Source organism: Phragmites australis, chromosome 15 (genome assembly GCF_958298935.1).
Source record: "Phragmites australis chromosome 15, lpPhrAust1.1, whole genome shotgun sequence".
Lineage (NCBI taxonomy): Eukaryota > Viridiplantae > Streptophyta > Magnoliopsida > Poales > Poaceae > Phragmites > Phragmites australis.
This window is the reverse complement of record NC_084935.1, coordinates 11,560,797-11,632,454: the sequence shown is the minus strand read 5'-3', so window position 1 is coordinate 11,632,454 and position 71,658 is coordinate 11,560,797. Positions and strand designations below refer to the sequence as shown.

Here is a 71,658-nt window from a genome sequence, read left to right as displayed (position 1 = left end):
ATACAATTCAAATGCCGAAATGAGTCCAGGCCCTAAATTGGAAAAAAATGAACTTTGTCCTACTCTTTTAAGTATTTCAATAAAACTTTGTGATATTAACTTAAATGCTCATGGCATTGCATATCCACCAGTCTAGACATTTGGTCATATGGGAAGTGTCAATCAGCCTCATTTTTTTATAGAAAAATGGGAAACTTGTAGGTAGCAGAATTAATGTAGACAAATGCAAAAAAAAAAAAAAGAGTTAGTGTAGATAAACAGTTCTCACTAGCACATAAATATAAGAGATAAATAGCAACACTCAGAACTGCTTCATTATGACTTCGCTCAACCATTAAATCCAATTGGCAGCCAATCTAATATGATACCAACCACAACAAAGCTAAGACAAATTGGAAGGAGCCTATTAAGAGTTACTACTGTGATCAAGATTAAATTTAGTTTCTTGTATTTTTGTCCAAAGAAAGATGAATGACAAATGAACATAAATATAGCCATTGGAGGTAAAAAAAACTTGAGATGCACGGGTCCAAGATTTATGCACATAAATTGAGAAATTAATTGTCTATTCTGCAAAACACAGATGTTCTTCGCCTATCTGCAAGATTTGATGAGAAACATATGCCATTTGTTATATACTAGACAATTGATGTTTTAATTTGGTCATTCTCAACTAGTTGCAATGATGATATGTATGTGGAAGACATGCAAAATTATGGTATTTATGTGGAAAGCAAAAAATACAAGCAATGGAACATTATATTCCAGAATTCACAATTTTTATCGTGAATATCAGCAGACAGATTTCTTACTATTCTTTAGACTATTGTTATTGTGGACATCTTGCTACATAGGCCCTCTGATGACCAATACCACAATACGCATATTAGCTTCGATATCTTCAATTACACCCTGTAGAAACACTTAGCCAGAGACAGGAGGAGGATGGCTGGGTGGGAGAGCTTATGGCACAATTATTAGGGAGAAGGACAGTGTACAATAGTGTAGAGGAAGAAGAAAGAGTCTTGTCCATCTCCTTGCTGACCCATCATGCAAAAGGTTCGCCGGTGACTAGTTTTGAACTACATTCATTATCAACGCTTGAATTGGAGCCCAAATCATGATCTTCACCAATTTGGATTTGGTTCTCTCGCGGAAGAGTCTCATCCTTTAGATGGTCCAAAAACAAGAGAGCTTGTGGGTAGCAGAATTAGTGTCGACAAATAAAACAGTTCTCACTAGAGCACAAACAAAAGGAGATTTTAGGAACATTCATAAGTACTTTATTATGACTTCGTTCAATCAGTAAAACCCAATTGGTAGCCTATCTAATATGATACCAACACCACATCGATAAGACAAATCGAAGAAGCCTATTGAGAGTTACTACCGAGAGGTAGATTACATTTAGTTTCTAATATTTTTGCCTGAAGAGAGATGAATCACAAATGAACACATATATAGCCATCGGAGGTTTATACTTGAGATGCACGTGTCCAAGATTTCTGCACACAAATTGAGTAGTTAATTACAACACATCATCTATTTTGCAAAATACAAATATTCTTCAGCCTATCTGCAAGATAAGATAAGAGACATCTGCCATTTGTTCTATACTAGAGAACTTCTATTTTCATTTGGCCAGCCTCGATTGGTTGCAATGATGATATTTTCGTGGAAGACATTGAAGATTATGGTATTTATGTGGAAAGCAAAAAAATACAAGCAATATTCCAGAATTCACGGTTTTATTCTAAATATCGGCACACAAATTTTACTATAATGATCTTTAAACTATTGTTATTATAGCAATCTTGCTACATAAACACTCGATGATCAATAGTATATAAGTTTTAAATTATTCAGTTATTATACCCTGTTGTAATACCTTTCTCTGACATAATAACCATGCCACCTCACACCTTCCTATAGTCTGTATGCTTACCTGAAGACATCGATTTTGCCATTCTCATTATTGTTTTATATAACGCAATACTAATCAAGTTTGTAAACAACATAGAGAAAGAGTAAACCTTATCTGCAACAATTGGAAACTACAATGCACAATATTGTCAATTACATGTACATCAAACAACAATCTCAAGACCAGATCGTAATCAAAACCTGCAGTCAGGCCTCAAACAATTGTACCAGCCTGATTGGCACCGAATTACTAAGATCCTGAGCCGTCTCCAAATGGGCTTCAACACGTCATGTATTCAACTTGGCGAATTAACCACTTCTGTTATTTGATGAATAATCATTTAAGATTGCCTAAATTCAGATCCAAGTGCATTAGATGGCTACAATTTAAGGCTTGCATGGCACAATTAGGAGGCTGCTCATCTCAGAAGAAAAAGACGCAGCTTTATGGCGAAGGAGGATTGGAACGCAAGCATGGCCATACAATTATAGACCATTAGTATAGCATATCAGCATTGCTAGTATGAATAATTTAATAATAACATTACAGCCACCACCATTATGTGGAATCAACACAACATGCTCATAGAGCTATCATAAGTTCGCAACTCATATTCAAAAACCTACATGGGAAAACATAACAAAGATAAAAGGATAAGTTTCAGTTTCACGATATTAGGCTAAAACATACGGCATACCATATCCTGTTACATCTATGAGTATCCTAATCATACCTACAAAACTTGCTCCTCAATGTGCGATGAACATTGCATTCCGCAGAAGGATATGCTTTTAAAACACTACAAATTTCCATGTATGCATTGCCACTTTGTGAGACGATGCTGGATAATCTCAGAGTCACTCGTTCAAGCATTGGTGCACATCTGAATAGTATTTTCAGTAAATCAACCTCGTGATCTTCTCCTATGAAGCCTTGGATTTCTACGTTTTTAAGTTCAGTCAAGGAGGTACTTTGACTTCTCCCAGTTGTTAGGCTGATCACAACGGCAATTTACGGAGCACACTTCAAGCTCCTAAAATAAAATTGAAGTAGAATGTATCATTGATGCTGCATAATGAGGACTGAATCCCAAGCATGTGACCGGGAAATTTGTTCAAATAATGTTCATATCAGACAAACAAAGGGGACATTACCTCATAGTTTCGTAGTTCGCCAACTTAAGCCTTTGTATAAAGGTGCAAAACCCAAGTAGGTGCAATACCATTGCGCCATAAACATGCCCTTATGTCCTTATATCCAGCTCCAAAACGGAAAAGTTGGTAAATAGGAATCGAGATATCTCTTTTCCAAAACCCTGGGCTGCACCTGCACCAAACCAAGTACCCTGCACAACAATTTGGAAGCATGTAGTGCAAATATGAAATCAATTTAGTCAGCACAAGAGGGAAATTGAGCAAGTGAGAAGACGCACATATGCCCGTATGTACAGCCACAGGACGAGGACGCGAGGGCGGTGCTGCAGCTGCAAACATGAACTTTCCCGGATGTTGCCAAGCTGGCTGTGCCCAAGGGTCTCTTGTGTCGTTAAGGTCAGGATATCAAGGTGCCATGTCACACCAAACCTATCAGTTGAGGACCCGCACGAGCACCTCCATGAGAGCTCTTCCACCAAGGGTGCCGAGAATGACAAGCTGAAGTCATTGTTGATACCATGGCTAGCATTAAACATCAACTTCTTAAGCACAGGGGCCATGATGTCAATACGCTGAAGCTCCGCAAAGGCATACACATCTAGCTTCTTGAGCTGAGCTCCCGATTGGTAAACCAAATGTAACACCCTGTGTTTAGCTTAAGGTATAATTGCAGAATTAGCTCCAAATTAAAAAATTTTTTAAGGACAACTAAATATGTGGGAACAGGTGCAGGGATGTGTATGTATACCCGTACATACACACTCATACATGTTGAAGGTGCTAAGTTTAGTAGATGTTCCAAGATTTATCAAGGCTAGTTAAAACATGAGCATTGCATTAGGTTGCTTAGCATGCATCAACGGTTTTACGGTTCTTGGGTGGGGGTTTGAATTGAATGCCTCTCAATCCAAACTCACTCTTAGATTCTGATCAGCTCCAATTCAAATCCAAATTCAAGGATTCCAACTATTACCAAAAGCTAGAGGACCAAATTAAGTCAACCTCAATTAAAATTGAAGTTGATCTTAATCCAAAGCCATATTGCAAATTCAAGTTCTCCAATGGAAGTTATTCCAATTCAATCCAACCCAATTCGCTTGAATCATACAATTCCAATTCTCAATTCAAATACAATTTGAATTCAAATACAATTGCATTAATACATATCAAAGTTCACAATTCAAAATACATCAGTTCCACAGATCACACCGATCTCTCTCTCATCAAATCTCATCCCTCTCTCTCCCCTATGGTCACCGACCAGCCCACCCCGAGCATCAGTCATCCGTGCCCGATCACCTCAATCAACTCACCGGCCACCACCTACTCCCTCTCTCCCCGTTCTCTCATGGCCGGCACCGTCCAACCCAGCCACCCATGCCCCTCCCTGTTCCGCCATGCCGGCCTGCCGGGGTCCCTCCGCCTACAAATGGCCCGGCACACTCGCCGGTGCCCTCTCTGCTCTCCATTTCCCCCCCTGCACGACCCCAGCACAAACACCACACACACCAGCATCACAGCCCTCCCCACGCCACGCAGAACCCACACCAACCAAACAACAGCCGGAACCACCGACCCGCCGTCGCCGTCCTTCACCGGTGAGCCCCTCTTCCATCACCCTTTGCCTCCCGGCGTGATGTCCGTCGCCGAGCTCTCGGCGTGCTGCCCGTCGCCGGGCTCCCGACCGTCGCCCCGTCGCGGAGCTTCCGGGCGCCGCCCCGCTGCCGCGCCTCGGACGTGCCGCCCAGCCGCAGGCCCGCCGCCCAGTGGCGTGCCGCTGTTGCCGCCGTCGCCGAGAACCCCGGGCGCCCTTCCTCCTTGCGCTGGCCCGACGCCATGGCTGCCCTGGCCGCCGCCACCGAGGGTCGCCGCCGGCTAACTCTCTCTCTTCCGCCGGCCAACCGCCGCTCCGCGCCGTCTCGCTGAGCTCGCTAGACTTGGGCCTCGTCGCCGGCGAGCTCCACCGGTGGATCCCCGCGGTCGGCTGTCTCTCTCCCCTCCGGCGCCGGTCTTCTTCTCCCCCTCGCCGGCTCTCCCTCTCCCTCGTTCTCCCCGGCTTTCTCTCTCTCTCTCTCTGGGAACCAACGCACGGAAAGGGGGGGGGGACCGGCCCCTTATCCTTATCCCCTGGCCGGATTGCCCCTGGGCAGTGGGCCCTTTTCCCCCGGGTAGGTGGCCGGTCCACAGCCCCTGGTCCACGGTGGACCGGCCGGGCGGCTTACCACCGGTCCATAGACCGAGTCTATGGCCTAGGGTCCACGGTGAACCCTCCCTTCACAGCTTCTTCGGTCCACAGAATTGCGAACCAAGTCCACGGAATAGTAGCATTATCTGATTTTTAGGATTTCCCTTCCAACAAATATTCCGAACGCCATAGCTCATCCATTTCAACTCCGATTTCGGCGATTCTTTCGCCGAAATTCATCTAAAATCGAGCTCCACACGTCTATCATGTTTTAATGCCTATTAGAGACTATTTGGTTTTTCGTTGGTGTTGTTTAATTCATCGCTAATCTAGCACGTTACTGATCGTAGTCGTAATTGCAGAACACCCAGAATTCTGCGAATTCTGCGCAGGAAGTGTCAAGAGCGAAGGAGATCCGGATTTTAACCAAGACTTCGAGGAAAACTCCAAAGAAGGCAAGTCCTATTTCCTTGATCATATTGAACCTATGTTTTCGAATAATATACATGATCAACTAAAATCGGACTTACTATCGCATGTGCTATATATTGCATTTTCTTTCAAACTACTTGTAGTAGTTAACCCTATCAACACTGCCATGCCATACATGTCATCATCCAGAATACATATCACCCTAGGAATACCTGTTGTTAAATATATTAACGATGGACGATGTCTTGATATCTAGCATGCTTAGGATTGAATACATCTCCTCGGAGATGTCGCTTTTAAAATACGTCTCCTCGGAGATATTGCTTTTAAAACACTTCTCTTCGGAGACAAGATTACTGTTATCAACAATAACTCATATACCATGATTCCTTGATGTCGGGTGGAACATGGAAGGTGATGTGTAAAAATGGGTGAAAACTGTCTTGGCGCGGGCAGGTAGAGTGGTCCTCCGTGAAGGATGCTCTCGGGGGCTTGAGTTACATGGTGGTATTCATTGCCCAGGAAGATGCCTAGCCCGGCCGCTTAAGGACCGAGTCTTGCGCCGTCATGCTTAGCCACCCCGTGCAACCATGCGTCCTGTATGGGCAGGACTGGACTTCTCCCTTCACCAGACTGGGTTGGGCATAATACCAGGAGGCTGAGAGCAACGAGCAGTCAAGTGACTATCCTGTCGGCTGTTTGGAGGTTTCAGGTACCGGCTTGGGCTTAAAAAGGGATGCTGGCCTTCGGAACATACAGCTCTGGTCCTTGACGTGCGTCGTGGAAAAGCCCGGCAGGGAAGGTGTTGGGAAGGTCTCGGTATGATTCGCTCCTCCGCTTGCAACGGATGGAGGCTGAGCATATCGCATGGGTAAAGCTGTACAACCTCTGCAGAGTGTAAACCTATTCGAATAGCCGTGTCCGCGGTTATGGATATGCGAAGGCATGGTCACGCTTGACTAGACTCAGGGTGCGTGTGTTTTGATGAGTGAGTGTGTGGACTAGATGTCCGTATGATGAAGCTCATGGCTTAACCCGCCAGAAGTTGCGTGATGCTAGAAGTGTACCAAGTGTGAAAAGGGACTGCGGAGTGAGGTGTAGCCCCTCCCAGGACCAAAAGCCCCAGATACAGCTCTCTACTGTTTTGAACTATTTCAACCGTTTTAATATTAATGGTAGATGAGGCAAAATGTATACTTGCATAAAACTGCTTTACGCTAAAACTAAAGCCGTGAAGCCTTATCCTTGAATTACCCCATATGCATCTATCAACATCTTGAAAGTAGTGTAGGGCTTGCTGAGTACCTTGAGTACTCATTCTTGCTATCATTCAGATGAAGAAACTGATCCTGACTTCGCTGGAGGTGAAGCCGGAAATGAAGAGTAGTTTCGCAAGTCGCGTCCGCACCCTTGCTGCTTGTGGCTTGGGCTTTTGCTTCTGCTGTGTACTTTTGCTGGCCGCTGGGCCAGTTTTGTAAAATTATAGTGGTTTGTAATCTTTTGTACTCTGTATCCATTATATCTATGTACGAAATTTGACTGTGATACTACGACTGTTATGCTGTGCGTATCAGCTACTTGATCCAGGGACTGATATTAGCGGCACAGGAGATCCCGGTAACTGGGGTCTTACAGGAGTGGTATCAGAGCCATGCTTGGCTGTAGGACGTAACCTTAGGATAGACTTGCCCGCGTTAGCTTATTTTCCAAAAAAAAAAAAAAAAAAAAAAACACTATTTTAGCAAAACTTTTCCATATTTACCCTTTTGTTCTGTTATCTTTAAAAATTTGTTATACTGGTTCTAAGTTGCTCCTTTTTCCTCGATAGATGGGGGACGAGGACTGGACGACAGTTCGTTGTGAGCAGGTGCGGTACTTCCCCAAGATGCTGTGGGAAGCCTGCATGCGCCTGGGGTACAACAAGCGCCCCGAGTACACTGGCCGCGAGTATGAGGAGTGTGGCTCCCAGATGTGTGAGGTGTACCTGCAGATGTTCGACTGTTCGAGAGACTCCAGCTTGCAGCCGTGGCGTGTCCACAGCATAGGCATCCGGTACGCCGACACCTACCAGCTAGCAGCCAGTCAGGCCCTTCAGCACCTTTGTGGGCTCCACGTGCAGGAGGTGTCTCGTGGGCCGATGAGGCACTTACCTGCGAGTGCGGGCCAGTACTCTGCCTGGTGCGCGCGTATGTTAGCAATGGAGGACGCCGGGCGTGGAGACGTAGAGGATGACACCACTGCGGCCGTTACAGCTCAGTACGTCCACGCCCTGGAGCACCTGTACGACGATTACTACCGGCTGTTCGAGGGTGCCCGTCAGAGGGCAGTAGAGTCAGAGATACGGGAGCGAGCTCTCCGTGTCTTGCTGGACGAGGCCAGAGTCCAGGCTGCACATGCAGAAGATCGCGCGAAGAGGTACAACGATGGTTGGCAGAGGGCAGTAAGGGCCCACACCCGGGACCTCAACCGAGGGCACGCCATGAGCGGCTCCCGGACTAGGACTACAGCAAGGAAGAGTACCTACCGTCTACCTGCGAGTCGGACTCGGAACATCTTCATCGCAGGTGTTCCCCTCTTACCGGTACGCATAGCAGAGGCCATAACAGATGGCCGGGTCGGACCTTTCCCAGTCCCAGCTGCCACTGGAGGTTTAGCACCTGCAGAGCCGATCCAGGACGGAGACATAGAGCTACCAGACGACGACTCTGAGGAGGAGGACCCCAGCGAGCGTGAGTTCGTTGGAGACGACGACCTTGACGTGGGCAGGACCACCGACCACGCCACTACTTCGACACCAGCAGGGACTCTCTCGCCTGTGGAGTCAGCTGCTGGCAGTACTGCTGATAGGACCCCAGACGACGCCTGAGGACAGCACGTCATAGCCAGTTAGCAGTAGTAGTAGATCCTTTTGTAGCTTTTGTTGTAGATAACCCTGTAGTATGATGCTCTGTGAGCATGCTTTTGACGATGTAGAGCGAGAACTTTTGTACTACTGACCTAGTGGAGATAGTCCTAGGTGTGTTTAATATATGCTGCTGGTGTTCTTGCATGGCGTTGTTCTTCTTACGTCTTTGATTGCGTATGTTAGCAAGGCTGCCTTGCTCCTGTCTTGTTTACCCCCATACTTACAACTTATTCTTCGTTCCCGCCTTCCCTCTTATCTTCAGAAAGTAGATGGAATCGTCAGGACGGTCCTCTCATCATCGACGACAACGCCAGATGATCCCTGTTGATGAAGCCTACGGGATGCGGTCTCACACCGGGAGTACCGTAGGGTCCCGTGAAAGACGCTCTGAGGACCAAGGCAGAAGGGGAGGTAGGGATGCTGACTCTCCTCCCAGTCATGAAGTCCATCGAAGCCACCGAAGCAGTCAAGGGACCCCACTGCCTCTACCACCAGAGAATGATCTAGTGGCAGTAATGGCCAATCAAACTCGCTTACTGGAGGCCATAGTTCAGGCAGGGAACAATAACAGGGGTTACGGACCTCAGAACAAGATGGCGGAGTTCATGAGAATTAGACCCCCGACGTTTGACAGTACCGATGACCCCTTGGAGGCTGATGACTGGCTCAGGGCCATTACTAGAAAGCTCCAAGTCATCAATTGTGAAGGTCGAGATAGGGTGAATCTTGCCGCCCATCAGCTCACAGGATCAGCAGCCGAGTGGTGGGAAAATTATTGCGAAGCACCAGTAGATGCCAACGCCATCACTTGGGAAGAATTCTGCGAGGAGTTCCGAAAGTACCATGTTCCGACAGGGATCATGGAGATGAAGGCTGACGAGTTTCGCGACCTGAAGCAAGGTTCGATGACAGTAAACCAGTACATCAGGAAATTCATCCGCCTTTCCCGATATGCACCAGAAGACATATCCACAGATAAGAAAAAGCAAGATCGTTTCAAAAAGGGACTGCAGCGCAGTCTATATGTTCAGCTCGTGCCTGTCATCTACCCCGACTTTAATACCCTGATGAACAGAACCCTCTTACTAGAAGAAGCTCGTGCACCCATAGAGGCAGAAAGAAAGAGGAAGTTTACTGAACGGAAACCCCAGGGCAGTAGTTTCCAAAAGATCAATTACAACAGGAGACAGAAAATTCAGTATCCGCAGCGGCAGACCATGCAATACCCTACTTCGGGGTCCACATCCCGCGCAGCCGCATCTACTTATCGCAGCTCCAACCCAGGGCAGTCTCAACAGAGCAGTGCTCAAACTCCAGCGGTTACGCAGAAGACATGCTTCATCTGCCACCAGCCGGGCCACTATATGAAAGATTGTCCCAGTGCCAATAGGAACAATGCACCAACCCGTTCAATCCCAACAACAGGAGCAGGACGAGGGGTAAATCGACCAGCTGGACAATCACGGAACCTTGGACAAGGCCGCGTCAACCACATTGACGCACAGGAAGCTCAAGAGGCACCGGAAGTAGTACTCGGTGAGTTTCCCGTCAACTCAACCCTTGCAACAGTTTTATTTGATTCGGGAGCTTCACATTCGTTTGTTTCTTCAAAGTTTGCTTCACTGCATAAATTGCATACTGTGATACTTAAGAACTCTAAGCTGGTTCGATCTCCTGCGGGAAATATCCTGTGTCGTCTAGGGTGCCCCCGAGTTAAACTCCATTTAAGTGGGGTAGAGTTTCTAGCAAACCTGGTAATTCTGAATTCAAATGGAATAGATGTTATTCTGGGAATGGATTGGTTAACCAAGCACGAAGGCAATATAGCTTGTGTAAGTAGGAAGGTCACCTTGGTCAATCACAAAGGAGTCAAGGTAGAGTTTGAGCCTAGAGGACCCAAGTTTAACCCAATGGCTTGCAACTTGTCTGTCAAGTCCATAGAAGATGTGCCAGTAATATGTGAATATCCTGATGTGTTTCCTGATGAATTACCTGGTATGCCACCGGATCGTGAGGTGGAATTCGTGATTGATCTCCTACCAGGAACAGCCCCAATTGCCAAGAGACCTTATAGGATGCCAGTTAATGAATTAGAGTTGCTGAAGGAACAGATTAGAGAGTTGCTAGCAATTGGTTTTATCAGGCCTAGCTCTTCACCTTGGGGTTCACCAGTTCTTTTCGTAGAAAAGAAGGATGGAAGTCAGAGGATGTGCGTGGATTACCGCTCTTTGAATGAGGTAACCATCAAGAATAAGTATCCGCTGCCAAGGATTGATGATCTGTTTGATCAGCTCAGAGGAGCAATATACTTCTCGAATATGGATTTGAGATCTGGGTACTATCAAATGAAGATCAGGACAAGTGATATCCCGAAGACCGCCTTTGTGACGAGGTATGGGTTATATGAGTTTACAGTTATGTCGTTTGGACTAACCAATGCCCCGGCATACTTCATGAATCTGATGAATAAGGTATTCATGGATGAACTAGATAACTTCGTAATAGTATTCATTGATGATATTCTGGTCTATTCAAGAAGTGCAGAAGAGCATGCACAACATTTGAAGGTGGTCATGGAAAGGCTAAGAGCACACCAGCTTTATGCCAAATTCAGCAAGTGTAAATTCTGGCTTCAAGAAGTGGCATTTCTCGGACATGTTCTGACGGCAGAAGGAGTTTCAGTGGATCCTTCCAAGGTTGAGACAGTACTTAACTGGGTTCCACCCATCAACGTTTCGGAGATCAGAAGCTTTTTGGGAATGGCGGGTTATTACCGCAAGTTCATTGAGGGATTCTCGAAGATAGCCAAGCCAATGACAAAGCTTCTCCAGAAGGACGCCACTTTTGAATGGAATGAAGCATGTGAAGAGAGTTTCCAGGAACTCAAGAAGAGGCTGACTACAACCCCAATACTGAAGTTGCCGGATATCCAAAGGGAATTTGTGGTCTATTGTGATGCTTCACGCCAAGGTCTGGGATGTGTGCTGATGCAAGATGGCAAGGTTGTGGCTTATGCCTCTAGGCAACTAAAGACACATGAAGAGAATTACCCAACTCATGATCTGGAGTTAGCAGCAGTGGTGCATGCGCTTAAGATATGGAGGCATTATCTTCTCGGAAATAAATGCGAGATCTATACTGATCACAAGAGCCTCAAGTATATTTTCACTCAGTCTGAGTTGAATCTGAGACAGAGAAGATGGTTAGAGCTGATAAAGGATTACAACCTGAGTATCCAATATCACCCAGGCAAGGCTAATGTTGTGGCTGACGCCTTGAGCAGGAAGGTTTACAACCATGACCTCCAGGTTCAGGAATTAAGGCCAGAACTTCTGGCAGAAATGCAACATCTAAATCTGCACCTAACACAGGGAAAAGCTCACACTTTGGTAGTACATCCAACTCTAGAGGATAAAATTCGTGAAGCACAGAAAGAAGATGAAGAGATTCTGGAAGTCAAGAAGAATCTAGTGTTGAATAAAGCGCCTGGATTCAGGATAGATCAGCAAGGCACTATTTGGTACAAGGATAGGTTATGTGTACCGGATAAGGATGATCTTAGGGAGTTAATCATGGATGAAGCCCACAACTCCCCCTATTCTATTCATCCTGGATGTACCAAGATGTTCACTGATTTGAGAGTCAAGTATTGGTGGACAGGGATGAAGTTTGACATAGCGGGATTCGTTGCTCGATGTGACACCTGTCAAAGGGTCAAGGCAGAGCACCAGAGACCGGCAGGATTGTTACAACCACTACAGGTTCCGACTTGGAAGTGGGATGAAATCGGTATGGATTTCATAGTCGGGTTACCCAGAACTCAGAAGGGTAATGATTCTATATGGGTTATTGTGGATCGTCTGACTAAGGTAGCCCACTTTATACCAGTCAAGACCACTTACAGAGGAGATAAGCTGGCAGAATTGTATATTGGTAATATTCTGAGGCTACACGGAGTACCAAGCAGAATTGTTTCTGATAGAGGTCCCCAGTTTACATCAAGATTCTGGAAGAGTCTGCATACTGCTTTGGGAACTAAGCTAGATTTCAGTTCTGCTTACCACCCGCAGACGGATGGTCAGACTGAAAGAGTAAATCAGATCTTAGAAGATCTTCTAAGAGCCTGTGTGATTACTTACGGCAAGGATTGGGAAAAAAGCCTATCATATGCAGAGTTCTCTTACAATAATAGCTATCAAGCTAGTCTGAAAATGTCACCTTTTGAAGCGTTATACGGAAGGAAATGCAGAACACCGCTCCTGTGGTCAGAGGTAGGAGAGCGTTCGCTCTTTGGACCTGCATTAATCAAGGACGCCGAAGAACAGGTTGCCAAAGTCAGGGAGAATCTTAAGGCAGCTCAGAGCAGACAGAAAGGTTACACGGATAACCGAAGAAGGGACTTGACCTTCGAAGTAGGAGACTACGTCTATCTCAAGGTATCCCCGATCAGAGGGACTCGAAGATTTCAAGTCCATGGAAAATTAGCACCAAGATATGTGGGACCTTATGAAATACTTGAGAAGGTTGGGGCAGTGGCCTATAGGTTGGCACTTCCTGCGGGAATGTCAGATATTCATGATGTGTTTCATGTCTCACAATTAAGGAAATGTCTGAGGGTTCCCGAAGAACAGATTCCTTTGGAAGTTGAGAGCCTGCAACAGGATCTTCAGTATAAGGAAAGGCCTATTAGGATCTTAGACGTAGCAACACGTCGGACCAGAAGGACAGCTGTCAGATTTTGCAGAGTACAATGGAGTAATCATACAGAAGCTGAAGCAACTTGGGAGCGTGAAGAAGATTTGAAGAAGGAATTTCCAGAGCTCTTCAATGAACTTTCCGAATCTCGGGGTCGAGATTCCGTTTAAGTGGGGTAGAACTGTAACACCCTGTGTTTAGCTTAAGGTATAATTGCAGAATTAGCTCCAAATTAAAAAATTTTTTAAGGACAACTAAATATGTGGGAACAGGTGCAGGGATGTGTATGTATACCCGTACATACACACTCATACATGTTGAAGGTGCTAAGTTTAGTAGATGTTCCAAGATTTATCAAGGCTAGTTAAAACATGAGCATTGCATTAGGTTGCTTAGCATGCATCAACGGTTTTACGGTTCTTGGGTGGGGGTTTGAATTGAATGCCTCTCAATCCAAACTCACTCTTAGATTCTGATCAGCTCCAATTCAAATCCAAATTCAAGGATTCCAACTATTACCAAAAGCTAGAGGACCAAATTAAGTCAACCTCAATTAAAATTGAAGTTGATCTTAATCCAAAGCCATATTGCAAATTCAAGTTCTCCAATGGAAGTTATTCCAATTCAATCCAACCCAATTCGCTTGAATCATACAATTCCAATTCTCAATTCAAATACAATTTGAATTCAAATACAATTGCATTAATACATATCAAAGTTCACAATTCAAAATACATCAGTTCCACAGATCACACCGATCTCTCTCTCATCAAATCTCATCCCTCTCTCTCCCCTATGGTCACCGACCAGCCCACCCCGAGCATCAGTCATCCGTGCCCGATCACCTCAATCAACTCACCGGCCACCACCTACTCCCTCTCTCCCCGTTCTCTCATGGCCGGCACCGTCCAACCCAGCCACCCATGCCCCTCCCTGTTCCGCCATGCCGGCCTGCCGGGGTCCCTCCGCCTACAAATGGCCCGGCACACTCGCCGGTGCCCTCTCTGCTCTCCATTTCCCCCCCTGCACGACCCCAGCACAAACACCACACACACCAGCATCACAGCCCTCCCCACGCCACGCAGAACCCACACCAACCAAACAACAGCCGGAACCACCGACCCGCCGTCGCCGTCCTTCACCGGTGAGCCCCTCTTCCATCACCCTTTGCCTCCCGGCGTGATGTCCGTCGCCGAGCTCTCGGCGTGCTGCCCGTCGCCGGGCTCCCGACCGTCGCCCCGTCGCGGAGCTTCCGGGCGCCGCCCCGCTGCCGCGCCTCGGACGTGCCGCCCAGCCGCAGGCCCGCCGCCCAGTGGCGTGCCGCTGTTGCCGCCGTCGCCGAGAACCCCGGGCGCCCTTCCTCCTTGCGCTGGCCCGACGCCATGGCTGCCCTGGCCGCCGCCACCGAGGGTCGCCGCCGGCTAACTCTCTCTCTTCCGCCGGCCAACCGCCGCTCCGCGCCGTCTCGCTGAGCTCGCTAGACTTGGGCCTCGTCGCCGGCGAGCTCCACCGGTGGATCCCCGCGGTCGGCTGTCTCTCTCCCCTCCGGCGCCGGTCTTCTTCTCCCCCTCGCCGGCTCTCCCTCTCCCTCGTTCTCCCCGGCTTTCTCTCTCTCTCTCTCTGGGAACCAACGCACGGAAAGGGGGGGGGGACCGGCCCCTTATCCTTATCCCCTGGCCGGATTGCCCCTGGGCAGTGGGCCCTTTTCCCCCGGGTAGGTGGCCGGTCCACAGCCCCTGGTCCACGGTGGACCGGCCGGGCGGCTTACCACCGGTCCATAGACCGAGTCTATGGCCTAGGGTCCACGGTGAACCCTCCCTTCACAGCTTCTTCGGTCCACAGAATTGCGAACCAAGTCCACGGAATAGTAGCATTATCTGATTTTTAGGATTTCCCTTCCAACAAATATTCCGAACGCCATAGCTCATCCATTTCAACTCCGATTTCGGCGATTCTTTCGCCGAAATTCATCTAAAATCGAGCTCCACACGTCTATCATGTTTTAATGCCTATTAGAGACTATTTGGTTTTTCGTTGGTGTTGTTTAATTCATCGCTAATCTAGCACGTTACTGATCGTAGTCGTAATTGCAGAACACCCAGAATTCTGCGAATTCTGCGCAGGAAGTGTCAAGAGCGAAGGAGATCCGGATTTTAACCAAGACTTCGAGGAAAACTCCAAAGAAGGCAAGTCCTATTTCCTTGATCATATTGAACCTATGTTTTCGAATAATATACATGATCAACTAAAATCGGACTTACTATCGCATGTGCTATATATTGCATTTTCTTTCAAACTACTTGTAGTAGTTAACCCTATCAACACTGCCATGCCATACATGTCATCATCCAGAATACATATCACCCTAGGAATACCTGTTGTTAAATATATTAACGATGGACGATGTCTTGATATCTAGCATGCTTAGGATTGAATACATCTCCTCGGAGATGTCGCTTTTAAAATACGTCTCCTCGGAGATATTGCTTTTAAAACACTTCTCTTCGGAGACAAGATTACTGTTATCAACAATAACTCATATACCATGATTCCTTGATGTCGGGTGGAACATGGAAGGTGATGTGTAAAAATGGGTGAAAACTGTCTTGGCGCGGGCAGGTAGAGTGGTCCTCCGTGAAGGATGCTCTCGGGGGCTTGAGTTACATGGTGGTATTCATTGCCCAGGAAGATGCCTAGCCCGGCCGCTTAAGGACCGAGTCTTGCGCCGTCATGCTTAGCCACCCCGTGCAACCATGCGTCCTGTATGGGCAGGACTGGACTTCTCCCTTCACCAGACTGGGTTGGGCATAATACCAGGAGGCTGAGAGCAACGAGCAGTCAAGTGACTATCCTGTCGGCTGTTTGGAGGTTTCAGGTACCGGCTTGGGCTTAAAAAGGGATGCTGGCCTTCGGAACATACAGCTCTGGTCCTTGACGTGCGTCGTGGAAAAGCCCGGCAGGGAAGGTGTTGGGAAGGTCTCGGTATGATTCGCTCCTCCGCTTGCAACGGATGGAGGCTGAGCATATCGCATGGGTAAAGCTGTACAACCTCTGCAGAGTGTAAACCTATTCGAATAGCCGTGTCCGCGGTTATGGATATGCGAAGGCATGGTCACGCTTGACTAGACTCAGGGTGCGTGTGTTTTGATGAGTGAGTGTGTGGACTAGATGTCCGTATGATGAAGCTCATGGCTTAACCCGCCAGAAGTTGCGTGATGCTAGAAGTGTACCAAGTGTGAAAAGGGACTGCGGAGTGAGGTGTAGCCCCTCCCAGGACCAAAAGCCCCAGATACAGCTCTCTACTGTTTTGAACTATTTCAACCGTTTTAATATTAATGGTAGATGAGGCAAAATGTATACTTGCATAAAACTGCTTTACGCTAAAACTAAAGCCGTGAAGCCTTATCCTTGAATTACCCCATATGCATCTATCAACATCTTGAAAGTAGTGTAGGGCTTGCTGAGTACCTTGAGTACTCATTCTTGCTATCATTCAGATGAAGAAACTGATCCTGACTTCGCTGGAGGTGAAGCCGGAAATGAAGAGTAGTTTCGCAAGTCGCGTCCGCACCCTTGCTGCTTGTGGCTTGGGCTTTTGCTTCTGCTGTGTACTTTTGCTGGCCGCTGGGCCAGTTTTGTAAAATTATAGTGGTTTGTAATCTTTTGTACTCTGTATCCATTATATCTATGTACGAAATTTGACTGTGATACTACGACTGTTATGCTGTGCGTATCAGCTACTTGATCCAGGGACTGATATTAGCGGCACAGGAGATCCCGGTAACTGGGGTCTTACACCAAAGCTCACGCAAGTGGGAGCAGCGGGGGAGCAGATCGCCGAGGTCAATGCCGCAGCAATCAAGGGAGAGGCTCTGGAGCACTGGAAAATCTCCAGCCGGTGGCAGCATGAAGCGACCGCGTACCACGCGCAGCTCGATGGAGGTGTCGCGGAAGGTGAGCTCGGGGAGGTGGGCCCAGAGGCCGCGCCACTGGCGCGAGAGCAGCCCGGTCTGCGCGGCGACGCGGGCGCAGCGGAGGCGGGCGAGGACCTGGAGGAGCAGGTCGTCGGGCAGGGCACTGATGCGGTCCTCCCCCTCCTCTCCGTCAGGGAGGCGCCGGGGCCCGGCTGGGCGGCGGTGGCGGGGACGCCCCCCGCGGCAGCGCCTCGAATCTAATTCGCCCTGGCGGCGCATGTCTTCCTCTTTCATGCGTTCACCTCGGTGGACGGTTTGAGGCTTGTTTGTCGGATGTCTCCGAAGAGACGGTTTGAGGCTTGTTTGGATTGTACTACTACTTGTCGATATTTGAAAGAAACTATATGTTTCATTCAGGTCCAGAAAAATGGTATAGTCGAAATTTGAAAATAAATAAATAAATTGGATCTAATAGAAAAGGTTAGGATCTCTCGGCTTCCATTCTGCATGGATTACAATATCTTGTCTTAGGATTTGAAAGAAAATACATGGTATACGACAAGTGGAAATATTGGCAACAATCCAAAAATAAACAACATACTTGATCGTATTTACCGAAATAGATAACATATTACCATATTTACTAATTTAGTATGCGTATTCGGCACCTCATTTACCGAAAATAATGAACTATCTCATTATTTTTATCCCCTAGTTTTCACCGTTTAAGCGACGCGTTCTTCAGAAAAGTAGTTAAAAGGTTAGCATTTTAACGGGATAAAAATAATGAGATAGTTGAATTTTGCTTAAATTTAAATTAAATTAAAAGAAGAATATCATGTAAATGATAAAAATATATATATATAGAGTATTACAAAGCAACTCACTTTTTCATCATATAAACTAGGGAAAAATGTAAACCCTCCAAAGTTACTTGTATTTTGACTTTCATCCTCAGAAGTTGTTTGGTTGCAAAAAAACTCCTCAAAAGTTTGGCTTTGTTGCAAACCAAACAAATTCAAAAAAATTATAAAAAATCATAAAAAAATTCTAAAAAAAACTAGAGACAATTCTAAGACCTTCTATGCTTTTTCTAAAATAATATACTTTGCATCATATTTCATAGAGAGGAAGTTTGAAAACAAAATGTGCAGCTCATTTATTAATTCGAGTTAAATGCAGTTAATTATTTACTAATCTAAAATTATGAAACCAATTTTTTTAGTCTTCTTACATGATCCTCTATCTTCTAAAAATAAATAAAATCTTGAAATAGTTATTGTAACATACAAAATTGAGTAAATGTGTTACAAATAGATTAATTCATAACTAATCTATAACACCTCAAAATTAGTGAAACCACTTTTATTAGTTTACTTAAACAATGATTTGTGTAGAAAAAATAATGGTAGACATGAAAAAGTTAAAATAACATGAGTTAATAAATGAGTTATACGTTTTTCTTTTTTTTTTCAAACTTCCTCTCCATGAAATATGATACAAAGATACTATTTTTGGAAAACAAAATTCACAGAAGGTCTCAGAATTGTCTCTAGTTTTTTTTAGATTTTGTTTTAGATTTTTTTTTAAATTTTTTTGGGGGATGGTTTGCAATAAAGTAGAATTTTTGGGGGTTTTTTTTAACAAAACAACTTCCGGAGGAAAAGTCAAAATTCAAGTGATTTTTGGAGGGTTTTTGCATTTTTCCTTATAATCTAGGGCTGAAAATAATTTTAGAAATTAGTCCATCACATAAGAAGAATATTAGTGAATTTTTTTTAGATTTTTAAGAATTTATTTGAGGACTAACGATTATTAGAAGTTATAAGAGTAGCATTTTTAAGAATTTTAGTTTAAAATATGCAAAAGATTTTTGGGTGAATCCAATAAAAATGGTTTGCACATAGATTATGAAACACGTACGAAAAGTTTTAAAATTTTTGGAGTAACAAAAGAACACCGTTTTGAAGGAGAGTGGAAACAAAATTTAATCAATGTGGCTATTGTTCATGTCAGTGGAGTTGATAGAGAGCTGGCTGTATTTGGCACCTGAGGTACCGAATATGATACTGTTCATCATATTCGGCACCTTAGGTGCCAAAAATGGTGAACAGTGCCATATTTGGTAACTCAGGTGCTCAATATAGCACTGTTCACCATTTTCGGCAAATGAAGTGTCGAATACGCATGTTAAATTTGTAAATACGGTGATATGATGTTTATTTCGATAAATACGGTTCAGTATGATATCTATTTTTTGATTTTTTTTCCGAAAATGTTCGATGATCATGTCAAAATTGGAGAACTATTAAATTTGGTGCCAAATACTTGAAGCTAGCCAAACTGTAGCAATATCGAATCGGGAATAAACCAAACACGCCTTGATCATTCTTCAACTGTTTTGAACTTTGTATGTCTCCGTTCGATTCGTCTCAACTTTTTTGCTTTGTTTTGGTAATCACCAGTCAGCTCACTTTTACCAATGGCAGTAAAAGGATTACAAAACCACAAGCATCAGTACATATCACAATGACATGAATGGGATTACAATTTGAACCAGCCGGTCATAGCAAGGGCAAATGGGTCTTTTTACTCATCCGTCACATGAAGACTAACGGAAAATAGTCAGCAATGATATGGAATGGTAAGAAATTGCAACCAGATGGCATGCAGGGGATAAACACTTTTGCGATGGCATGCAGGGGATAAACACTTTTGCGATGGCATAGACGGGTCCAGGAAAAATTGCAATGGCAAATAAAAAATTGCCCCTAGTTATTGTGCCCAATATGCAGTAACAGGATCTTTCGATCACTATTGTTAACGAATGGGATAGATTTGGTGACCATGTTCTAACAGTTCCTGTAAATTTGGGTGTCAGAATTATCACAAGTGTGGAAGTTGATATGGTGACTACTGACTGAGAATTGGTTAACCCGTCCTCTCTTGTCTGTTCTCAGCTTGGTCTTGAACTGAATGTGCTAAATTGTGCTTGCCCTCCCTAAAATATAGTAACTGGTGACAAGGTTCCTGATATTTTACATAAAGTTTTGAAAACCTAAATACAATGGTCTTCTTGATGAGGATTTTTTCTGACAAAATTGTAAAGATGCATTGAAATTATCGTTATATAACTATGCCCAATTCAAGAGAAAACATTTTGAAAATTCTTTGACAGAAAAGGAGACAACTCATTATGAAAAAGGATGCTAAGAGAGATTCTCTTGACAAAGAAGAGTTAGTCTGATCAGTTGCAACTCATGTTGTGGGTTTCTCTTTCCCTTTTAATTTTTTCTGGATCAACTCATGCTGTAGACTGATGACCTGTTGGTAACACATGCATACACATCTGTTCTTTGGAATTTAGTTATGCTAAGATACAACGGCAACGGTCCAAATCTAGGAGAAGGAAATGAGCAGAGTTAGCAAACCATACGAAAGCGCTGGAGCAAGCAGGAGAGTAGGAGAGATGCTACTGGCAACACTGCCTTAGCCGTCGCTCAGCAGCAATACTCCTGCTCGACTGACGCGATGACATTTCAAATGGTCATCCATACGGTGGACCGATAGGCCGAATTGGGCCAGGCCATCAATCTTTTTTCTTACTAATTCAACAACATTGTCACAAGACATTGGGCCAGGCCATCGGGCGCCCTACCTCTAGTTCTTCCTAAACACAAACAGGCATGCATCCATGGAGGGGTTGCACGCCATACACCTAACAAAATGAAGGCAACTACAACCCACTAATTGAGCCTACATGTTTGCAATCAGGAAATTCAAAATACAAAATAAAATTAAGCCTCTCAAAACATATGTTGTAATTGGATAAAACTGTCTGCTATGAAATCTTAAATATGTATTTCATGCACTACAATTCATATATCCAAATTAGCTCACAATTTCCATACCTTCTACTATGGTCAAAATATTGATAAATTCTTACCAATTTCGAAATTTTACTACCAGAATTTGAGATTTATTTTATGTTTAATTTCAAATATTGTACAGCATACAGATACAAGATGTCAAATTATTTCCCTAATAAGTCACCGTACTTTAAATAACAAGTGCCCAAATTATTGGTTTCCTTATGTTACGCGGACTCGAAACTTGCGTTTGAAGTTGCATATCTTGAAAAGAACAAAATGCGGGCGTGCCAATATACATGTACTATACACAAAGAACGGAGAACGATGTAGCAGAAACCTTGAGCTTTATTCATTCATATCGAATTTCATAAAGTACATGGTTCTCGGAGTACAACGAACACGCTATCTAATTAGAGCTTTCGGCGTTTTCTTCGTCTTGGTTCCCGTGGTCTTGGTTCCCGTGGCCTCGTGAAACCTCCGGTTAATTACACCCATCTCTCAAGCTACCTCCGATTAAGCTACGTTGGTGGTCGTTGTCTCAGGGTTATCTCCGAATCTGCAAGGTTGAAAGCACAAACACACAAATAAGCAAATGTGATAGCGTTAGGAATAAAGTAAGGATTGGTCTCAGTGTTGCACCATCAACCGCTAAACCGAGATAACAGAGGAATAAACAGCAGAGGCATCATGGCAATACAAGGAATATTAGCCCACAATTCCTCATCCGGCAAAAGGGCAATAGCCGCAAGCAAAAGGGCCAAACGACCAACAAGTGATACATCAAAGTAGGCCCATAGCATTATAGCAACCATCACTAAAATTCCAGCATCATGCGAATAGACCCTTAGAGAACAAATGTTAGCTCGGTTGGTTGGTTCGCTGGTATGCGATCGACCAGACGCGAGTTCGATCCTTGGATCACAACTCGCGTGCCTCACCGGGGTTTATCCAAAAAAGTCCGGATTAGGTCCGGGCTAAGTTAGGGTACACACGCGCGTGTGCATTTAGAACTGGAGGCTTTGAAGCCTCCCAATCCCATCCTAGTGTGTGCCTGGATACGCACGCGTGGATGTACGTGTGGAGTGTGTAGATAGTGTGCGTCCCCTTGTACCCTCTCTCTCTCAAAAAAAAAGAGAGAACATACCCTTCATTGTAGAGGCAACATAAAGACATTGCCATCATCATTAGCTCATAGGCACAAAGCATCACTGCATTAGCCCTATCATTTGCCAACAAATAGTGGAGACTGCAATAAGATAGAATGGTAATCAAAGATAACACCACCGGGTAACTCCTCATCCGACAATAGGACAACAGAGCAACGAGCAACAGATGACTAAATCATCAGCATCATTGTACTAACCGACAATAAGCAGCAGCATCAGGAAAACAAAACATCATCCCGCCAGCCAAATGTCTACACAAGGACTTCAGCCGGGGCGTGAGCCAGCCGGCCCAGGGCGGCAGAAGGGGGCTCCCCCCCCCCCTCTTCTCCTCTGCCTGTCCTTCAGTGGTAGCGGCAACAGGAGCTCCAACCGGCGGCGCAGCACGTGGACACCTGCGACAGAGGAGGAAAAGAGAAGAACAATAATCCACCGTCGGCGAGGCTTCGATCAGCAGAGCTTCCCGTCGGCGGCGAAGCAAATTGGTGGCACTGGCTTCTCCTCGTCGGCGGCGAGGCTCGGTGAACACGACTGGTGGCTCGGGGAAGATGACGACTAGGAGTTGGGGGCGCTCGGGCCTTGGGCCGAGAGTAGGAAGGGAGGAAAAAGGGTGACCCGGGCCTATGCAGCGCTAGAGGAAGGGGCCCAAGGCGGCTTGATCTGGCCCAACGAGGCAACGGCAACCTAGGCCTCGGGCCAGGCCCAGTATAGCAGCAGGCCGACCTAAACTTCAGGCCAGAGGAGAAAAAGGGGAGGAGCTGAGCCGACCATGGACTATGTACTGTGCAAATATACGACAAAATATCATCGTACACCTTATTTGCTATGATATGATTGAATGCATTAGGTATTACTCCTCTCAAGAGGTAATGGTAATATTAACAGTTGGATCGACTCATAATGGGCGGTCCATATTAATTTGGAGTACCTTAAAAAAATCCTATGAAATAAGAAAACAAGTGCTCAATTTTTTTGGTGAACCCCAGCATCATAATTTAGCAGATACTTCACTACATCACAGTACTCAAAGCAGTTGCCACGCAAAATACCAAATGACAGAAAGTTCAAAATTTGGAGGCACAGAAGAAACTGCCATTACAAGGTCACAAATCATAATCTGCTAGAAGAACGTTCTAGTTAATAAGCTTAGAGGAACGCTGGGAGAAGTGACCAAGATATAAAAACCTCCATCTTACAGAACCCAAGGTTAATACACTTATCAGTTGTACCAATTCTTTTCGGAGTAATCTTGATTGTGTCACTGACAACTGCGCTGCTACCAGGTTCTCGAGCCTCTGCAGTAAGTTCAAGCTCTCCATCTGATTCCACTGAGGAGAAAGCTTGATCAAGCCTTCATCACTTTCCACCATGCCACCTCGAGAATCAAATAGCACAAAGTCAACATTAGGGAAACTTTTAGTGCGAGCAACAAACCGTGGGCAAAACTGACTCCACGACCCTTGTACAACTTTGACATCAATTGTTGCCTCCACTGTATCCCTGAGTTGCGTGAATAGCAATTCTGTTGTGCAATATTTGTTGGAGTGTGTCTCTCTATAAAGTTTACCATATGAAGACCTGGCACCAATACAGTTATGCTCAATGACCAGGAAGCTTAGGATTTTGTCTTCAGACTCCCTACTATCCTTGACTTTTAGTTCAATCTCAAAGTTGATAGGATCGCCTAGGGCCAGTTAACACCAAGGATGAGTCCTGCATATGTGATTTGTGTCAGTAAAACTAATATACATGCAAATATTTTGTTGCAAAAAAAGAAAGGTTTAGTACGATGTAACACCTTATGAAATACAGCAGCATAAGTGTATAGGATTATTATAACTCAAGCTAGTTTACAGGGTCCAAGTTTGAGTTCTCAAATCCAATGATCTAAGTGGAAATTTATAGAACCAAATCATAAATCATATCTTTGTTACATGACAAAGAGAGTTCAAAAAAGATGTGTGTGGCGTTTTAGAATTCCGTAGTGAATTCAGTTATTGCAACAAAACTGACTGGAGGGATAAGAAATTAAGCGTGATACTTAAAATAAAAGTACATTGTAGACACTTGGACACTTCTATTGCTTGGGCCCTTGTACTCGCAAACTGAACTTTATAAATGAGTCAAGGAAATTCAAACCAAGCTGAAAAGAGATGTCACATGGGACTTTACCAGCTTTAACATACCATTAGAGTCATGCGAGCTACGGTGGTGTGATCAGGAGGACTAGTTTAAATTGCTTGGGCAGAATAAGAGTTAGGAGTAGGAAAGTTAGTGTGTTTCACTAATCCCAATCAACCCAATGATGGCTACAGCAGCTAAATTGCATGTAAATTGGGCCAAAGTGTAAATGTTAACTCACTTTGCCATGTGAAGTACTGAGGTTTGGGTGAGTCATGAGCTCATGGCTCAATAATAAAACTTTAAGGACTTCAAAGTTCAAGCCTCAAGTAAATTGCACAACTGCATGTCCATAGAGCTATTGTGCACTTTAGTCGTATAAAAAGAATGAGAGCAAGCTATGTCTATTATCATGGTAGAGTATTATCAAGTTTACAACTTTTTTGCTGTAGTGTATCGAAGCAGAAAACCATTTATCTCAATAGGCATTGCTTGGAGTTTTTTTAAACACAAAGACAATTCAGTGAACTGCTGAATTCACCTATTTACCTATTGTACCATGCTTGACTAATTGAACAAAGTAAAGAAGGTCAAAGGGCGACGACACCAATCCAAGGAAGATATTTTACAATATTTTGCAATGATTTGAGGAATTTATTCAACGTCCTTCAAATTTGATCAAACATCCAACTTAAGAAAAATGGTGCGCACCTAAATAAAATGATGAGATAGCAAGGCAATAAAGAACAGAAAAAAAGGCATCAAGCTGCACCACGCACTGCATAAAGTGATTCAAGCAGCACGGTGCTCACCTCTGAACATTACAGAGTTTACGGCAGAAAAACGAAGCAATAATTCAGAACATATGTGGACGGAAACAGAGCCAAATAAGAGATTAGGATAATTCTAAATCCTAAAATCTAGGTAATTGTGAATGCCTGAATGATCAATTGCTTATCGGTGTTATGAATTGCATGTGACTTCTAAGTAGAAAACTAAATCCACAACTGCTTAATTCGGCAGGATACATACCTCAGCTGTTAGCGTCTGGCAATCGTTCCTGTCACGGCGAAAGATGATGTTCCGCTTGCAATCTAAGTTGTCCCGCGCCGCGACGAAGCCGTACACATCGAATGACCACTGGAAGCCCAGCTCCGGCTTGATCCCCTTCACGGTGACGGAGTAGACCTGCGCCGTGTCGACGCTCTCGGCCTCGCGTGGCACGGGTCCGTACGTGAAGCACTTGGGGCCAAGGTCCGCTGCAAAAGAGGCGAATTGCCCATAGATTAATCGACGGATCGGGCGAACCAACAGAATCAACACTCTCGATTACGTGTGCGTGTGTACGTACTTTTCTTCCAGAGGAGGTTGTTGAAGTTCGTCCTTCGTTATAATCACAGTGTAGATAGAGTGTTTTTTATAAAATCTAGATTTGTACTATCTATAAGTTGAAGAAGAGGAGTATATCACTACCGGCTCGTATAATCTGATGACAGTGATGTAGAGATATTACTATCGGTCAGTAGATTAAGCCGGCAGTGATAAGGTGTGGATACATCACTACCGACTCAATCCATCAGCCGACAGTGATGATCCATATCATTGTCGGTTCATAAACCACGATAACTAATTCTTCCCATGCGAATAATAAACCGTAGTGATGACCAATCACTACCGGTCCATAAAAAGCCAACAGTAATGAACCGAGATATAAGTTCAATTCTATAGTAATGATATTGCGTTGTGTTGGATGCATGGTACAACAAAATAACAAACATGTCTCTCCACCATGTCGTTCTGGAGATGCAGATACAAGCTGGCCGGCACCCCATGTCGATCGCGCTAGCTAGCTTTGCTGCCGGCTGCGACGTAGGTACGTAGCGCAGCTGTGTATATAGAGAACGCGCTGAATCGCTCACGTCCCCCCTCCCTGCTCCCGCCCTGCATCCCCTAGGTAACTTGGAATAATACCGACGCAACTCCCGTATGTGTTTGCGAGACGATGCGATGTGCCATATACCGATCCGCGTCGTCGCTTCTGCAGGTCTCTGCCTGCCGGCCTAGCTCAGGCGTTAGCTTACACTAGAGAGGTCACTGCACACAATGGCGTGCCCGTGCTCCCAAGGCTTGAAACATTTGATGATGTAGAGAGTGTGCTATCATCAAACATCTCGCAAAATTATAGCTCTCACACAAGGACCTGTACGAGGAGAAACAAGACAAAGTAAGGAACATAGCATATAGTATATGTGAATTCATGCATTATGAAGCTACTAGCTTCTCCGGTTGATCACGAATTAAGGAACCAAACATATAGTATGGATCCATACATTGTCAAGGAATTAATTGCCCTTATTAATTAATTTCACTTTCACCTGCACGCACAGGACAACCATATGTTACTTGAAATTTTGAATATCAATAGCTTTTAAAATATCTGGTTTGGAAATAATGTGTATATAGATTAGTCTTAAAAAATACTTTCATAATACTTTAAAACGCTTTCAACTTATTGTTTTCCCCGTCCATCTCAGGCAGTACTGACAGTTCCGGTTCCCAGTGCAGCCTCTTCGCAGGCCCAACCAGATCAGACGACGACCGCTGCTGACTCGCCGTGGACATGGCCGAGGATCCATTCCATGTTTGTACCGGGAGCCTCTTCTTCTGCTTTATATTTGTTTGTTTGTTTTTTCCTTTGATTTGTGTGAATTAGACTTTGTTTTATGTGAATTAAAGTTTATGGATTCCTTTCGTTTGATCAAATACTTGTGATTGTTTGTTTGTTCCTTTGATTTGTGTAATTTGTTTTTCCCATTGATTTGTGTGAACGAATTTTACAGTCATTGTTAAAATTTCATCATCAACCAGTGAGTGCAGTTTGGTTCGTAAAGACTTGCATTTATGTTACGAAGTGTTAATATTCTATTGTTTTGCTTAAGCTATTTCATATTATCCGCATGAAACTTAAATTGAAAGTAGTAATTTACGGTCACTGAGTTTGGTCTCTTGAATGTAAATATTGGAGAGGTGGCAAGACATCAGTGTGTACCTAACTGGCTCACGTTTGTTCGAGTCACCGAGGCCACGAACATTCCAAGAGACAACAGAAGTTTACGTGAAGTTAACAACCATAGATAAAGAGATAACACCGTTGGTAAGGAACTAGGTAGACGCTAATTTGATAAGAGTTCTTAGGCTAGGGTACAAGCAACCAGAAACACAGTAGCTTTGAGATATGCAGGGTATGACGAGATATCAGGCAGTAACGAAGCAATCAACATTTCCTTACGAGAATGGATATAAACTTTTTTACTTTATAGATGAGAAAAAATGGTTTCTTAATACTTTCTTCGTGTTTTTGCAGGAATTGATCCCAATCTGAACTATCATCAAATTCCTATACGATCCTCATGAAACAGAAGCACAACTAAAGTTTACAATTAGCGGCTCACACATCGCGAGGTACCAATTACCACTTACTACGTAAGAAATTAACAAAATAGACACCATATTAATGACAGCTGCAAAATAGACATCACATCACTGATGTACTATTAGTGACGGGTCCAATAAGTACGCGTCACTAATATCATTTCTGATCAAAATCAGATATAAATTCATCACTAATGAGTGGTTATTAGTGACGGGTAAAGTTGTGACCCAGGTCATCAGGGACGGGTCGTCTTAGACCAGTCATTAGTGACGTGACGAGTCGTCTTAGACAAGTCATTAGTGACGGGTGTTATGACCCGTCACTGATGATAAGATCATCAGTGACGGATCGTTCTAGACCAGTCATTAGTGACGGATCAACTTATAATCCGTCACTAATGACTAACTCCAATCACTAATGACGGTCTTTGTAAATATTTTTTTTATTTTTTTCTTATTTCTTCTCATCTTAGCAGTACTAGAATAGAAAACATGATACATTTCTGCTCAAGTTTGATGTAAGGTGTGATAGTTATAGACACTAACGCGTGTTTCGAAAACGGTACAGAAATTTTTGAGGGTGAGAACTCAATCTTCCAAACCATTTTTGATCTTAAAAAATCCCGAACCCGACAAAGTTGGGGATCAGAAATGGATGTAACTTTTTTTAGATGTCCGTAGAGTTAAAAAAAACGTCGAAATCAAAGTCTATATACAAAAAGTCATGCCTGTTTTATCGAATGCACTCCAAGTCACCTATCAAATTATAAACCTCGATGAAATTTGACAAAAATAGTTATTAGCGATGGATTATGGTTATAACACGTCACTAATGATCTTCGGCAAAGAATATTAAAAGGATAAAATATCCAGTTTCTATCATAACTACGTGATAACAGAGGTGATAAGGTGGCTATACACACGTGAGGAGGAGGTCGCGGGTTTGCTTCCCATGGAACGCAAACTTGAAAATAATATGATAAAAACGTGCCTTATGAGGCATATGAGATGAGTCTGCGTTAGGATGGCTCGGGTGAAAAAAAATATTTTTTTGACTTTTTTTTGTCAAAAAATATATAAAATAATTTATCGGCCATTAGTGACGGGTCAAGATTACAACCCGTCATTAATGTTCAGTCAATAGTGACAGATCACGATTACGACCCGTCACTAATAACTAAACATTAGTGGCGGGTCACCATTCTCACCCGTCACTAATGACCTATCATTAGTGACGTGATAAAAGTGACGAGTACGAACCCGTCACTTATACCGGTTATCACCCATCACTAATAACTTTTTTCATGTAGTGACTGATGTTAGTATTTTTCACGGGATATGCTTACATCTAGGAGAAGAAGATGAGATTTTTTTTTTTCAAAGGGAAGGCTCGTACTCACACAGTTACACAGGAGCTGCACCAGCGCATCTAGTAAAACGCTAGGGCTCGAACCTAGATCCCTCCTCCAAAAACTATCTCGAGAGACCAGTTGGTTCCACAGTACTCGTACGAAGAAGATGAGATATATATCATCTTCCGAGATTCAGACCACTACTTGGTCGGATTTCAGCGAGTGCAAGCGTTCCACTTCAATGACGCAACAATACCAAATCCTGCAGGTGCCGAAGTGTTCGAGTCGGCGACGGAGTCTACTCACGGTGCCTTGTCTCAAGGGGGAACGTAAGTCTTTTTGTAATCTCTCGATTATTTTTTACTACCGTCTTAACTCATTTGTGTTTTAGATATGTGTTGCCACTCATTATTATTATTATTATTATTTGTTCTCTAGTACAACTGTAGGAGGTAACGTGATGATTCAATGATATTACGACCTTCTGACTTCTGAGCTACCAACCGGGCGATGATCTCACTAATGCTGTAATGAAGTCCTTACATCGCAATGTGTTTTGCGAGGCTGAGCGTTTCAGATCTGCTCAAATCCATGTCTTTCAGATCTGCTCAAATCCATGTCTGCAACATGATTGTCAACTACATCAGCGAGTGTATGCCCATACAAACATCGAACCGGTTCACTTCGTGGAGATCACTATCAAAGGTTGGGTTGGGTGCAAGACAGACAGAGGATGATGAGAATCAAATACCAGATGAAAATGTACCTCAAGTAGCTAGAAGGCTGAATATCAGTAGCTATGAGAATCAAATACCAGATAAGAACTAGTGGGCGAACCAAATAGCGAGCTTCTGCTGTTGCTATATATATTGTCCTGGGTATGGGATATGACCTCACTAAACAAAAACATCGTAGTGGTCGTTGGCAACAGCACAAGCACCAGGTTATCACCCAGCTCAAGTTTCAGCGGAATAATAAGAGATCGGTTGTTGGGATTGGGAGAGCTTGAAACCGTGAAGTAGCCTGGGACTCAGGGTTCTCAACTCTAATGGTGAATGAGGTACTTGATGATTGTGTAGAAATATTAACATTTGCGTTCTATACTCTGTTTAAACAACGATAAAAATTGATGTAAACAAAGGATTAGTCTCACATGGTTCATCATGGCATACGAAAAAGTACATATATACTGTCAAAGCATAGAATCAAACCTTTGGGTCCTCTCCTCGATCTGCTATTTCTTGTTCACTGCCTTTACCACGTCCTTTGTTTGCCTGATTCAGATGTTCGGCAAGTAGTACAATAAGTTGATAACCTGGGCCAAAAATTCTTAATTTTAATTTAACCATAATAGTATAAGTAGAACCAGAATATCCACTTATCACTCAAGTAATACATACAGCGTTGGCTCTCAGTGTCTTTATCGTGAATAATCATTACAATGCAAATTAGACGATTTTAGTATGATTGGCTCAACTCAACTTATCTCTTGGTCATGAAATTTCCTTATCTTTTTACCAACATCCATATTGACTTCATGCAAGCAATTCACACAAAACTATAAATTTCCTTACGCTAGCCAGAAAACAAGTAGCAAGAACTATCACAAAAGTCTGAAATTACCGAAGCCGCTGCACGCGATGTTAACAGGGAGTTCGGTCCTCTCATCAAGGATAACATGACCTGCGGCATGGCAGCAAGGCCACTGCACGAGCAATGCCATTACCTTGACATCTTGTGCGGCGCATGGTAATGCCATTACCTTGACATCTTGTGCGGCGTATGGTAATCTGGTATGATGCCAGTCACTGGCGGAGCCAGAGCTGAAAGGCTGGGGCCGAACAGAGCGGGCGGTGACGCTCGGGAGACGCGTCGCGTGGCAGGTAGATGACTAAGATGAGGTTCATGGGCTCAAAGGCTCGCTCGCAACTGTATGTTCTAAAAAACTTGCATGAGGGAGGACCGGAGGAGGGCCAGAACCTAGGTTGACCGACACCTGGCTCCGCCCCTGACGCCAGTTAATATGACCAGACGGCATGTAACTTGCAGATGCCGAGCAACGGCTACACGTTGGCCTCGCACAGTTCATGCTCACGCCGTCAACGATAACCACCATCTTTGCCATCCAAAGCATGAGGGTCTTTCATGTTGCGGCACGGACGAAAGGCACCACCAAGCTAGCTTGGCCCTGAGCATGCGACCAGGGTTCAAAAAACCGTCGGTAACCACTCAAAAATCGCGGTTACCGACCTTCCCGGTCCGGTCCGATTTCAAAAACCGCTCGGTAACCGAAATTTGAATTCAAAAATTCGAAAAAATAAAAAAATTTAAAAAAAATTCAAAAAAAATCTTAAAAAAAACTAGACACAATTCTAAGAACTTCTGTGAAAAAAATTTTCAAAAATAATGTCGTTTGCATCATATTCTATAGGGAGAAAGTTTGAAAAAAATTGAAACGTGCGGCTCAATTATTAACTCACGTTAAGGAAAAGTGTAACATGTAAACACATATTTTTCTTGTATAAAACGTATTTTAAGAGAACCTTTAAAATTGATTTTACTTTATTTAGAGTTTTATTAAATTCTCTATGATTTTTACAAAGTTCACAAGCATAAAGTGAATATGTTAAGAAAAATCACTGTAATTAATTTTTTCATGTCTACTATTATTTTTTCTACGTAAATCATAATATAAATAAGCTAATGAAAGTGGTTTCACTAATTTTTAAGGTGTGATGGGTCAGTTATGAATTAATCTAGTCGCAACACATTTACACAATCATGCATGTTACAATAACTAATTCATGAGTTCATATATTTTTAAAAGATATAGGATCATGTAAGAAGACTAACAAAATTAGTTTCATGATTTTTGGATTAGCAAAGAGTAAACTATGCATTTACCTTGGTTTAACAAATAAAATTTCTCACAGAAAATTTTGAACTTTTTTATGAGTATAAATACTTTTATCATGTAGATCATGTTACAAGGAATCCAACAAAATTTGTTTCACTTGATTTGAAGCTCGGATGAATTAGTTATTGATTTTACAAGATTGAACCCTTTTTTAGATTTTTTGTTGAACTGCGCTGAAATTCGATAAAACCGCTCGATAAATCGAGAAAATCGAGCGGTTACCGAGCCAAACCGCTCGGTAACCGACCGAATCGAAAATGCGAGAAAATCGCTCGGTAACCGACCCAAACCGCTCGGTTACCGAGAGGGCAAAAACATGATTTTTTCGCAAAAATTTAAAATTTGCCGAATGAATTTTCTCCGAATTTTTTTGAATTTTTGACCGGTAATCGCGGTTACCGCGGTTTTTCGGTTACCGCCGGAGGTCGGTAACCGACCTCCGGTCGGTAACGCGAACCTTGCATGCGAGTGCGGGGCAGAGAGGCTCCTGATACTCCTCCAGGGATCGATACGAGGGCGGCGCTTGAGCGCAAGGACGACGTAGGAGGGGGCGCGGGATGATGAACAACTTTTATGTTTATGTTTTTTAATTAAAAATTTGTAAATATATACGTTCGTTTTAAATTTTTATAAATCTATATTCCTATCACCCTTGCATGGGAGGCATAAGTATAGAATTGCAAAATTTCAGAATGAATCCATATATTTGTAATTTTCGGATTAAAAAATATAAAAATAATTCCTCAGAACAAAATGAAAATCAGTGCAACAGAGCAATCAAATGCATCTAGGCCGCAGAAGGCCCAACTCATTCGGCCCATCCACTGCCCACCATTCCAAAACCCTAGCACCATCCGACGGCCACGAGGCGCCCATCGCCCCGTATAAAGTCCCCCTTCGCCGCCTCCACCCGAACCCCAGGTTCGTCTCCGCACACTCCACCACCTTCCCCGCCGCCGCATCCGCCATGGGTGAGCTCCTCCTCCTCCTTTTCCACATTCCCGCTGATCTCTCTGTCGCCTGATCTCTCCGATTCGCGTGCGTCGGTTCTGACGGTGTGTCTCGCTCTTCGCGGCTGCGCAGGGGCGTACAAGTACGTGTCGGAGCTATGGAGGAGGAAGCAGTCGGACGTGATGCGGTTCGTGCAGCGCGTCCGGTGCTGGGAGTACAGGCAGCAGCCGGCGATCGTCCGCCTCACCAGGCCCACACGCCCCGACAAGGCCCGCCGCCTCGGCTTCAAGGCCAAGCAGGTAGATCTCCCCCTTCCAGATCTACGCCTAGTTCTTTGATCGCGCGGAGGTTGCTGTTAAGGGACGAGTCCTGTTGACGCGTGCGTAACTTGTGCTTCGATGATGATTTATTTGTGAGTACGGGGAGGGTTGTGGAGGCGTTGCCGTCATTTAGGATTGCGATATGCGCAGTGCTACCATCGTTTGCTGCTCTGTGTAGTATTTCAGGTGGTAGATGCCAGTATTTTTGGACGACACGAAGGTGTTTAGGTACTAGATTACTCCCAATTAGCCATTCAGTCTACCATCTAAGAATGTTTAGAGCATTATGTATATGATGTTGAATTGTATTGAGTTTGAATCAGATTGATATAGATTATGTCAGCTACTAATTTAATAGATTGGGACGCTGTCACTTCTAGTTTTGCACTATTTTCCACCAGTTGGTAAATGATAACAATGTGGATATAAAATTTATGTAGCGCCCTATTGTTGAAAGACTGTTCGTTGTCTCATATTTGTGGCAAAATGAATATTTGACTCTAATGGTGTATGTCAGTTTCTATCGGTGCTTTGTTCATTGTATTTTGAAGAAGTTTTCTTTATGCCTTTCAGTTTCTCTCGGTGCTTTGTGGTAGTCACTTTATGTTGCACTGGTGATTCACCTGGTAGGTTTGATTTTTAGTGCAGTATTGTTGCACCATTTATCAAGTAGTTCTGCCCAGGCTTCCAGCTGAGGTCGATGAAGCCTTGTTGCCTAGATTATGACCTCTGCAGTGGTAGTGTTGCTTGCCAACATATTGTCACTGAACAACATATTATTCATGCTATTTATCCAGCTATCTGATTTGTTCTGTACATATTTCATGTGACAGTTTTAATTTTTCTTTTTGGAATTGAGCACATTCTTCTTGTATGCATAGCACTTTAAACTATTTCCTCTCATCTGATGAATGAAATTTTAGTAGCTGTGGCCCTATAATCGAAATGATTTTGCTTAACTTTTGGGCAAATTTGGGAATTTAGACAATATACGCGACCGTATTTGCAAAATTAGACAACATGTCGACGTATTTGTAAATCTAGCACTCATATTCGGTAACTCAAAATCCGAAATTTAGCTTGCGGTAACTCAAATTCCGAAAACACCCCGGCCTCACAGATTTCGGCAACTCAGGTGCCGAATACGGCATTGTTCACCGCATTCGGCACCTCAGTTGCCGAAAACTCCCCGTATTCGGCAATTGAGGTGCCGAATACGGTGCACAGTGCCGTATTCGGCACCTGAGTTGCCGAAATAAGCCGGCCGACGTCCTGTCACTCTTTTGGCCGCGTCACGTCAATCATTTTTTGCTTCCTGTGATGCTCTCGGCTGGTGAATTTTTCATGCATGTGCTCATTCCAAAACATGTCTCATCTTTGCTTTGGCGCCGCAATCTAATTACAATGCTGAATACGAGGAGTTTTCGGCAACTGAGGTGCCGAATACGGTGAACAGTGCCGTATTCGGCACTTGAGTTGCTGAAATCTGTGGGACCGGGGTGTTTTCGGAATTTGAGTTACCGCAAGCTAAATTTCGGATTTTGAATTACCGAATACGAGTGCTAGATTTACAAATACGTCGATATGTTGTCTAATTTCGCAAATACGGTCGTGTATATTGTCTAAATTTGCCTAACTTTTGTGTTATTTGTCTTCAGGGGTATGTTGTTTACCGTGTCCGTGTCAGGCGTGGTGGCAGGAAGAGGCCTGTGCCTAAGGGTATTGTCTACGGCAAGCCCAAGCACCAGGGTATCACCCAGCTCAAGTTCCAGAGGAACAAGAGGTCTGTTGCTGAGGAGAGAGCTGGACGTAAGCTTGGTGGACTCAGGGTTCTCAACTCCTACTGGGTGAATGAGGTATACTTGATTTTACAGGAATTGATAGCAATATATCATGAGAACTCTCATTCTGTTTTGCGCTAATGCCTATACTTCTCCTTGTCTCTGAACCACAGGATAGCACCTACAAGTACTTTGAGATCATCCTGGTTGATGTGGCTCACAGTGCCATCCGCAACGACCCAAGGATCAACTGGCTTTGCAAGGCTGTGCACAAGCACCGTGAGCTCCGCGGTCTCACCTCTGCAGGCAAGAAGTACCGTGGCTTGCGTGGCAAGGGTCACAGGCACCACAAGAACAGGCCCTCAAGGAGAGCCACCTGGAAGCGCAACCAGACCCTCTCCCTCCGCCGCTACCGTTGAGCTCATTCGTCTTGATGCTCGGTTACTGTGGAATTGGTCCCATGCAGACTTTGATAGTATTTGGTATTTTCATTGCATTGCCAAATTTTGCTACTCTGGAGCAAATGCCATGAACTATATTTGCGATTCTCCTGTGTTATCAGTCGATGAAACGAATGGTTTAGTAATCTAATGCTGTGTGCTCTAGTGATTCGCTTTATGTTTCATGATTGGATTTATTGTTCTGTGGTGATAGTCAATCATGATCTGTTGCTAGCAGGCTCATGTAGATTCCATCCTGATTCGTGTTTAGTTGCAGGTGAATCTAGGGATGGCAATCTTACGTGTGGGTTTGGGTATCGCTTGACGGGTGCGGGTATGGGTCTGAATTTTTGTCTATGGGCACAGCGGGTTAGGTACTCGCGAAGCAGAAGCAGTGGGTTGGATACGGATTTTATGATCTGCCTACGGGTACTATTTGGCTGACCCAATACTCTCCACTTCCAGGTGGCCCAACCCATCCCATTGATATTTGCTAACCATCTAACCCTAGCTTTGTTTGATTGCTTCGGTCACTCATGTCCTCACTTGGCAGACCGCCGCCGCTGCACACCCGGGGTGGACCAGGTCCTTGTGCTCTGCATGTAGCCGTCCGCTGCTGCGATGTACTCCCGCTGTCCCGCAAGGCCCCTGCTGCGACGTACTCCTGCTGTCCCACGAGGTCGACCAGCAGAAGCTGCCGCGTGCTCGGGTTCACGCGAGACAAGAGGTGAGTCGGATTTGGGGAAGGAGAATCTGCCGTCTCTCCTGCTCTGCTTTTGGTAGTGTTCTTCTTCGTGGTGTGCGGATTCACAATGATTCGCCATCTCTCCTGCAACATTGTGCAGTTGTGCTGCTATTGATAGCTTGCAACGTTTCATGGGGTCTGCGTTTGTGGTGGCTCTGCAATTTTTGTGAATAACGACACTGAGATTGTTGACTGGGCTTTTTTTTTTTTTTTTTTTTTTTTTTGCATTATCTAGGCATGGAAAGTGCTCAAGTATTTAACTCAAAATTCCTGCGAACTTCAGAATTACACTTACTGATTGGTGTCTGTGTGCAGCCGTGCATAATGTTGAAGTTGCTCCAGTACTTGCAATCTGATGAATGATGTTTGGATTTGTTCTTTTATGTCTTTGAGAACCATACATTATCAGGTGACGGGTCGGGTATGATATGTTTCGTCCGTACTCAGTCCGATCTATTGCTAACTCATAACTGGTTGTCAAGTTGCTGTTGGGAGATGCATGCGGAGTCCTGCGAGAGCGAGCGCGCAGAAAAGAAATTTCGCTGATGAACCTTGGTGATGTTTGAGAGCTATGTGACTGTGAGCCCGCTTTGTTCCTAGATATATGCCCTGGTTTACTTGGTAAGGTCGCTGAAAAAAATTTGTTGCAATCATCATGAGTACCTGAAATCGTTGCATGAAGAGAACAGTGCTAGTTTGGGAACTACGGGATTTCTTTTCAGCTCTTTCAATCCTGTGAGCGAGAACATAACGGTGACACCCTCTCTACTGATCTAGGAACTACTGGTTCGTTCTTTTCACATCTGAAGAAGACACACTTATTGATTCATGTAGGTTCTGCGATACAGTTTATTCTGATATTTTCCAAGTGATGCTCAAAGCATGATCGACATTAGTCTGCTAGCCAAATACTATATAGGTGCAAAGATTAATCATGTCATATTTAGAAAACAAAAATGTTGATATTCTATGCCCCCCGAACTGTTACTGTTCAATTTAAACTTGCATATATTGTCGTGTTCAGTGACAGATTTTTTTAAGTCTACCACGAAGCAGTTGATGTTGTCTCTGAACGCACCCACAAACGAGTGCCAACTCACGCTACTGTGCACATACGTGCTAAGAAGAAAAATCGATGGTATCAACAAAATGAAGCTCTTTCTCCTTGCAAATAAATCCAACAAGCCACCTTGGCATGGAGATAAGTCGCCCATTCTTGAACACCGCGATGGCCTATGAGCAAACAAGTTGCTGTTAGAACTCAGTTATTATTCTAATACACTTCGCCGCTTGTACGTGCTAAACACTGACCGTGATAGATCCTGAACTAGTACAATTATTTTATTGTTACACAATCGACGACCTCTCTTAGTTTTAGGGTTCACCCTAATAAAAACCGTTATAACGCGATGACTTATATTAAAAACCAAACCACGAAAGCAACAACAACTAAAAACAAAGCCATTCAAAATTTCCGATAATCATCAAGAAATGTGCATCTATACCACCAATCTAGAGTTGGCACCCCAATAATACCATCATTTTTCGCCCCTTTTATCCATACAATTACATTTTCAAAATCTTTCCACCCGTAACACCAAAATAACCGTCACCCATAACAGAAGGTTAACCACTTATTTGGTACCAAAATACCCTCCCGTCCATCTCTCCAATTCGTCGTCTTCTGCGCGTTCTTTCTCTGTGCCTCCGCCTCCATTATCTCCGGCCACCGCTCACCAATCTGACTCCCGATGACAAATCGAGGCGCTAGCCCTTATCTGACCGCCTCCGCTAATCGATTCGTCTCTGACCCGACGCCAAGCCGATGCCGCTCAGTCTACCCAGCCTCGTCCATAGCCCCACCGTGGCAGTCCACGTCGCCGGCTGCTTGCGAACAGAGGAGGCGACGAAGAAAAGAATTTGGAGGATGGCGCCTGGCGGCGAGTGCAGAGGTCAAGATTCCGCCCAGATGCATCTGAGAAGCAGGTTGTAAATGAAATCTTTAAGTGCTGGAGTCTTATCTACCTGGTTCTTTGATGGTTGTTAATCGGAATTAATTGGCCTATCAAAAGTGCCAATGAGAAATTTGTGGAAAGATCAACGGGTGAGCTTGCTATGGCTGCTTGCTCGCACGAGAATTCGGTGTTGATGTGCTTGTGGATTTCATAGCGGGCATGGCGCTTATGGTCTCGAGTGGCTCGTCAGAGAGGTCACGCATGCGTGAGGAGCTTGGTTGCGCTGAAGCAGCGGTTGGTCAGCGGCAGGGGAGCTCGTGACCACCATGGGAGGTCGCTCTGGAACGCGTTGCCTTCCCCACTGTTGAGATACCGACTTCGCCTTGCTCCTGAGCGCTTCACAGTGGCTGCAATGGAGCTCGCAGGCGCCGGAGACCATCTCTGGTAGTAGTTCATAGGGGCATTTTGGTCTTGATGGCTCGTATAAGCAATGGAAGACGGAAGTAAACAGATGAAACAGAGCACTAAGGTCACTCCCAATACAACATTATGAACTAATATCTAAAGGTTACTATATTATAGATATAAGTAGACATAAACTATACCAATATATTGTATCTAAAATAAAATCTACATAATTAATACATGTTCTTTTCCCTCACCTCATATTATATAAGACATAAGCTATCCTAATGTATGTTTATACTATGTCTATCTTTTAGATTTTGAGCCAAGCTAATATTTTATGAAAAACACTAATTTATTATCTTTTTCATTTAATTTCTTGTCACATTATTTTTTATTCCACATAACTATCTAATTAATATCTAAAATATTATATCATAAAGCATTAGAAGTAGTCTGGTGGATGGTATTTTTAGTTTCCACCCTTGATGGTACCGATAAAATTTTCCTACAAGAGGGGCCTACAAACTGGTACCCCTAGTCAAATCAATCAATGCACTACCTGTCGTCCCGTCCACCCATCATCCACCTGTCCCATTCCGACCCTGAGCCCAGAGCCCATTCCCCATTCCCCACACCGCTCCGCACCAACGGTTTCGCAGCCGCGGACGCTTCTAGAACCGGGCGTCGACTCTCGCCGGGGCCCACGTGGAGGCGAGAGAGATCGGCACCGCGAGAGCGCGGCGCACGTCACCCTCGGGAATGGGAAACCCAATCCCGCCCCTCGCTCGCCTCCGCCATTGACTTGACTACTCCCTCCCCCTCTCTTTGGATAGAATCCAAAGCAGGAGTAGCGCACGAACAAAAACCACCTCGCTTTCAGCTCGCGGAAGGAACAACGCCCTCGTAGCGGAGTCCAACTCCTCTCGCTTTCTCGCTCCGATTCGGCTCGGTTCGACTCCACTCGATTCGGGAGGGAGAGAGAGAGAGAGAGAGAGGTGTTTGCCCCACGCGTGTTTCCTCCTCCATCCACTGTCCATTTCCGCTCTGCCCGCCGATTCAGCGGATCGGGCTGGGTTCATTCGGTTTCGGCGGCTCGTGCCTCGCGTTTTTCTCTCTCTCCCCTGTTGATTCGGTTTAGATCTTAGCTTGTTCTGTTTAGGAAGACTTTTGGTCGGGGCGGAGTGTATTATCTCGATTAGGTTTTTTCTTTTTACACTCGCAGGTATTTGTTGACTCTTGGGTTGGTTTGGAGTTCGTTTGGGCTTGGGTTTAGGAGTTAATATTCCGTGCCGCTTATCGTTCCTTTTGTCGTTTCAGACTTTCAGCGTTTAGGATCTATGTCTGTTCTAGTTGTTTGACTGCTGCAGTACGAGAGTGGTTCGGAATTTTCCTTTCTTGTGCTCAACTGCTGTAGATTATAGGTTCATTTCGTGGTTCTGCAGTGGCTTAATGGCTCGGTGGGTGTTGCTTCTCTTGCGCAGGTGGTGATGCCGCTGGCGCAGTCGCCTCAATGGCGCCGGAAGGCAACTGATTTCTTCTCTACCTCCAGTAAGTTTGTTCGGCAGTGATGCCTTTTTGTTTGTTAAACCATGCTGTAATAATTTCTGTACGGATATACACATAATCATTCCACTAGTACTGCACTGCCCATTCCCAGCTTCTGATTCGATGGTAAAGATAGAAATTATCATGTACTTCGAAAATTATTACCAAATCATGTATAAGTTCTGAAAGTGTGAAGCATAAATTGTTTGTATCCTAACAGTCACATTGATTTTGGGGCGAGCGTGATGGTTGTTACGCTTGTTTCACCTGCAATTTTGAACCTTACTGTGTCTATATCTTGATGCAGGTTTCAAGCTGAAGCAGGCAGGGCAATCTGCTGGGGATAATATAGCTGATGTTGCTGGGAAGGTTGGGTCCGTGGTGAAGAGTCGGTGGGCTGTCTTCCAGGAGGCTAGGCAGCGGCATCCATCGAGTGAGACAGTGCAGGAGCGTTTCATCACTGCTGCTGCCTCCACTGGGGTGCTTTTGAGGAAGGGCATTTCAGAGACAAAGGAGAAAGTTGCAGTGGGAAAGGTCAAAGTTGAAGAGGTGTGTCTGCGTTTCACCAAAATTTACTTTGAACTGTTCTGTTTTTAGTTGTAGTTTCAATTGTTGTGATGTTCTATTCATTGTGTAACCTTTTTGTTCTGATCATTGTACCCGTCAACTCTAGAATTATGAACACAATTTGTGTCAACAACAACAAGGCTTTGTGTAATGAAGCAAAAAATTAGTGCCTTATTATATTAGTTGGTCTGCGAATTTACCTATCTTTATCACCTCAACATAAAGAATGGCTCAATAGTGAACCAAAATCATTGCCAAACAAAATAAAATTATGGAGTAGCAAGTAGTGCACCTTGATTATTGGCATTTCAGGGTATGACAATCAGGAGAGAATTGTTGGTGTCTTCAATAGCTGTTTAAATGTATTTCAGGGGAATATTGATCAAGTCATAAATACCTCTATTGAGAACATAATGTTATCTTGGGCGTTGGAGTTTGCACTTGCATTCCTTTTATTCAGGCCTTCGGTCACATCATTCTTTATAAACGGCACCAGTGTCTTTGGCTGATCTTTCTTCGGTCTCATGTGCTTCTTGCAGGCTGCTAAAAAGACCGCAGATAAAAGCAAGACTATTTTGAACAATATTGAACGCTGGCAGAAGGTTTGTGATTTGGACTCCTGTTACCTGGTAACGTAATTTCACCTTTTTGGAGCACAATGCTGATTCTTACTTACTTCTGATTCTTTGCCCCAGGGAGTCGCGAGCACTGATGGTATGCCCACAACTCTTGTCTCTAGTTCTCCAGGATGCATATATATCATAATTGCAAAGGCAGCTAATTTTTCTTTTAGCATCTAGGCAGCTAAAGTTTCTTGTAGCATAGTCATAGTTCTCAATCATAAGCCTAAGTTGTATTGTACCGACATGATAAGCATTGCTGTTCTTCACCTGGCTTGTTTAACAAATTCTTCACTAATATTTTCTGTAAGTTCATTTCTCTTCTGTGCATCGGTGAATAGTGCTCAGTGAGAAATGACCCCCTCTGATTGCAAAATGCAAAGAGCTATTGGAGCCACTGTACAGCGAGTGCAGCAATGAACAACGAGAAATGACCGACTATTACCTTGTAATCTTGCAGTCTTTGGTGTTCCTATTGAAGCCACTGTACAACGAGAGCAATCTGGTAAAGCAGTGCCCTTGGTGCTAGTGAGGTGTGCAGACTACCTGGTTATATCAGGTGAACTGGCTGAAATTACATAGAAATTAATTTCTCCACTTCGTTTTAATACTGAATCTGATATCTGAACCGCTTTCTTCCTAGGTTTGAATAGTGAGTACTTGTTCAAATCTGAAGGTGACAGAAAAGTTCTTCAGCAATTAGTTTCGCTTTACAATGAAGGTATCACTGCCACTCAATCATATTGAGCTTAGCTTTTGTAGCCATTGTTCATCAGCATGGGCCTCTGAGTTTATGCATGTTTTGCAGACTCGGGTGCATCTTTGCCTGAAGGTGTTAGTCCTATTGATGTCGGTGCACTGATGAAGTGCTACCTTGCCAGCATCCCTGAGCCACTTACTACATTTGTGCTTTATGATGAGCTTAGAGATGCGAGGGTTAGCATTCCTGATCTTAGGAACATATTGAAGAAGCTTCCAAATGTAAACTACATGACACTAGAGTTTGTTACAGCGTTGCTACTTCGAGTAAGCCGTAAATCGTCACTTAACAAGGTATATCTGATCCCCAATTTTAATTCTTTTTTTCTCCATGCTGCGTTTGCAAGTTATTTTTCTTTTCAGTTCTTGGACACTAAAAATAGTAAAGCTAAATTGGACATACAATATATGTCAATGAACAGTGTAACCGTAATAGTTTGGAAAGCACCTTTTAACAGATTTGGTACATATCTGGAGCCACCTAATGTGAAACTGTGGACTTGTATGTCTCTAATATTGTAACTGTTTTCTGTATTTTACTCATTAATTTTGACAATACCCACAGATGTTAGGAAATGGTATTTGATCTCACACCGCTTGGTTGACAGTTTGGGTTTCTGAATGCCTTTGGTAACAAATTCAGTGACAGCTACATCCTGTTTTGAATAATACAAAGCCAATGCTAAATATCGGCAAAACTGACAATAACATCTTGAGATGGTAGCATGGACTGAGCACTTAATCAATAGACCACCCAGTTGTTGGAGACAATGGCAGACACAGCCTATATAAAGACTTCTGAAGAGTTGACTACAGCAGGGTTTGAGAGTCCTAGATTAGATCTGCTTGTCTGTTTTGACAATAACCTTCTTATTGCCAAAGAGTTAAATATGCTGGTTATATATAAAAATCTCCCCAGTGGACCACAATGGGATTATGTTTAAATGGCTGAATCTGTTCTTTCGCTTGTAGTTTCAATTGCACATTTGGTAGCCACTTCCTGTCCAATCCGGACAATATGTATGACCAATGTAGTTAACAGAAGGGACCTTGATTCATCTTTGCACCTGCTTAACAGTCTTACTTAACAGGATTCAGACAGCTGTGAGTAGCAATGGATTGACTAGATGATCGTCCTTTGTTCTGTCTGTAGATTGATAAACCACATTGTATACCTCTTCACAGGGAAGCATTTCATAGTAATTTACATATGAGAAGCATTCTGTTTAATTTTAGTATTTCTTGAGTTGTCTCTTTTGTCATAAACTAATACAACTGAATAGATGCACCTTTTGGGTGGTTTATTACAAGTTTTTGGTATCTAATGCAGATGGACTCTTGTAGCCTTGCTGTGGAATTTGCACCTTTGATAATGTGGCTGCAGGGCGATGCTGGTACAGATTTGCGTAATCATCTCAAACTTACCCTAAAACCGCCTCCAAAAATTGTGGATACAACATCAAATACCGCCACATGGGACCTGTTAGGTACGCGAATTCTCCTTTTCTTTTTAGTTTATTATGACGAGTTTGGAAATTCCGTAGTGGTAAAAAGGCAGCTGTTCCCTTGTTCGCACATGGGGTAATTGTCTGTAACTGTTGTGGCATAAAGCATTTGAGTCTGCTCTTAGCCAATGGTGCTCACGGCTCTTGTGGTAGTTGTCTGTACAAATTGTGGTCTAAAGCATTTAAGTCTGTTCCTGGCTCATGTTAGCAAAGAAAGGTGCTTGCTTCCCTATATTTGATTGTCTAGTTAGTGTGATTTGACAAAGAAAGGTACTTGCTGCCCTATATTTTATTGTCTAGTTACCGTGATTTGTGAATGCCAATGGTCCAGTATGAATTGATGACTGAGGTTGTGGCAACTGCCTACCAACTACCAAATCATGACAATGAATGAGAGGTCCAATTTGAACCAAAAGAACTTACAGACGTGTGAATATGGCGGCGCATATGTGATTTTTAACTACTTTTGCATCACATCAACAGATAGAAGTTTAGGACACCATTGAAAGGCATGCTAATCAGAGTTCAGCTTAGACAGGTAGTGATTGGTAGATTAGGCTTCTTGAGCTGATAGGGCATTTCCTTGAAAAAATTTCGGTTACGGTTTTATGTCAGTATACTAGAACAGTTTCAGGTGGTTTTCATCTGAAAATTCCCTGTTATATCGTTTGTTAGCTTTTCTCCCTCTGATAGGTAATTAGTTGTCCAGTTCATTCGGTCAATTGTATTGAATATTTCATGTAATTTGTAGTTTCGTCTCTAGACTACGTCTGTGTTTGTGCACAGCAATTTCTTCTTTTTTAAAGCTTTTATAATGCATTATTTGCTTAAACGATTGCAGATGAAGACGACGAGGATGCCTCGTCCCAAATCCCCTTGGACGATGCTTCGCCCCCAGACTACAGCTCCATTGAGGTCATCCAATGTCTGATTGAGCATCACAACGCCATTTTCACTGATGCTAATGAAACTGTATGGCGATGATCAGCATCTCGTCTTTAGATTTCTCTGGTGTTAGGTCGTGCTATGTACTAGTTCCAGGTAGGAGGATGGATTACTGCGCGCTATTGTTAGAGATATAAGCATTTTGGCCGAAACATTTTTGGAGTAGATCTGTATATACACTAGTATTAATTCTCCACGGGAGAAATCTTGTTAGGATCTGGTCATGTCTCATTAATAAGAGCTGGGATGTAAACCAGATGGTGGACGTGATGTGCTGTTTTGATGCATTTGCTGAATTCAGTCGATAGGTGTTGCGCATCGAATGTTTCTTGTGTATCATTCACGGATATGTGATATACATGGTCTGTCTCCCGCCCCTTTCCTTTTCTCCCCTCCAAACCCCGTGCCTTAGGCTTCCCCACTGACACACGTCCCCCATCTCCCTCGCTCCTCCTACGCCGCCAGACGTCGGGATCTACCGGTGGCATCCTCATAGACCTCCATCGCCTGCCACCTCATAGACCTCCATCGCCACCTCGTCTTAGAGTGTTTTTTATTATCATAAAAATAGTGAAAGTAGATAAAGTAATACAAACGATTTCTTAAAATTTGTCACCGGCAAGTTGTTAAAGCATATATATCTGTAACATGACCATCGTCTATGTATGCCACAACTTACATATATTTTTTTTTAAAAAAAAATTATCTGTGATATGTCACATACGTTATGTGTTTCTTTCAAAAATTATTTGTGTCTAAATGATTGACACATACAAATTACTAAGAGAATTTATATGTAGTTAAAGATCGTTTTTAGAAAGGAGAATATATAGACGTTTCATTCTAATAATTGTTTATGGGTCTCAATTATTGCTCTGAGACAGGACGCACGAGAGTTTTCAGATAGAGCAGCATGGGAATTTTCAGACAGAGGCGTGAGTTTCCTCTGCCCCCTTGGGGGGCATTTTCTTTGGAGTCCATATGCGATTGATTTTAAATTTGAGTTGGTTCTTGGGATCCCAGGAGGTTAGTATCTTTTTTACCTTCTTTAGCTCTAAATTGGTATATTAGATTTGAGTAGGGTAGGAATTTTTTTTACTGAGGTTCCCTCTTAATAGGTTTGAGTAGGTTTGAGCAACAAAATTGTTACAAAATCTACTTAATGTTGCTATGTGAGTAGTAATATATATATATATATATATATAATTCAATAATTATTATACTTTGAAAATCGTAGATGATCGATCAAAGTTGGATGTACCTAGAGAATCATATTTGTGATGAGTTTCTTAATGGTATATCTGGATTCATGCGTGCTGCCGCAGCGGATATGTTGAATAAAAATGAGAAATTTATGTCTTGTCTATGCGTTGATTGCAAAAATGAGATAATATTTTTAAAGGCACAGAATATACATGCACACTTGATTATGTGTGGATTCAAAGAGTACATGTTGGACCAAGCATGGTGAAGAAGACTGAATGACCCTTATGACGATATGCATAAAGAAGGTGTTCCTGAGTGTGATATGTATCAAGTTATTCCTCATAGGGACGTCGAAGATATTATTGATGACTTCATAGACTGAGGTGATGCTATTCTTGATAATTTGGAGCAGCAGGTCCGTGACGCCGAGGGGAGTGATGAGTACAATGATAGAGAGTTTGCTAATTTTTAAGAATTTGTGCGACACTGGAAGGTACCATTATATCTAGGTTGTAATGAGCAATATATGTTGTTGTATGTGATACTTTTCTTTTAAAATTGAAGGGAAGCAATGAATGGTCTGATAAGAGTTTCATTGCATTATTACGTCTATTAACAGTATTGCTTCCCAACGGGAATCTACTGCCCACATCCACCTATGAAGCAAACAAGATAATTCATGCTTGCAAGCAAGACTGTATTATTTACCGTGGAGAGTAAATAGACTTGCATGAGTGCCATGTTTGTGGAACTTCTCGATACAAGCATCAGAATGATGGAAGTGATGGTCGTAGGAAGAAAGGACCTCCTGCAAATGTGATGTGGTATCTTCCTGTAATTTCTCATTTGAAGCATTTATTTGCTAATAAAAACGATGCCAAATTGCTTCGTTGGCACAAAGAGGGCTATAAGAATGATTCAAACATGCAACACCCTGCTGATTGTGCACAGTGGTGAAACATTGATATGACATTCAGAGAGTTTGCAGTAGAAATAAGGAACATTAGGTTTGCTTTGAGCCCGGATTGAATGAATCTGTTTGGTAACATGAGCAGCAGACGTAGCACATGGCTAGTAGTTTTGTGCATATACAATCTTCCTCATTAGCTTTGTCAGAAGAGAAAGTACCTTATGTTGTCAATTTTAATCCAATGTCCTAAATAACCTGGCAATGACATCAATGTGTACCTCAGATCATTAGTGGATGATCTTAAAATACTCTAGTCAGAAGGTGTCGAGGTATGGGATGAGTACAAGTGAGAGCACTTCAGTCCACATGCTATGTTATTTTGTACAATTAATGATTTACCGACCTTTGGTAATTTGTTGGGGGAAACTATAAAAAGAAGCAAAGCCTGTCCATAATACTTAGATGCTACCAAAAGTATGTGGCTCAATAACTCAAGAAAAACAGTATACATGTGGCATCGATGGATTTTGCCCAAGTCTCTTCCATATAGGAAGATGAAGAAACAATTCAATGGCACGAGAGAGAATGCATTATCTCCTAAGCATTTTAGCGAGCAGGAGGTCCATGATCAGGTGAAGAATACCAATATCGTTATTCTAAAGAAAAAGCTCTCTAGTAGTGATAAAAAGGTCATGTGAAAAAAGAAATTGATATTTTGGGAGCTACCTTACTAGCTGCACTTAAAAGTTCAACACTGTCTCGATACCATGCACATCGAAAAGAATGTCTGTAAGAGTCTTATTAGTACCTTGTGCAATATCTCTAAGAAAACAAAGGATGACTTGAAGACATGAAATGATCTGATCAATTTGAACATACGACCCAAGCTTCATCCCTAAAAGGATATGGCATTAATGATTACATATTTTACACAGCCACCCAGGATGGAAAAGTATAAACTAGAATAGTGGTGTGCTCATTGATGCTTATGATAATACTATGCATAAGAGCACTTACTATGGGCAGATAGAGAAAATAATGGGAGCTTGACTATGTAGGTATCAAGATACCCCTGTTTTGATGCGTTGGATTTAGGGCCCAAAGACGTGAAGGAGAACAAGTACGGGATCACTAGCGTTGACATGTGACATGTCGGATATAAAGAAGAACCATTCGTTCTTGCTAAGCATGTTACATAAGTTTTTTATGTGCATGATACACCACAAAAGAGCCAACATTTAGTTCTAAACAGAAAAAGTTGGATCATCGGAGTTGAAAATATCATTGATAATGAAGAGTACAATCAATTTGATGAAGCCCCCCTTTTTGCTAATATCACACCATTTTGTAAATTACACACAATTTTTATGAATTGATTTAAATGTGTTAACGGTAAACTATCATAACAAATTATCAAACATGAAAATGTCTGTGTTGAAATACATATCATGTCTGTGTTGATAAAATATATCATCTCTGAAAACAGATGATAGCTCTGAAGACACAGATGTCAATCATAAGACACATACATGCATCAAGAAAAAACCGCTTATGTCATAAGACACAAATGCACATCAAACAAAAGCCGTCTATGAGTATTGGCTATATGTGGTTGTCTGTGGCCATGGTCAAAGAAGATGTATATGAAAATCCGTCTGTGATGTGTCATAAGACACAAACAACATTAAGCAAAAACCGTCTGTGAGTATTGGCTATCTGCGACTGTCTGTGGCCATGGTCACAGACGGTGTATATGAAAACCGTCTGTGATGTGTTATAAGACACATACATACATTAAGAAAATTATATGTGATGTGTATTTTTAAACCTAGCCGCAAATTTGCTTGTTCAGTTAGTCAAACTGGCCTCGCGTGCGCTCTGGTCCTCCTCCTCCATTGCGGTGGCGCTCTGGTCCTCCTCCTCCTCCATTGCAGTAGCGCACCGCCCCCCTCCTCCCCCACTGCATTGGCTACGGTGCATCAACCCTCTCCTCCACCATTGTCATAGCCTGGTTCTCCCTAGTTATTTTGTTGGTAAGAAACCCTAGGCATTTTTTGATCTGTTTTAGCTATTTTAGTATATGTTTCTATTATTTTTCCCAAACACATTGCAATTTGATGCTTAAGCCCTAAGCTATAACTTAAACTTCATTTGATCACTTTAACTTGTGGGCCAACTATACAATCTGTTTTAGCCATTTAGTTCCATGGATAGGAAGTTTTTATCCAACAATAACTTTTTTCTATTTGTCACTTTGCCCTTAACATTCAATCTCATGAAGTACTCTTTATGCATTACTTGCTTTTCTATTAAATAGTATGAAGTATAGGCCATATTATGCCTTTAACTAGTCACCTAGCTCTAGCCTATAAACAGCTATGCTAAGATGGGTTAGGCATTTAGATTTACAATTTTGAACTATCACCTAACCCTATGCATACTCTGCTAGGATGGGTTAGACATTTGGATTTATAACTTTGAACTAGTCGCCTATTTCTAGCCTATTTTGGTATCATTTACTGAATTAATGTAAAGATCTTTTGATATTGTAGTTCAACTAGATGGCATCAAGTGCTCAATTTTTGCCATCATCCTCTGACGAACAATGCCGCTCAGATGAAGAAGCACAGGGAGATACAACCACCTCAGGGGGTTGAAGTCAGCGTGCTAGGACAAATACCAAGTGGCTAACAGACAAATTTACCGTCAGCCATATCAACTTGACAGGGCTACCTTTGCCCCCCTCGTACAACGAAGAACCATTTTCGACGGGTTTGTGGCCTCATTGGTAGAGAGAGGGTGCCATTACTCCTTGAGAAGTGGAAGGCCCTTGGTCTCTCTACCAGATCAACTTGACAGGGCTACCTATGACCCCCTGTACGGTGAAGAACCATTTTCGATGGGTTTGTAGCCTCATTGGTAGAGAGAGAATGTCATTGCTCCTTGAGAAGTGGAAGGCCCTCGGTTTGTTAGAAGTGGAGACATTATTTGTGTGCCTTGATAATTATTTGGAGTTTTTAGAAAATACAAGGTAGCTTGCAATAAAGAAAGCTTTGGCATTGATCAACAAAGCTTTAAAGACGTTCAAAAGCGTCCAGGTTAGGGAGCGTCCAGGTTAGGGATTATATTGCTCATGATCGGGAGCCTTTTGAGACTACATGCTCATAAAACAGAAGGATTGAGGCATGCTTGTGAACTTAAAGAGTACATAGGAGTTCAAAGCAGAAAGCCAAAAACACAAGGACATTCGGGCTTGCAACAAGCACAACAACAGGTTGGGCACAACCAGCTACGAGGGCAAAATACTTCAATGGTAGATGACCTCGATGGGCCCATGCCTATCTTTGTGGCGAGATCACCTAGCAGCGAGAGAAAGAGTAGTTATGCATCCATTGAAGTGGACCAGAGCTGCCATGATCCCATAGATGACCTTGATGGGCCCATGCCATGCGCTCTCGTTTTTCGTGATTTCACCATTAAGGTCACAAGGGGCTAGGTGCAACCACTATAGAAGACGCTCCACTATGTTGAGGTGCGGTAGAGCTATGTAGTGGTTCAGGTGGACATAGTCTATCCCAATTTCATAGGACACAAGTTGGAGATCCCATCTAATGATGAGATCATAGCTCTAAGGGAAGCTCTCCTACAAAGGATCCAATGGAAAAGTGTGACATCTAATTGAACCCTCCGACGCTCAGCATACGTTCTTATTATTACTTTCTCTCCAACTCACTTTACACATTAATATTTTTATGTTTTCTAGTGCTACCAGCAACTACCAGGTAACACATATGGCTTCTACATTGCCCACTTCATACAAATCATCATAGAGGTGAGGAATCAAAATCCAAAGGTGGGTAAATAGCTTTAGTGATGGGATGTTATTTCAATATTGATTACATATGCTCATTACTTACCTTTTTTCCCCTACCATTAGTATTTCAAACTGCCAATAACTCAACTTACAACTACAAAACTATATAAAATTCGAGGACAACTCATCCTTTTCTTAGTTACTCAAGTAATAGATAAGAAAGAGAAAGTCTATTGTCTTGTTGGTGGTATATGATGTCTGAGGTTTTCAACATACATATATTATATGACGTGTGATCTATGATGAGTTGATGACAATATTGTTTCTTACATTGTGTACATTTGATAATGAGTTAGAGTATTATGTGATATATTGTATGTGATATACATTTGATTTTTTTAGTATTATGTGATTATGGTATACCTGTGTGACATATTGCTTGTGATGTATGCATGTGTGATGTATACCCAGAGGGCAGCCATAGAGCAAAATGGGCGCTCAGGGGATGGTGCACACAAATAAATTTTTAAACAAATTCGTCTGAAAACCCTAGATATGAATGGTTTTTACAGTAATACGTCTGCGAACTGTGTCCTGAAAAACAGTCTGTGTCGTATGACATGGACAGTTTCTAAGAAAATTCGTCTGAAAATGTCACTATTTTTTAACAAAAACCATTTATGACACTTCATACACATAGATGGTGTTTTAACAAAAACCATATGTGAGGCTTGCGAAATAGATACCAGTGTAGCTATATTATAAATGTAAATCTTATTCAGATCTCTTTATATATAGTTATATTATAGATGGAGTTTTAACCGCACCAAACTGGATATCAGTTGCAATTTTGTAAAGACGGAATCCAAACCAGTGAAAGAGTTTAACATTCCTACGTGATAATAGCTAGTGTTCCTCGATTACTACGCCCGCGCCGCCTCCAACCTCGCTTGCGCCGGTCGCCTCCGCATGTTCCTCCTTGCCGTCGAGGGCCTCCGCGCGGCCGCCGGGGACGACGCCATCTTTGTGGCGCACATCAGCCCCGGCCTCCTCTCGCTGCTGCGCACCGTGACTGCGGCCTCCCCTACGTGCTCGAGTTCCTCCGCCTCCTCTTGCGCGATGGGAACACGGAAGCGGTCCTCCTCTACCTCCATCCGTGCCCGAGGTCGAACTGCCCCGCAGAGGCGAGAGCGTGATTGGTGCCTTGAGGTTGGGGCCCAACCGATTTAACGTTGTGGAAGTTTCAATGCGTGCTGCTAGATCGATCGAAGTTGGGGTCGAGCAGAACGAAGTTGTGTCCTCCACGGCGGCACCCAGCCCCACCGCCCACACTCTCCACGACGATGCTCGGCCCCAGAGACCTCACCTCGGCTCGCGGGACTTCGGCAGCGTCTGCCTCGCGGCCTCACCGAGTTCTGCTCCGGCGTGCGCGCAGTGGGCGGGCGGCCTGTGACCAGCGCCCGGTGGGTTCAGCGGCGAACGGTGGAGCCGTACGGTGGAATGGCGGAGCAGGGACTAAAGCTTGGTGCTTTTTAGTTGCAAGCCAGTCTCGGTGAGAATTTCATACTTATTCAAATGTGTTTTGATGGGAATGCGGGTGGTGGTTCCAGCTTTGAGAAACTGCGCGTTGGTTGCTTCGATTTTGGATGGACTGGAGCGCAACTCTTCTCTTTGTATCATAGCTCACAATTATTCATGGATGATTTTGATCTTTTTACTAACTACATCAATTCATGTAATTTGCTTCATTCACTGCATGAAGGCATGAGTATGAGATCGTGATAAATTTTTTATAGGGTTACTACGCCATGTGAATTTCTTCGGGTACATATATGTTCTTTAGCATGCATTTATTTCCCTTGACAGGTTTCAGGGAAACATATATCTTTCATAGAGTAACAAAATGAAAAAAGACCTGATTTAATGCACTACTGAACTTTCTGTGTGTGTTCACATTAGCACAATAATATTTTTTCTGTTTGTGTTCAGCTTGTAATGGAATATTTCGAAAAATAAAAACATTGGGAACAAAGCAAGGAGGCTCCAGGAAGTAAGCAATTGGAGATGATTTTTTCTTCTATGTTTAGACTCTAGAAGATTACCAGTTGAAGTTAGTTTTTCTCTTCACAGAGCAGGGCGACTGAAGATCATGGGGACTGAGTTAGCTCATTTTAGAGGCTACCATATATGTTTTTTTTCTTGCTGAATTCGCAAGACAAACAGAAGTTCAGCCATAGAAACAGAATTATCCTTTAGTCTTGCAAAGAGAGTAGTATTACTTGCCAAGCCTCCAACTGCATGAGCAAAAAATGAATATAACCCAATGATGTTTTCTTTTTCAGGTGAAGAAATACCTTACAGCTAACAAGATGGAGAACAAGTGTGCTGAAGACAAATATTCCAATAGTAATTAGCATTCACTAACCTTGCTTGCTTTCATGGCAATTTAGTGGTGATGGTGTAGGTTGCTCTTGCTGGGGCTGGACAAGTTTGGCAAGGGCAACTGGCAGAGCATCTCGCGCAACTTCATTATCTCGATGGACGCCAATGCGGGTGACGATCTCCAATAGCATTTGTTACCAGCTACAACCAGACGGCATGTGCCGCTTTTCTATTTGTGCCTAATTTACCTGCGAATTGGATAGTATGTTCTTCCTCTTCTATTTGCCTTTGATTACTAATGTTTTATTTCTCTAACAGAAGCCATATAAAAATGTTTGGGCTTTTTCCTGAGACGATGAATCAACGACTACTTGGTTCTTGTTCCTTCTTAGTGCTTACATTATTGGCCAGTTCAACATATGTCATGGAACTAATTAATCACCACGATTGCCTCCTCAATGCTTAGGACTACTTGATAGCAATTCATATTATTTTGTTCATTATTAAGACTGATAAACCTTCAACTCTATATACGTACTTCAACTTTTAGCTGATGCTTTCAGGTATCTTATCTTGGTTTGGACCTACTTCTCATTCATAAGCGTAGACTCTTCAAGTTCAAAATGTGTTTTCCGTAAAAAAATAATTCAAAATGAGGTATGTGATTACAGGATGCTGTACCTACCAAGCTGTTTAGTATCTTTAATACATTTTTCTTCAAAATTTATGTCATCATTAGGCCCCACAGGCTATCTATAAGCATATTTGCTTACTATTTTTTCAGATACTAAATGGTATATTTGTTTGGTGGACAACCATATGACTCTCATATAATTTCCACAAGATTTGCTCACAAATTTTTATCTGTTCAGTTTATGCTTCCCCCTCTAATCAAATTATAAACCTTGGTCTTCAATACATGCAGGAATAAAAGTTTTTTCCCCTCACCCCTCACAAGCAATTGTGAATGCAACTCTTCTGTTACGCATGGAATGTCTCAAACTTCAGGTTAAGTTCTTTTACACTGATATGCTATAATTATCTTTCCCACTTGATTATAGTGTTCCAGCGAACCACTTCAGTTGTATCAAGGTAATTTTTCTTTGTGCTCCTATTGCTTTGAACTATTGTTTTTCCTTTCAATTTTTCTAACCACTCATCTTGTTGCAACTTCGTTCAGTTGGTCTCCATAAGTCTGATCCTAAACTGACTACATCTGTTATCGCATTGTCATATCACCTTTGTTTACCAAGGCATTTCTTGTCTGGATGGTTTCAGTGGATGTATCAGAGTAATATCTTTGTGTTCTATTGTTCCAGGCATTGTTCTTCCTTAGATTTGTTGATTGCTCTGCTTTTTTCCAGGCTCCACTCATTTAGTTCTCTTGTAGAAATGAGAAACAGATGGGGGACCCTTCTTTCAATATTATCTTTACAGTTTGGAGCTCATTGAGGGTGTGTAGTCTTAGGGTCTGTTTGTTTTTTATTGTGATTCCAATAATTCAGATTATGATTCTCACAATTTAAAATCTGAATTGTTAGAATCTAGATTGTACAATTAAAACAAATAGCACCAAATTATTATAATCTCCCTTTCCCCCCCTCCCCTAAAGACTCACTCTCCACGTAGCACCACCGTCGTTACCGATTGCCGTGGCTCCGGCCATCTCTTTCAATGCCGACAATCTCATCCTACTCCTCTCCAACCACCCTACCGATTTCACTCACTAGATTGCCGCACCAGCGTATCATGATTCAGCTCGGGCTCTTCACTCTTTCACCCCCCCCCCCGTCTTCTCCTTGCTTCTCTTCCTGTGATGGATGGCGGATCTAGAGGTGGCCGCATCGCCGAGAGGCTCTTCACTGCGCAATGTCGTGACCAGGACAGCATTGCTGCCTCAGCTACACCGGTCACGCCCAATTCCACCGCCATCGAGCCCATCGCTGCTCACCTCTGCTCCCCACCGGTGCCGCCCCAAAATCCGGCACACCGCCGCTGACACTCCTCCGACTCCGGTCGGATCCACCATCTCCCCACCTTGGTTAGCCCAACTGCAACTCAGGCCAGCGGGAGCTCGGGCCGGCGGGAGCTCGGATCGGCATCAAGAGGGAGAGAGTAGGGAGAGAGTGAAGGGAGAGAAAAAAACGAAACATTATGTTTGTAATGGTAATGGTGGGTAAATATGTATCATAATCCACAATCCAGAAGCAACATTTCTCTGAATTATGGATTATAACATAATTTACCTCCAAATTATGAAATCTGGATTATAGAATCGACCTGTTTATTTTCAATTCTGATTTTAAAATTAGAATCCTGAAATTATAATAAAAAACAAACATGCACTTAGCTTTCTACCTTTGGTAGACATGTGATACCCATGTACCTACAGGTGCAGCCACTTCTTTTGCTGAACTCTCATAAAAGTATCTAAGCATGAAGACTTATCTTTTTCTGAATTTTTGGTGCAGATTTGATAATCAACGAATACAGTGTTCCAGCCCCTTCTCCGCACACCTCCTGCATGAGCCCTTCACTTCGACGCTCCAGGCATCAACCACCGCCTCCTATCGCTGCCCATCTGCCGCTGCTCCGCACGCCCGCGCTGCCCCCTGGTCCGACCCCGCACAATGCCTCCGTTGCCAGCCATCACAGCGAGGTACGGCGCTGCTCTGCTCCGCCACAACAGCGCCGTCCCCAGGACTGCCCGCATGACATGGTAATGATTATTGTATTCAATTCGATCAGCAGAACGTACTCTGCAGAACGTTGTTGGTTTTTTCTACATCATGATGTTTTCATTCTCTTCCTTTGAGTTCTTGTGAACCTGTGCAGAACTGTTTTAGTATCTTTGCCAGGTAAAATGTCATTGACTGTCTCTGTTGCATTATCCTTTCAAATGAAATGTTTGTTGCGTGAAATGTATTAATAAGGTTGTTGGCCACTCAAGCAATTTATATTTTTTTGATTCTGATAATTTGAGGTGTGCCTTAATCTTCGGTCTGTGTAGTGCGTATATATCAGAATAAATAGGTGTACTGATCTGAGATTTACAAATTTGCATTTACGTAGGTTCAAATAGAATTCGATGGTATAATATGGTTTTCGTTTTAAATTAGTGTTAATATTATCTTTACTATTATTGTCGACTGATACTAACTTTATGCTGCAGGGGAAGCAATGAGCTTGGAGCTTGCATGGTGATACTATATGGTGCTTCGACTGATGCTGCTGTCATACAAAATGGTCAGTACTTATTATTTTATACCTCATTGGTTTTTAGTATTACTGATTTTTCCATTTCATCCACTGTGACAAACTATACGCATGGACAGTGAATAAGAGAAACGGGAGGAGAAGCAGAAGTTCCTATTAAGAGGTGAGCACCATTGATTTGATCACTTTGGATAGCTTGTATAATGTGATGCGTCATTTCCTGTGTGTTTTTATCCTTTTATCTTTGAAATCTTGTGGTGAAGAAACAATTGCACCCCTGCTTTTGCCACTAGTGCATGAGATGCCACACATCTATGTGCAGTTGCCTAAAGAGATACTCCAATTAGTCTTCTAACTGCTCTTTTGATCTATGACCTTGTGTAGAACTGAATTGTCAGATTTGTGATTAAAAAATGCACTGGTTCCACTCATACCATATATTGGAACGCACAGTTCAATATCGCCGCACTGCAGGCGAGGCGAACAGCAGGGACTTGAGCAATGGCTTGAAGGTGTAGCTCAGTTGAAATATTTGTTGTTTCTCGGATATATAGGCTCTAGACCTGACAAATACTTAATTTATCAGACCTGGCTCTCTCTTTTATTGTCAGTTCTTGTAACTTATGCTTCATATTTATTCATTAATTGCAAGTGGAAAGGTTTAATCTTTCTTTCTCATTTGTAAACGATTTACTTTTTGAAGTGAACTTTTTGAAGTGATATGATAAGGATTTTATTACTTAGAAATCAGAAGAGAGGAAACAGTGTCATGTTCTTGAGATGTGCACCTCTAAAGTTTTAATTTGTAGCATACTCACCGTGATAAACTTGCTTTTGGAAATTCCTATAGTGTACGAGCAGCCACATGGCCCTCCAATGCTATTTTCATAAAAATATGACTCCAGTGCGAGTTGATCATTCACAAAGTTATACAAGTTATAGTGTGCTTATTAAATATTTGTTCTGGTCTGTGCACCTCGACATGGCTTATGTTGTCTGATCGTTTTCTACGAATGAGCATTCATGTGTGTGCAAGTAGAGATGGATCCTTCTGGTGCTTCATAATCTGGTATTCAGTATCATTCTAACTCCGTATAGTAGTTTACAGAATTGCTTTGTTTGGTCTGGATTCACTGACTTGGTCACTTTGGACCAGGAGATTAAATAACTTCGTCTTTGGGCTATTTATGGCATGTGCATGACCAGGATTTGGTTTTGTAGGATCAGTTCAGCTAAGGATAGATGTTATCAAGCACGAGAGGAACCACTCCATCAATTTATCGACACTTCTTGGAACGAAATCGTTGTATACAATTCACCTTTTTGTAATGCTAACTAGATGCAAATATCGTGAATGTGTATATTTCGAAAGAAATATATGTGCCCTTGAGTCTCATTACGACTACATTGTTTCGTCGGTGGTTTTTTTTTTTGGATTGTTTAAGTCACTTCTGTTATTATGGCTTTAAAGTGATTCAATACATTCTTTTTGTAGCTTGATACAAATTTACTACTTTTCAACATGCCAAAATGACAACTTTTGGTGATTTGATGGAAAGAGTTTTGGTTGAAAGAAGGGTATGAGATGAATTTATTAACTATGTTGGACAAGTGACAGATTGCCACACCCAGATTCTTGCCACCTCTGTCTTCAGGAGGATGAAACAGTGTCCCGCATCCTCTCCAGTTGCGTTGTCGTGCGAAAAGTTTGTTTCACTGTTCTCTCGAGGTGTTCTCTTGGTGTAATCTACAAGACCTCACTCTAGAGCAAAGATACCATATTGCAAGAATGGTGGTTGGGCTCGCAAGCATCGATGGGAAAGAGTGCAAGAAAAGCGTTTGGCACCACAATGGTGCTAATCAATGGGAAAGAGTGCACGAAAAGTTTGACACCATAGCTGTGCTGGTCGAACACGAAAATTCTACTAAAACATGTGGACGCTGTAACATCTCAAATTGTAACCTAAAATTTTTTGCTAAGAAAATAAATGAAATAAAGAAAAAAAGAAAACAAAGAAAAATCCCTCGCGAGCTAACCTCCCTCTCTCTCTCTCTTCCAGCGAGCCAGCAGCCTCTCCCTCTCTTCCTCTCGGCCCGACCCGCCCATGCCCTCCTCCCGTGCACACTCGCGCCGTCCTGGCTTAGACACACCTCGGCTCACCCCCCGGTATCTCTCTCTCGCACCGGCCCGCTCGCGCCCACGCCCACCTTCTCCCTCTCTTTGCCGCTGTCGGAGGATGAACTCCTGTCGCAGGGATCCCGAGAGACCCCTTTTTAAAGATTCGGCCGGGGGGATGATCCTGAACGAGCTTGTCTGGGAAATAAATGGGAACGGAAATAAATACAGTGGCTGGTGGTGGGAGATGATCGACCTAGTGCAAGAAAGATGGGTGCACCGGGATTTAGACAGGTTCGGGCCGCGCGGGGGCGTAACACCCTACTCCTGTGTGAGTGTTATACCTCTCCTTGAAGGGAATTCTTCAAGGATGTATCTGGTTACAGGGGTGAGCTGTCTACAGAGAGCTTGAGGCTCTTCGTGTTCTAGCTTGGCTTGAGCTTGTTCTTTCGGTCTCCTCTCTTGATCTCGTCCTGTCTAACTTCGTTGTTTCTTGGCTTCGCTCTCTTTCCTTTTATAGGCGCGCCGACCTCGACTTATCCAGAATGGGAAAGAGGGGGCGCGAATGCCAAGGCGCCACGGAGAAAGGCGCCATCATTCCGTTTTGGCGAAGTGACAGGGGCGGTGAAAAAATGCGGCGTGCATCCGACCACCCGCCATTGCGGATGTCCTCCGGCGCCATTAAGAGGGCTCACCGGGCGGCCACAGAGGTGCCCGGTGCGCCCACCCTGTCTTGTTCTTCTGCCAGGGCAGGGTGGCAGGCGGAGCGCTTCGATTTTGGCAACGCTATCCCGAGGCACCCGGGTGAAACCGGACGGGACCTGTGCATTTAATGGACCCACGCCCCCCTGCCAGAGCATGGCAGGATCTGACACTAGGGCGTGGGCAGCTGAGAATGTCAGGATATCAGGATGTCAGGCCGCGCGTGCCTATTAAATGCGGTATTGGGCCTTTGACTGGCTGACACCTCGACGATGAGACCCCTTGGGTCGTCGGACGATCTTGCGCGAAGCTTCGGGGAACCGAGTCCTCGGGGGCTGCCACGTGCAGCCCCGAGCACTCTCTCCCGAGCACTTGAGGGAGACCTTCGGGGAACCGAGTCCTCGGGGGCTGCCACGTGCAGCCCTGAGCACTCTCTCCCGAGCACTTGGGGGAGACCTTCGGGGAACCGAGTCCTCGAGGGCTGCCACGTGCAGCCCCGAGCACTCTCTCCCGAGTACTTGGGGGAGACCTTCGGGGAACCGAGTCCTCGGGGGCTGCCACGTGCAGCCCCGAGCACTCTCTCCCGAGCACTTGGGGGAGACCTTCGGGGAACTGAGTCCTCGGGGGCTGCCACGTGCAGCCCTGAGCACTCTCTCCCGAGCACTTGGCTGTTTGGATCATCGGGGGACTACAGTACTCGGGGGTAGGCGAGAACCCTTCCGAGCACTTCCTTCCCGGTCCTTGGACTCTGCGGATCATCGGGGAACTGGGGTGCTCGGGAACCAGAGGCGGCGGCCCCGAGCACCTTCTCCCGGGACTTAGCTTCTTCTTATCTCGCAGGGTGGACCTCGCGGGATGGTGACACGTGGCGGATGGCCGGCCCGGTCTCGGGACTCAGGGACCCCTGGTTCCTGATACACCGACAGTAGCCCCCGGGCCCATTGGTAGGTGACGGGAAGGAGACGGCGGATGGGCCCTTCGTCGCGGCCGAGGCCGAGGCTGGCGCAGACGCCATGCGGCAGGCTTTCGAGAGGTGGCCCTTACGGACCCAGACCTCAAGTACGCCCCAACGGGAAAATGAGTGGACGCGTGTCCACACAACTTCCGAAGGGTAGGATGACCGTACGGGCGGCACGCGCGGTCGCCGCGCAGATCGAGGAAAAAACGCCTGGCAGCCGCTGACATTGCGCGATCGGCAGGAGATTTGCCTGGCGGTTGCGCCGATCGAGGCGACGCTTCGCCGAGCGAACCGTTTGGGTGGCAGTTTTTGAACTTTTGAGATATAAAAAGGGGGATAGGATCGGTCCATCCCCCTCTTTACGCTTTCTTGCTCTTGCGCTCTTTGTGCTTTGAAGCCCTTAGGAAATTCTCAGGCGACCGGAGCATTCTTCCTTCTCTCTCTCTTTCCACCGCCAAAACACCTTTCATTCTTGTCGAGATGACGAGGGTTGGAGGAGGACGCCGGGACAAGGCTACGGACAGCATCTTGCCGGAGTCTCGTTTGAGGAACGAGGAGGTGGCGGACAAGATCAGAAAGCTGCTGGTGCCGGAGGGGCAAGCAGGTGCTGTGGTGGTGACGCCGGCGACGACCGTCCCTGGGCGAATCGTCCTCTTCACCTCTTTTGTGGCGACGGGGTTGGTGCCGCCGTTCTCCACCTTCTTCCTGCAAGTGCTGGAGACGTACGACATTCAACTGGTGCACCTAAGCCCCAACTCCGTGGTGGTGTTGGCGGTCTTCGCTCATTTCTGCGAAATGTTCGTGGGGGTGGCGCCGTCGGTGACGCTGCTTCGCCATTTCTTCGTCCTTCGGCCGGTGGGGAAGAAGAGGGGGCACTCCACGGCGGACGTCGCGGGGTGCTGCAACCTTCGGCTCCGGGACGGCCTGGGGGATCATTACATTCCCCAGGTGCTGCGCAGCAAGTGGGAGGAGTGGCGATAGGACTGGTTCTTCGTCGACGTCGACCCCCATGAGCGCCTTGAACTGCTAGAGGTGGCGGCGGAACCTCGGCGATCGACGTGGGAGGCGCCGCCGCCAGAAGACGCGAGGCTGGAGCCGGTGTTGGAGCGCATCCTGGAACTGCGTGAGGCCGGGCTGACCTCCGTCATGGTGGTTGTGGACTTCCTGCGCCGTCGGCTGGCGCCTCTACGAGAGCGGGCCCGGCCGAGCTGGTTCTACACCGGGCCGGAGGACATCACCAGGACCCAGATCGGCGCGAGCTGGGATCTGGGGCCGGCGAAACTGCGGGGGATGACAAGGGTGATCACCGGAACGGAGGACATGGGCCGGGCGGAACTCCCGTGGCCGGAGATGGCACTCTGCGCCAACCCTGACCGGGTGGCCATCATGGCGAGGCTGCCGGAGTTTGACGCCCAGGGGCCCGTGGACCAGCCGAGGAGCCGGAGTCCCGAAGCCTCCGAACTCCCCGGATTGGAGGAGCTGCTCGGCGAGGAGGCGACAATCAGCTCGGCGGGGGCTGGCGACGGGGCCGCCGCATGCAACAGCCGTCGTGCCAGAGAGGAGGGCACCTCCGAAATTGCCGTGGAGGTGGCGCCGGGAGACCGGGGAAAGCGTCCCCGGGCCCTGATTCTAGTGCCGGACTCTCCGCCGTCGCCAACTGCAGCGGCGGCATTCCCGGTGCTGGAGCCGCGGCTGGTGCGGATGGGGCCTGCGCCAGCGCCCGCGACCCGCGCGGCGGTACCTGAGACCCACGCAGCGGCCCCGCCGAGCCCCCAGCGGAAGAGGCGGCGGGAGGAATCCGGACCGACGGCGCCGGACCCGGACTTCAGGCTCCCAGCGGCCAAGTGGCAGTATCGGTGAGTCTCCTTTCTTGCTTTTTCCTGGGCATTTCTGGCCCGAACTAAGCTTTGACATTTTTCATCTATCTCCCGTAGGCCGGCCGCGGGCGCCACTGCGATGGAGAAGGCGCGGGTGCCAAGGCCAGGGCCGAGCCCGCCGGCTGCGTCGACGGAGGCGGGCACAGGAACGGCGGAGGCGCCAATTGTCGTGGCGGCCACTGGGAGAGAGGCGGAGGCGGCGACCGAGAGGAGGACGGAGCAACCGTCCGAATCCTTGGCGCCGGCGGAACCTACCCCAGGCGCGGAGAGCCCGGGGCGGAGGACGGTGGAGGTGGATGTTTTGCTGGGGCCGGCGGACAGGGCGGCCGATGCGGGAACGCGGCCGCCGTCCGAGTCTTCGGCGCCGGTGGAGCCTACCCCGGGCGCGGAGAGCCCGGGGTGGATGACGGTAGAGGGCCCTACAGAGAGCTTGAACCCCCCCCCCCGGAGGCACTCTGCGGGGAGGCCTGGGCCCCACCGGTGTCCGGCCAACCCGCCGACCCCTTCCTGGCCGCCATCGAAGGCGTCCAGGTAGCGGTTGGGCAGCTGGGCGCAGCGGTGAATGCCAAGGAGGGGGAGCTCGAGGCCGAGCACGCCCGCCTGGGATCGGAGAAGGCGCAGCTGGCGGGCGCCCAGGATGAGGCCCGCGCGGCGGCCGCGCGGGAGCAGAAGCTCCTAGAAGACATCCGCGCAGAAGCCGCGCGGGAATAAGAAATTTTGAAGATCGTGCGGGCAGAAGCCGGGCGGGAACGAGAAGACGCCGCCCGCCTGGCTGAGGCGTCGAAGCAGCAAGCTGCCGAGGCCCTTGCCAGGATGGGGCAGGCGCAGGAGAGGGAGGTGGCAGTCGCAGCTCGGGAGCAGGTGGCAGAGGAGCGGCAAGCCGAGCTGACCCGCCGGGAGGGCGCGGCCGAGAAGACGCGCGCCGACCTCCAGCGCTGGGAAGACGACCTCCGGAAAATCAGAGAAGAGATCTGCCGCTGGGAGGAGGACGTCTCCTTTCGGGAGGTGGACAATGAGTTGTCGGCGTCGGATCTTGGTGCTCGGGAGGATTCGGTGGCCCAGCAGGAGGAGGTGCTGGCCCGGCGGGAGGGCGAGCTGAGTCGCCGAGAAGACGAACTGAGTCGTCGAGAGGGCGAGGCTGCTGCGGCGGTAGCGGCCACTGCTACCAGGGCGGAGGAGAACGCGAAGCACGAGGCGGAACTGACCGCCCGTGAACGCGCCTTATCCGAGATGATGGCCAAGACGAAGCAGGCTGCCGGCCCCGCAGCAGTCGGCGGTTCTTCCGGTCCGGTCGGGGACCAGGGACTTGAGGCGCAGCTGCGGGCTGCCAAGGAGAAGCTCGAGATCGCTTTTGTCTCGCGGGTCAACCTGCAGCATATGCTGGAAGACATACTCCGGCGGATGCGGCGGGCCATAGAGAAGGGTGGTCTTGGGCGGCTCGTTGAAGATCAGAAGAGCGACAGCCCAGCACGACAAGTGTTGGGGCTTCAGCAGGTCTGCGAGCGCCTTGAGGCCCTGCCTTGGGCGGTCCAGGAACTCACCGCCCGGGAGGGACGTGGCTTGGCACATGCAGTGGCCGAGCACGTCCTGGCCTGTTACCGAAGCAGGGACCCGAACTTCCCGCTGGAGCCGGCGCGGGAGGGAGTGGTCGAGGCTGAGGGAGAGGCCGCCCGGGAAGCGGTCCGGAGCACCGCCGCCGTGGTGGCGGCTGGCTTCAGGCGAGAGGTGCCGCCGCCGCCAGCCCCCGGGGACGACTCAGAGGATTCAGCCGACGCCTCCGCCGCCGACTAGATCTTTTGTAGCTTTTTTCTTTCTTTTGTCGTCTTGATGATTGTAAATATAGGAGTGAACCCTTAGAAAATGCCTTTGTATACGCCTTGTGAATATAATGGCAGCTTTTCCTTGGGCTCGCAACTCCAATTCCTCTGTGTGTTTGATGTTTTTTCTGATGTTTTGCCTGGAAGTTCTGGGGAGTACTCAGTCGGGCCGTTCCCAACCTTCCCATCCCCGAGAACGAAGTTGTCCCGATCGCTGTTGCCGGCGTAGTCGGCCCTCGAGTTCTCGCGAGTCCGCACTGTCTAAGTCAAGAAACAAAAACGTAGACTTCCTTGCCCGGGAGATAGATCGATCCAGCACGGAACACGCCGTGCCCGGTGAACACTTTTTCACTTTGCGACCACTCAGTTAGTAGACGGGAGACGCGTGCGGGCGAGAATGTGACCAAGAGTCCTCGTGATCCGGTGGTGCCCGGGCTTAAAACGGGCCGGACCGAGCACTGACAGCCCGCCCCCGAGGCTTGAGCTCCGGACTACTCGAGCAGCTCGAGCGATAGGATTACCCAGGGCACCCGAGGACTCGGTAGTGCTCGGGGTCCTTAAAAGCGGACCGAACACCACGACCACCACGAAGGGCTTCGGTCAGACATTACCATACGCGCGGTACTCCTTTCTACAAACCGCTCTGTCGTTCTGGGAAAGAGTAGACACACGGCAGGGTTTTGCGTGCGAGGAGACCACCTCGCTGAACAGATTAAAGCGCGAGAGCCCCCGAGAATGACTCGGGAACATAAACTTACTGAAAACAGACTTGTCTGAATATAACCACTCACCGGACAGCTGTTGGCCTTCTGGCCAACCGATCCAGGAGGGGTGTGCATCCGAGCTCGGGTGCCCGGGGACTTGGTTCTTTCAACGGAGCGCCCGAGTGCCCAGAGGCATACGAGGCTCCCGGGGTCGGGTGATCTCGACCACCCAAGGACCCTTGGGGCCGACCAGAGACCGGGGCATTGAAGCCCTTGCGGCCGAACTGCTCGCGATTGCCAGCCTATGACTTAAGAGAAAATATAGAATTTCTTTGTCTGGTACGCTCTGTTAGTGCGGTACTTGCTATAGACTGCTCTCGTTTTCGACCCGAGACCTCTTGAACACCCAAACCGGTGGAAAAGAGCGGTCAGAGGCATAACCCAGAGGTCCTATGGTTCGGTGGCGCCCGGGTATGATAGACCAGACCGAGCACCGACAGCCCGCTCCGGGGGCCTGAGCTCCTACCCAGAGCACCCCGAAGCTCGGTAGTGCCCGGGAGCCTGCCACGACACCGAACACCACAGCCTACCATGCCGGACGTAAGTCAGCGGCGACTGATTGCATGCATACCAATTGGGATTCTTTTATCAGCGGGGAAAATGAGAGGCGAACTTTTTCTCGCACAACCGAGCACCTCACCAGACAGATTAAACATACGGAATCCAGGAAAATACTTCGACATAGCGATTGCTTATTGAAATACTGAATGTGCAATATTTACAAGGTTAGGTGACAGCGACTTATCCAAGGGGCGGAGCCCTCAGACGGTTTTGGGCGGGGAGAAGCCCCCGGCCTTGCTGACCTGAGCCGCGAGCACAACCATCTATGGGTAGAAGCGTCGGAGATGCTCGATGTTCCACGGATTCGGGAGTGGCTGTCCTTCCTCCGTCGCCAACCTGAAAGAACCTGCCCGCAGGACCGTGATCACAGTGAAGGGACCTTCCCACACAGGGGACAGCTTATTCATTCCTTCGCGCGACTGGACGCGTCGGAGAACTAGGTCCCCCACCTCGAGAGATCGGGCCCGGACATGGCGCAGATGATAACGCCGCAAACTCTGCTGGTACCGAGCCGCCCGGACGGCGGCAAGCCGCCGGCGCTCTTCCAGGTAGTCCACGTCGTCACGCCTTTGCTGCTCCTGCTCACCCTCAGAGTATGCATGCACTCGAGGGGAGCCCAGAGTGAGCTCGGAGGGGAGGACTGCCTCGGCGCCATAGACGAGGAAGAACGGAGTCTCCCCGGTGGCGCGGCTTGGCGTAGTCCGGTTAGCCCACAGCACAGCTGGCAGCTCGTCCACCCATCCCTTCCCGTGCTTAGCGAGCACGTTATAGGTCTGGGTTTTGAGGCCCTTCAGTATCTCCGCGTTGGCGCGCTCGACCTGCCCGTTACTCTGAGGATGAGCGACGGAGGCGAAGCAGAGCTTGATGCCGAGGTCCTCGCAATAGTCCCCGAACAGGGCACTTGTGAATTGGGTGCCGTTGTCGGTGATGATCCGGTTCGGGACGCCAAAACGGCTGGTGATACCGCGGATAAACTGGAGCGCCGTGTTTTTGGTCACCTTGATGACTGGGACCGCCTCCGGCCACTTGGTGAACTTGTCGATGGCGACATATAGGTATGCATAGCCCCCGATTGCTCGGGGGAATGGACCCAGAATGTCCAAACCCCAGACCGCGAAAGGCCATGACAGGGGAATGGTATGAAGAGCCTAAGCTGGCTGGTGAATCTGCTTTGCGTGGAACTGGCACGCCCTGCAGCGCCGAACCAGCTCGGAAGCATCCTGGAGAGCTGTAGGCCAGTAGAAACCTTGCCGGAAGGCCTTCCCGACCAGCGTGCGGAACGATGAATGGCCACCGCACTCGCCCTCGTGGACCTCAGCGAGAAGATCACCACCTTCTGCCCGGGAGATGCATTTCAGGAGGACACCTCCTGCGCCACGCCGGTAGAGATCCCCATCTACTATGGCATAGCGTCTGGACTGCCGAGCAACTCTTTCGGCAGACGCCTCATCCCCGGGTAGGAACTTTTCTTTCAAGTACCCTCGGATGTCGGACATCCACGAGGCATCTTGAGAACATTCGGCGAGCGCAGCACACTCGCCGGACGGCGGCGCCCTGACGGGGCTTCCCACTGAGGGCACCGCCGGGGTCCCCTGAATTGAGTTCGAGGTTTCCCCTTCATCCTGTTCGGCAGGCAGGACGGAAGGCCGTGCGAGTCTTTCTTCAAAGACTCCGGCAGGGATGCGCGCACGTGAGGAGGCCAGGCGAGAGAGCTCGTCGGCCAGAGCGTTGTCGCGGCGAGGAATGTGCCGCAACTCCAGGCCATCGAAGCGCCTCTCGAGCTTCCTGACCGCAGCCACGTACGCCGCCATTTGAGGATCCGTGCACTGGTACTCCTTAGACACCTGGTTAACGACCAGTTGGGAGTCCACTTTGACCAGGAGGCGACGAATCCCGAGCCCCACCGCAGCCCGGAGGTCGGCGATGAGACCTTCATACTCCGCCATGTTGTTGGATGCGCGAAACTGCAACTGCACGACGTACCGAAGCTCTTCACCCGTTGGGGAGGTGAGAACCACTCCGGCCCCTGCGCCTTTCAGCGAGAGGGAGCCGTCGAAGTGAATGACCCAGTACCCGGGCGCGTCGTGCCCGGGATAGGCAGAGATCTCTTCCGGGACGATGTAGGGGACGGGCGTCCACTCTGCCAAGAAGTCGGAGAGCGCCTGGCTTTTGATTGCCTGGCGACTGACGAAGTGTAGGTCGAACTCCGCCAGCTCTACCGCCCATTTGACAACGCGCCCGGTGCCTTCCCGGTTCCGGAGAATGGGCCCCAATGGATAAGTGGTAACCACCGAGACCTTGTGCGCCTGGAAGTAGTGGCGCAGCTTCCGGGAAGCGACGAGCACGGCATAGAGCAGCTTCTGCGCCTGGGGATATCTTGTCTTGGCTTCCCGGAGGACTTCACTGACAAAGTACACCGGTCGCTGCACCCGGCGAGCCCGGACGGCGGCTCCACCCGGGGAGCTGCCGCAGCCCCTAGGCTTGGCGGCACGGTCGGGGCTGGCCGGGCACTCGGGCTCGACTCCCTGGTTGGGAGGAGCAGTGCGCTCGGGCTCGACCCCCTGCCCAGGGGGAGCTGCGAGGACAGGTGAGTGGTCAGGGACCTCTGGGAGCTGGGACCCAGCACCCGGTCCTGAACACTCGTCGCGCTCCACCACCAGCACTATGCTCACGACCTGAGGTGTGGCCGAAACGTAGAGCAGTAGGGGCTCACCTTGAGAGGGAGCCACTAGCACGGGTGGCGAAGTGAGGTACTTCTTTAGATCGCGGAAGGCCTGCTCGGCCTCTGGTGTCCAGTCGAAACGACCGGATTTTTTCAGAAGCTTGAAGAGGGGGAGCCCTCGCTCCCTGAGCTTGGAGATAAAGCGCCCGAGGGCTGCCATGCAGCCGGCGAGACGCTGGACTTCCTTGAGTCGAGCCGGGGGTCGCATCTGCTCGATGGCCCGGATCTTCTCTGGATTGACCTCGATTCCTCGGCCAGAAACCAAGAAACCAAGGAGCTTGCCCGCCGGTACCCCGAAGACACACTTCTCCGGGTTGAGCTTGAGGCGGGTAGAGCGGAGACTGTTGAAAGTCTCGGCAAGGTCCTCGAGCAGGGTGGCGCGGTCTCGGGTTTTGACCACGAGATCGTCGATGTAAGCTTCGACGTTGCGACCAACCTGCGAGTCAAGGGTAATACGAATAGCGCGCTGGAAGGAGGATCCAGCGTTACGCAGGCCAAAAGGCATTGACATGTAGCAATAAGTCCCCACCGGAGTGGTAAAAGCAGTTTTTTCCTCGTCCCTTACGGCCATGCGAATCTGGTGATACCCAGAGTTTGCATCTAAAAAGCATAAAAGATCGCATCCCGCAGTTGAATCTATAATTTGATCAATGCGAGGTAAGGGGAAGGGATCTTTAGGGCAAGCCTTATTTAAGTCGGTGTAGTCCACGCACATGCGGAGCTTGCCGTTGGCCTTCGGGACGATGACTGGGTTTGCTAGCCAGTCGGGGTGGAGGACTTCTCGGATAAATCCGGCGTCGAGGAGCTTGCTGACCTGCTCGCGGATAAACTCTTGGCGCTCAGGCGCCTGCCGCCGGACTTTCTGCTTCACTGGGCGGGCGTCCGGACGCACCGCCAAGTGATGCTCGATCACCTCCCTAGGGATCCCGGTCATGTCGGACGGTTGCCAGGCAAACACGTATGCGTTAGCCCAGAGGAAGGCGATGAGCGCGCTTTCCTATTTGCTGCCCAGGTCACCGCCGATCTGGACGACCTGGGTAGCGTCTTCGCCCACCACAACCTCCTTCGTTGGAACAGAGGCGTCGGCGGCGAGTCGGGGTTTGGATGAAGAGGGTCCCGGGCCCCCTGTAGAGCCATCGACCTCGGCCTGCGCTGAGACCAGAGCCATGTATGACTGTTCAGCGCAGGAGACGGCGCCGCCGGAGTCGGCGATCACGGAGATGGAGCCCGCGGGGCCGGGCATCTTAACCGTAAGGTATGCATAATGCACGGCCATCATAAACTTGGCGAGCGCCGGACGCCCGAGGATGGCGTTGTAGGGGAGAGGGAGCTCCGCGACGTCGAAGAGGACGCACTCCGTGCGGAAGTTGTCCCGGCTCCCGAACGTTACAGGCAACTCGACCTGCCCGAGGGGCAGGGAGTGCCCGGGGGTCACTCCACAGAAGGGGAGCGACGGCTTTAGGCGCCTGGAGGACACCTGCAGCTTCTCAAAAGCCTCCTTGGAGAGGAGGTTGAGGCTGGCACCACCGTCGATCAGCACTCTGCCGACCTTAACATTGCAGACAGTGGGGGACACTACTAGAGGTAGACGCCCCACGGCTGCAGTACTGGCGGGGTGATCAGCCATGCTGAACGTGATCGGAGCATCCGACCACCTCAGGGGCCTTGCGGCCTCCTCGCTCGGGGTTGCCGAGCACACCTCGCGTCGCATGACCTTGATGCCACGGCGCGAGCAAGGTGTGTAGGCGCCTCCGTCGATGAAGGCGACGGCGTGCTCGGGCTCCTGGAAGCCGAGCTCGGCGTTGTCGGGGGTGACCTCAGCATCGCCTCCTCCGCGGGACTCGTCGCGCTCCCTCTGGCGCTGCTCCATGAGTCCTTTAACCGTACGACACTCCGTGAGGTCGTGCCATCTGGTCTGGTGTATGGGACACCATTTACCTGGCTCGGGCCCCGCGGGAGCGGGGGCCCTCGCTGGAGCAGGAGCTCGGCCGGGGGCCGAGGCTCTTGCGGGAGCCGGTGCCCTAGCTGGTGCCGGGGCCCTCGTGGGCACGGAGGCCCGAGGAGGAGCCCTAGCAGGGGCCCTGGAGGGACGTCGGTCGACGCCCGGCCGGCGCTCTTGCCGGCGGTCTGGTTCTTGCGGCACCTTATGAGCAGGGACCTGGGTCGGCTCAACGGGGGCGGCCTCGCGCTTCGTTCTCTTCTTCTTTTCCCGCTTGTCGGAGCGGGAAGAACTTGGCTGGTCGGAGGCAGGGCGAGGAGCATGCCACGCCCTGGCCTCCGCAGCCTTGGCGCACTTATCGGCCAGTGCGAAGAGTTCCGCAGTGGTCTCGATCTCGTGCGTGCCTAGCTTTTCGAGCATCCGCTCGTCGCGGACGCCCTGCCGGAAAGCAACAATAACAGCATGGGGGGCCACTCGTGGAATAGTGTTGCGAACCTGAATGAAGCGCTGTATAAAGCGCTGTAGCGTCTCCCCTTCCTGCTGTTGGATGGCGTGGAGGTCGCACTCCAAACCGGGGCGCGTAAACGTGCCCTGAAAGTTGGCCTCAAACTGGTGGCACAGGTCATCCCAGGAGCTAATAGACCCTGGGGGTAAGTTCATAAGCCAAGAGCGGGCGGAGCCCCTCAAGGCAACATGAAAATAGTTTGCCATCACCTTTTTGCTGCCTTCGGCCGCTTGGACGGCCGTTGTGTAGATCTGGAGGAACTCGACGGGGTCGATGGACCCGTCGTACTTCTCCGGCAGCTCGGGGCGGAACTTGGAAGGCCACCTGACCCGGCGGAGCTCGGTGGTGAAGGCACAGCAGCCGGTGCCGTACCCCGCAACACGAGTAGGGGTCTTTGGTGGCGAGTGGCGGCGAGCCGGGGATTCCTGGTGGCCTTGGGCCGAGAGAGAGGAAGCCTGGTCCTCTGCCCCGACCTCCTGCCGGGTCTCCCGCTGGCGCTCGAGAGTAACTCGGGTGTCCTCGTGGCCCCTCCGATCGTCAAGGCGCAAGCGGAGGTCCCGGGCTTCGGACACGGCCAGGGGGACGGCACTCCGCCTGGAGGCCCCTCGGCCCGTGCGGGCGTTGCCCGTTGAGGAACCGGCTCTGGCGGCACCACGCTGAGGAATGGTGCGAGGACTCCCGGCCTGCACCTGGCGGCGAGCAGTGCCAACCAAAGCGACGACATCTTGTATCCACCGGCCTTCCGTAGTATTCGGCGTGGCCTGAACGGGCGGGTGCCTGAGGAGAGCATGCGCTGCAAGCAGCGCGCTCCCCGGGCCAGCCTCGCTGAAAGCGAGCCTGCACCGGGATGGCACCCGACGTGGTCCAGAGGCGGACCTGGCGGCCGGGGTCCCGACCTCTTACTGGGGGTCGGAAAGTGCATCAGCAGTGGCGGCGGCGGCCCTGCTGGGCCCAGCGCCTTGATCCCCTTGAGCGGGAAAAACCGCGCACGTGGATAGCGGCTGCTGATGGAACGCAGCAGCGACTGGGCTCTCCCGAGCGTCGGGCAGCACTCCGTCATTGGAAGTGGAGCCGGAACGCTGGAGACGGTGCCCACCAGCCATCTTTTCCTGTGGAAAAAAGCAAACGAACAAATCCAGGGATATTCCCCCCTACCTGGCGCGCCAGCTGTCGGAGGATGAACTCCTGTCGCAGGGATCCCGAGAGACCCCTTTTTAAAGATTCGGCCGGGGGGATGATCCTGAACAAGCTTGTCTGGGAAATAAATGGGAACGAAAATAAATGCAGTGGCTGGTGGTGGGAGATGATCGACCTAGTGCAAGAAAGATGGGTGCACCGGGATTTAGACAGGTTCGGGCCGCGCGGGGGCGTAACACCCTACTCCTGTGTGAGTGTTATACCTCTCCTTGAAGGGAATTCTTCAAGGATGTATCTGGTTACAAGGGTGAGCTGTCTACAGAGAGCTTGAGGCTCTTCGTGTTCTAGCTTGGCTTGAGCTTGTTCTTTCGGTCTCCTCTCTTGATCTCGTCCTGTCTAGCTTCGTTGTTTCTTGGCTTCGCTCT

At 46.7% G+C, this 71,658-nt stretch overlaps 2 protein-coding genes, 1 long non-coding RNA gene and 1 pseudogene across 8 annotated transcripts; 2 read left to right on the top strand and 2 right to left on the bottom strand.

Annotated features, from left to right (window-relative positions):
* Positions 1-2,413: 2,413 nt before the first annotated feature.
* On the bottom strand, positions 2,414-3,556 carry LOC133892960 (uncharacterized). Its single transcript, XR_009904423.1, has 3 exons — positions 3,357-3,556; positions 3,079-3,269; positions 2,414-2,957 (listed from the first exon to the last, which is right to left on the bottom strand). It is a non-coding gene; the product is annotated as an uncharacterized LOC133892960 (long non-coding RNA).
* Positions 3,557-23,232: 19,676 nt separating this feature from the next.
* On the bottom strand, positions 23,233-33,035 carry LOC133892130 (uncharacterized; annotated as a pseudogene).
* On the top strand, positions 32,917-35,743 carry LOC133893236 (large ribosomal subunit protein eL15z-like). The gene is made up of 4 exons (XM_062334211.1): positions 32,917-33,037; positions 33,150-33,316; positions 34,996-35,193; positions 35,292-35,743. Exons 1-4 carry the CDS (start codon positions 33,034-33,036, stop codon positions 35,535-35,537), a joined length of 615 nt encoding a protein of 204 aa, XP_062190195.1. The 5' UTR covers positions 32,917-33,033; the 3' UTR covers positions 35,538-35,743.
* Positions 35,744-39,521: 3,778 nt separating this feature from the next.
* On the top strand, positions 39,522-44,925 carry LOC133892500 (uncharacterized Rho GTPase-activating protein At5g61530-like). Of its 6 annotated transcripts, XM_062333321.1 has the most exons (11): positions 39,656-39,888; positions 39,984-40,043; positions 40,148-40,214; positions 40,519-40,760; positions 41,318-41,380; positions 41,474-41,492; positions 41,859-41,957; positions 42,042-42,119; positions 42,207-42,451; positions 43,488-43,644; positions 44,504-44,925. In XM_062333321.1, the coding sequence occupies exons 3-11, from the start codon at positions 40,154-40,156 to the stop codon at positions 44,644-44,646; spliced, it is 1,107 nt and encodes a 368-aa protein (XP_062189305.1). In that variant the 5' UTR covers positions 39,656-39,888; positions 39,984-40,043; positions 40,148-40,153; the 3' UTR covers positions 44,647-44,925. The 6 variants fall into 6 exon arrangements, with proteins under 6 accessions (XP_062189307.1, XP_062189309.1, XP_062189305.1 ...); XM_062333323.1 differs by lacking the exons at positions 39,656-39,888; positions 39,984-40,043 and adding an exon at positions 39,522-39,649; XM_062333325.1 differs by lacking the exons at positions 39,656-39,888; positions 39,984-40,043 and adding an exon at positions 39,537-39,615.
* The last annotated feature ends 26,733 nt before the right edge of the window (positions 44,926-71,658 follow it).

What these genes read in the sequence shown, in the direction of transcription:
- LOC133893236 (XM_062334211.1), top strand. An exon ending in TCGGCTTCAAGGCCAAGCAG is followed by an intron (nt 33,317 to 34,995) that starts GTAGATCTCCCC and finishes ATTTGTCTTCAG; the next exon opens with GGGTATGTTGTTTACCGTGT. An exon ending in ACTCCTACTGGGTGAATGAG is followed by an intron (nt 35,194 to 35,291) that starts GTATACTTGATT and finishes TCTGAACCACAG; the next exon opens with GATAGCACCTACAAGTACTT.
- LOC133892500 (XM_062333323.1), top strand. Translation starts at nt 40,154, where the DNA reads ATGCCGCTGGCGCAGTCGCCTCAATGGCGCCGGAAGGCAACTGATTTC. An exon ending in GAAAGGTCAAAGTTGAAGAG is followed by an intron (nt 40,761 to 41,317) that starts GTGTGTCTGCGT and finishes TGCTTCTTGCAG; the next exon opens with GCTGCTAAAAAGACCGCAGA. An exon ending in AGACTACCTGGTTATATCAG is followed by an intron (nt 41,958 to 42,041) that starts GTGAACTGGCTG and finishes CTTTCTTCCTAG; the next exon opens with GTTTGAATAGTGAGTACTTG.